The following is a 72089-nucleotide window of genomic DNA, read 5'->3' as shown; positions in this document are numbered from 1 at the left end:
GGTCTTGATCATGGAAAACCTATAAAATTCTAGTAATATTTCACATTTTATGAGTTATGAATGAAAGACAGATTGATTACTCTGCATGCAGCATGATACCCTGGAAAAGCAAGCCAGGAATAAGAATCATGGTGAGAAGCCAGCTTCCTTAGAAAATAGTCCAACTTCAGAAGTAGAAACTGCCTTGTTCATTGGATTACCAGAAACGAGAGGCATTGCTCTTCCTCAATATGTGGTCTGATTGAAGATTATAACAAAATCAAGGTTTATGCCCTAATCTGCAAATATGAAATAAGGGAGACCCCAACTGTTTCAGTAATAATGTGTATATGTATTATTTAAGATGCCTTGCTGTTTCATTGAAATCAATAATGATGGTCTATGTAGATATACAAGACATCTATTAAAACTATTGTATTTGTTAACTACTGATTAACTACTAAAAGATGGCATTTAAGATTAATGCCATCTTTTAGTTTTAGGGTTTATCTGTTTGCATTTGTTAATCAGTAGAAACCGATTGTGCCGATATAATTTTTTTAATTTAAATGAGTGATATCCTTCATGCAACCAAAACTTGCTACTAAAACGTTAGAACACATATAGTTGGCTTTGGGACTGAAAAAACAGAGGCAATCATGAGTTAAGAATTTTGGTAGCAATTGCTTTATAATTTTCAGAAATGTTTCAGAATTTAGTAAACTATTGAAAATAAAAATATCCTTTATGTCTGAAAACTGAAATTAGATGGTTATTTTAAGAGAGATTATGTTACTAAATCCGCTTGAGAATTCCATAAGATCTTGATCATCTAATTAGCGGTTGAGGTCCTAAGTGACCACTAATATATGAAGTTTATAAGTTTTACGGTTAAGTTGAACCTGTCTTCAGTTACATTATATTTTACAAATTCTAGTCGCCACGTGATATGAGGCTTTTGATGGCAAATATAATCACCGTTGATTGTCTTTCTAATTTCCTACCAAGAGGGGGATTTTTTTTTTTTTTTTGTGGATAAAGTAAAAGTTTATGTGAGTATAGCCTCTAAGATTTATTAAAATTAAGGTATGTCTTTAAACTCAACAAATGTTTATCGATTGCTTAACAATAAGGTTATTGTCATGTCTCAAAACAAGAGTGACCGGTATGCATATCCCTTGAGCCTTATTTTAAGAAAATTTTCTAATACTCAATTATATTTATATTGAAGTTGGGAAATCTTAGATAATTTTTTTTTTTTCACAAGAACCTTCCTGTTTTTTTTTTCTTATTTGTAAGAATTTTGGCAACACCTTCCTTCTGACTATGACTTCCTAAAAATCTTACAATAAAATTTCAGCAGAGTATCACTAAAATTAAGAGTACAGCTTCATCTAGTTAGCAGACAAAGTATTTAATTAAATAAGAAACCTAACTATAATCTATGTGAAGCACTTAATTATATCATCAAAACATAATAGATAAATTTCATAATTACATCAAAAAAAAATATTTACAAAATAAATCTCTACTTTGCTCAGCAAAAAGTCTCTCAGTGGTCAACAAGACGTACAATGTCAACTACACTATCTGAGATTAAAAATAATATTTTTTTCAATGAATAACATCCCAGTTACGTTTGATGGAAATAATAGGTATATCAATGAATTTCTTATAACCTAATGAAATAATCAATTGCAAATAATATAGCATATGCCTCATATATATATATATATATATATATCAACAGTTATGTAAATAAACAAAATACTATGAATGTATATATTCAATTACAATTTTATTAGTTTCACTTTAAATATTAACATGTTTAAACACTTTGAGTATTATATGGCTCAATATAAAATTCAAATATGGTAAAAATCACAATTTGTTTTAAAAGATCAAATTTTTAAGAAAAATTAATTTTTAAAATTCACTCTTTAGTAAGATTTTATCAAAACAATTAACCAACAAGCATGAGCATAAATCCTACAAAATCAAGCACACGTATAAGGCCCACGAAAACAAGTATGAGTACCATGCTCACGAATAGTCATCCCTCAATTCCATATGTGTTGGTTATTGCACAAGACTAATACCTTCTAAGTAGCATGTAAGGATTAATAAATCTGCTATTAACAATCAATGTTTTAATTTAACCCCACATTTTAAAACAAATATACATGGGTTTAAAATTAATATATCATCTCTTACATATAAATTAAATATAAAAATTACTTTCACATATTCATTTGAAGAAATAATTCCAACTCTTTCTAGAAAATTCATTTATAAAGAAAACATTTTCCAAATGCAAAATTCGACAATAAAATTAAACTCAAAATCATTAAGACTAATTTAAAAACATGTTACATTTATCTTTTGAGAAATAAAAAAATTAAATAAATAAAGGAGGTGGCATATAAACACACTGAAACAATATTTTCAAAAAACTAAATCCACGTATTACAACTTTTTCAAAATAGCTGCTTTCGTAAAACTTTCACTCTTAAAGTTCCCAGCAGAGCAACGAAGAGAGAAAATTTAACGCTTCCCAGCTACACACAACTCGACGACGGCGCTTGAACCAAGAAGAAGAGCGACGTTACAGGGCAAAATAAAAGGACCAACAGATTGAACGTTTTGCACCCATGAACCAACTCCCATAACGCAAAATAAAAAGGACATACTACACGCAACTCTATCAGAGGAGAAGAAAGAACAGCCGGCGACGCAAATAGGGGAGGAAGAACAGAGAATCCACGAGCATCTTGGAATCCATAGCAGCGGCGGACGGCGCGCTCATTTTCACCGACAATGGACAGAAGACGAGGGGAAGACTAGAGATTTGAGGAGATGAAGATGGGTTATGGTTTAAAGCACTCTTCCTCTCTCATAGCTCTAGAACAATCAAAAAATGGAGGCAGAGCATAAAATGAATAACAATGCCTGCATTTTAGGATATTGGGTTTTTGATTTCTTCTCTCTCTCTCTTTTTTTTCTTTCTTTTTTTTTAAATAATGGAAAATTTGGTAATTAAATAAAGGTTGAAGCAAAAACCGGGAAAAAAAAAAATCCACTCTGGGCCTCTAGAAACCACGAACCCGAGACCTATTACGTGTGTGCTTGTATTGCCTCCACTAAACCAACTTTTTTTTGTCGTTAAAGGTGTTCTCAAAATAATAAAAATACTCTTAAAATATTTTAATTCATAATTTAATTTTATTTAAAATTTTTTGGTTATTACCGTCCTCATAACAGTAATGAAATTTGAACCCATGACCTTATAAATAATATATCAAATTTTTACTAACTAAACCAAATTTGATAAAAAAGGTAAATTTTAACCCTATTCATATGTTGTTAGGTTATAATTCAACAACAATAAGAAGTCATTTCTCATTAAGTATGGTTGGTTACATGGATTGTATAATATCATTGTATACTGTCATTTATCAATCTTTTAGAAATGTTAATTAAGATGTCTTAGTTAATAACTTTCATATATGTTTTCTTTAGCCTTCCTCCGTCCCTCTTAATATGGCTCAAAATTATCCATTATACTCTCCCTATTGGTGCCTCTCATGGTTTTCTTTGTACATGTCCAAAATATCTCAAATGATTTTTTACTATTTTTTCTTCAATAGATGTTATGCCTTACTTTTTATTATATGTGCTCATTTTAGATTTTATTTTTACATGTATACCTGCACATCCATCTCAACACTCTCATTTCTATTGCTCAAATTTGATGCTCTTCTTGTCTCATTAAAACCTAACATTTACTACCATACAACATAACTAGTCTTATAGCAGTTCAATAAAATTTTTCTTTAAATTTATTAAGTATCTTACAATCACAAATAACTTATTTAGCATTTTTTTAATTAAACCACTCAGCTTGTAAAACATGACATTCAAATGGTATTAAATATAAATTGATTCTTATATTAATGACAATAGAGAGAAGAAAGGAAAAAAAATTAAACATGCATTATGTTATAAGAATAAAATCAATTAAAATAAAGTCATATAAGATTTTATTTAAATGAACTGGGACATTCTAATTAGACAAATCACAAACGACGTGTGCACTCGATCTACCTAAGAATTTCTCATAAAATAAGTTGTTTATACATGTGTAAGTAACAAATTGTAAAACAAATGAAAACATATATTTTTCACTTTTCAATTTAGGTGTGTACAAAATTTTATGAATTAAAATAGATTGTTGTATGTATTTAAGTGAATGAAATAACAAATTCTAAAAAAAATTGTTTATATTTTTATATAAAAAGGTTATTGATGACTTTCAATATTTTAATGAATTTACTAGAGTCTTTTAATATAATTGAAGTCATCTTATGGAATTAATTAAAAAATATATGATTAATTGGATAATTATTTATGAGATTAGAGGTGAATAAAGTTCAAAACAATTGTAGAAATTATTGGATCAATTATGATATTAAATCTGGCTTTTATTCATATAGGGAGGCCCAATTTATGGACCTAAAGTTGACAATTTTGAAGCTCATAGCAAATTAAATTTTGCCTAATGATATTGCAGCACCAAATTGTGATGTCATGACATTAAAAAAGTTATTTGTCATGAACAACAAAATTATCAGGTGTGCTAGAGATGTTCAGTCTCAAATAATAGCAAGAGGTCTTCAAACTCCCTTACCACAATTTATTCGAACATAGAAGATACACAACAGTTGGAATAACAAGTGTTTGATTAATGCTAAAGTCAAATTACAAAGTGGTAAAGATTACAAGGCTGAAAATGAAACTAAAAGTTATCTGATAAATATAAGAGCTACAAGTATAAAGGATTTCGGTGTTTGAAAATGTGTTGTTGTTTGTCCTTTTTTCTATGACCTTCTTCTTCCTTTTATAATGGTCTAGCTGAGGCGGTTTCTCCCATGGAATTTAGAACTCATTCTCAAAATATTAGGGATTCAATATGCACAACTCACGAGATTTATGGCACAGTCTTTCTACTCACAATACGTTTTGTTATTAATTGTCAACCCATGTTTTCGAGATATTGGTGGATAATGGTAATGCTTTTGTGAGATTCGGGGCCCATTGAGGTTATGGCTTTGTATATTGCAACAGTCTAGGTAGTGGCTTTGAGCCTTAAGGGATTCAAAGGCATGTGCTTTTCTGAACAAACTATTTCATTATGATTTAGACTATCCCTATTGTTAGATCACTTATTAGGCATGACTCTTTTATTATTTGGCCCATTTTATGTTATAGGAATTGTAAACGACGTTTCAGTTTTAGCCCAAACAATGCCCCCCACGTGCTAGTTACTGGTAACTAAGCCACGTGGCACAATTGAAAGAGGACTAAAATGTCATTTCATTTCTATTTGCCCTCTTGACAATATAAATTTTTTCCTTCCTTTCTCTTGCCAGTCCTTCTTGTTTTCTCTGCCATTCCTTGACCCTTAAACTTTTTCTCCTTGTTCCTTTTGCTTCTTTGCTTAATAATGGCTTCTTCCTCTATTGCCACTGCTTCTAATGCTACACCATCCATTGTTCCTATCATGACCTTGCCTGACTCTTTAGCTATAATTCAAAATCCTGTTGGCCCTTTAAGAGGACTTACTATAGTAACTATTATGTCCTAAACTCACATTTTCTCTAATTAAATTCTTAGCCTAATGCTTCTTCTTTCTTTTTCTTAAGAAGTTTTCTCATTCCATCCTTGCATTAGTTTCTGGTAAGATCATTTCCTTAGGTTAGATTCTTGCATTTTTTAAGGATAAATACTGATTGCATTTCACTTTATTTCACTAGCATTTCTCCTTGGAGCTTTCGTCTATCCAACTAGAGCGACATAAGGTATTTGTCTATAGCTCTAGACATTTTGAACGTGACAGGTCCTACACAGCCAAATCCATGGCCCCTGACCTCAGTTCGTGACCTCATATTGGCTTAAACAATGTTACCCTTCACCAAATCTTCTTGCTAAAAGCTCTACAACTAGCCTCAGTCTCCTCGTACCTAGACCAACTGGGTCAAATGCTTGAAGCCAACCTATGAATTGTGGTAGAAGGAGATGGGTCTTTTTGACCTCATCCAGCTCTCACAAGTTGACGTTGATGTCCCTGTTAGCTTGTTGATAGCCATTTTAAGCTTCTAGGCTCCTAGCTGCAATTCCTTCTTCTTTGAGATAAGCCCCACAATTATTATGCTCTCAAATGTGTTCATGCTCTTAGGGTTATCGATTATTGGGGAGGAGAATTTCTTTGCTATCCTTAAGAAGCACGAATCCTTTATTACCCTTCCTATCAAGCTTGAGTCCAAGATTAAGGGTGCTAGTTCTTATACTTGGATCATGGAGCTATTTTTGGAGAAGTCTGCCGATGAGCCCTTGACCCCTACTGAGCATTTGGTCTTTATCTAGATTTTATTGAGCCAATGGATCCTAGCCTCGAAGGGATGAAAGCCCATGCAATTTTATTTGAGGGTTTCTCAATCCCTTCTTTATAGCACTCACTTGGCCCTAAGTACCATGTTTCTTTTCCATCTTTATGATGGCATAAGGGAGTCCTTGTATAAGAAGCCCTTTAACAATTTCTATGGGGCCATTTGGTTTTTGAAGCTACAGACCACCATTTACTTTCCCTAGATTTATTGAGAACCTTTTACCCAAGACCCAAGTGTCTCTCATCCTTTCACCTACTTGTTGGGCATGCACTTGTTGGATGAGAAGAAGAATTTCTTTGAATTCTTCTATCAGCAAAATTGGTCCCTACAGCGAACCTTAAAGGCTTCCAATGTTCTAAACCATCATCTTCCTACCTGTTATAAGTTCATAATAGACATGAAAAAAAATCGCTTATCTACTCAAGGATGAGGTCTTCCTCTCTACCACACCTTAGAAGATGTGGCTTGCTTCCACTAGTTTTTCTTCTAAAATCTTGAAGGTTTTTATGGAGTCTTATCATTCCTTAATTAGTAGCGGGCCAATTTAGACTTAGCCAGTGTATTCCTCACAGTCTGTCTTCTCAAGTCCACATAGAGTTACTAGACAAAGAAACTATTGTAACATTCTAAATTTTAATCCCTAGAATACTATAGAATTAATCAAGTTTAATTATAGTAATGGAGCGTTTTGATGTAGTGTGTGGCCAAGGAGGTTTAATAATTGTATTTAGTTATGTTTTCAGCCTTAGTTTTGGGTTTGAAGTGAAGTCAGGCCACCTGTGTAACATCCTCAATTTTTAAACCAGATTAATTAAGCCCAATTAGATTAATTAAGTGTGCTAGTTAGGTATGTGACCAGAGGGGCCTAATGGACGTTGTGAACACTGTATTTTGTTCGGGCATTTTTTAAATTTTATAAAAATAATAATAAATAACCCAAAAAAAATAAAAAAAATACAAAAATGTAATTTAATCCTTTTTAAGATTATGTTTTCAAAAAATATTTATTTAATCCAAAATCAAATTTTTAAGTCCCTTAATTCAATTTTTGAAGTTAATAAACACAATTAAAAAAAAAGAGTTATGAAAAATTAAAATATATAAACTAAGTTTGCCCCTTCATTCATGCACATGTTACAACACAAAGAAAGAAACAAAAATAGCACACACGAACACTTTTGATTAGACCAAATGGAAGGGAGTAGAAGGATTTAACTATCAAATTTGGTCCTTCATTCGGGTGTCATGCACGTTACAGCACAAGAAAAGAAAACAACAAAGAAACAGCACACACGAAACACAGAAGGAAAGGAAGCAGACGCATGCAGGAGAAGACAGAACAGAAAAAAAAAAAAAAAAAAGAAAGGAAGCATACACACACAACCAAAAGACTCAAACCTTTTCAGCAAGATCAGAGGAGACGTGACAGAACAAAAAAAAAAGGGGAAGCACACACACACACATGTGCCAGACCGAACAGACACACTGAACACACGAAACACACGCACAGCACGTAAACTCTTCACACGCAACTCTCCCTGCTTTAAAATAGATGAAACGGGACTGAGATGAGGGGGGAGAGACAGAGAAAATGCAAGGAAAAGGAGAAGAAAAACGGAGGAAAAGGAGGGCACGAGAGAGAGGTAGAAAATGAAAAAAAATAGAGCACAGAGGGGGAGTAGAGAAAGACTGGAGACAAGGGAAAGAGGAAGACCGAGGGAGAGATACATGAGAAGCACAAAACAGAGCATGGAGATGAGAAACTGAGGAGAAGAAAATAGATAAAAACAGATAAGAAAAAAACTGGAGAAGGAAGGCAGAAACAGAGACAAAATAGAGACTGAAAAAAAGGAAACAGGGACGACGAAAAAAAAAAACGCAAAAGAACAGAGACTGAGAGAAAGAAGCAGAACATGAAGAGAAGAGAGGAGATGGACAGAGACAGAGGAACAAGTGTTTTCTAAAAAGAAAGCAAAGACTGATAGAAAGAAGAAACAAAGAAAGGAGAAGGAGAGGTGACGGGAAACTGAACATGAAAACAGAGACAGCAAAGAAGAGGAAACCGAAATCAGAGGGGAAGATTTCTGAAAAGACAAAGAGGAGAGAATAGAGGCTGAGATCAGACGTAGAAGTTGGCTTAAAAAAAAGGGAGAAAGGACCTGCGTTTTTTCAGAGAGCGAAGGAAGGAGACACACAACCCAGGTTCTTTAATCTGCTTGCTTCTAAATTTAGAATGCTCTACGTTTGAGTTCGATCCGTCATTTCCAAACAAATTTTAAATATGTATAAACTTTGATCAGTATTGGGGTCCCTACAAAATTTATAAACAAAAAGTTGACATATGCCTCTTTGAGCGTTTAGATCCTTACATGTCATTAGAATATTTTTTGGATATGGAATTTGGCTTTTCTGGAGACATTCTTACTGTGAATACTGCAAAATTTTACATATCTTCATGTATGGCTTGATGGATGCAAGAGCGTGAAGAAGAATGACAAGGAAATTGCAAATAAAATTTTTACTTGCTATCATAACTAGCCAGATTGGATTTTGAGCATAATCTCATTATAATTTTATCTCAGATAATGAAAAATTAGTGAGATTATTAGACATAATTTTTGAATATGTTTTTAACCTAAAAGGATATGTGGATATATGGTGGATTGGCATTGATTCTTATATTGATAGAGGCCCCTTATCTATTTGTAATGCCGTAACATGATTCTCAACCTTCTTTATCTATTTGCACGCGCATTATGTCATCACTAGAAAGGAGTTCTATTTTTAGGTATTTTGAACTTTATAATTGAAATCCAATAAAAAATAAGAGAGTATATATTTGTTTGTTACTTATTTATCGTGAGAAATTTTAAGAATTTTCGCAGGCATTTAAAATGATCTCATGTCATGTAAATCAATAAGATTTCACAAATATGAGGGCAAAACATATATATTAAAAATTAACTCTCCTTTTATAATCCAAATTAATAATTTATTTAAGTCTCATGTGAGATTTTTTGAATCTCCATAGACTTTTAAAATAATCATATTATTGTATGAGTCAATAAGACTCTACAGATATAACGATTAAGTTTTTCATATATGTGTGTGTGTGTATATATAAATTATATAATTAATTACATTAAAAATATATTTAAATAAATTTAATTCCTTTATCGTGTGAGATTTTAAAATCTCCGTAGATATTTAGGATAATCATATTACCGTATAAGCTAATAAGACTATGCAGGTATGATGATTAAAATTTTCTAAAAACATATATATGCATGCTTGAATAAATTATTCCTAACATATAAATAAATTTAATTCTTTTATTGTGAGAGATTTTGAAATCTCCGCAGATATTCAGAATGATTGCATTATCGTATGAGCCAATAAGGCTCTACAGGAACTACGATTAAATTCTCAATCGTAAAATATAAAAAATAATTTTAAATCCTTTTCTTTTTTAAAAATTTAAAAATTGAGAAAATAATTGAAATTAAATTACTTTCTGCAATTTAAAACACACATATCAAAAATTTTAGAAATTGTTTTATTTGCAAAATGGTGAATTATTTTTAATTAATTTCTCTTCAAAAAAAATACATATTTTCACCAACAAACTTTCAAGCCCGAACTACGTGGACTTTGATCCCCATCGCAGGGTACGTAGGCCTCAGAGTCAGATTCTGAGTTAAGTCCTTCTCGTAAATAAATAAATATTTCTCATTTAATTGTTATCATTTTTATATCAAACACATGAATATAAAAGGGATAATTAAAATAATTTTAAAACCATATTAATATAGCATAACAAACTTGAGCTAACCATTCTCGCGAACGGGTATTGTAGGATGCCTAACACCTTCCCCACACTCAACCGACTCTCGAACCTATTTTTTGTTTTCGCAGACCATCCTTATCCACCTTTAAACAGTTTTTCGAGATTTTCCTCAAAATTTTGATAGCGACTCCCATTTCTCCGGTCTTCCTTCCGAAGGCTGGAACCTCCGCTCTCGCGCCGTCCGTGTCGCATTTTCAAGTGCGATAGACGTGTTCGGTTTTAATTTTAGCCTTAAACATGAGTCCGAAGGAGAATCGGATCACTCATGAATGAAAGAGAAAGAAATTCTGAAGAGGGAGATTCTGTGCCATGAGCCACGGCTTGTGGATAAGTAGCTATGGCAAATGTGTGGCAACATGCCTGGGAGGTACTCTCTGTGCCATGAGCCGTAGCGCATTATGTGTCCACCGCAACCCATGGTCATTTTTCTACTGTAATAAGTTATGAAACTGAAGCAACAGAGAAGAGAAAAAAAGATAAAGAACATGAGGGAGAAGGGAAAGAGCAATGCTAGGGCTTAAGAAATATGAATATTGGAGTATTTTATAGCTCCTAAACATTAAAGGTAAGCTTTCTTATTTAAATCCTTCTCTCTTCTTCCATTTTCTTGATGGTAAAAGTTAGGGTTAATTGATAATAGTAATTTGCAGTCCATAAAGGCTATAAGTCCAAGCCCATTAACTTAAATAGAATTAATGGGAGTAGATTGAATTAAGCAAACTTGGTATTTATGATTATATGTTAGTTGGTGATTGAAGGACCTTACATGTCTAAAAATTCCTATAAATGTGGTGGTTGGGAACAATGTGGTTTCATTAATAACCATTAGAGAGCTCAATAATATTAATGGGGGTTAAAGAAAGTTAAGAAACCCTAAGAACTTTTACATGAGCTAAGAATAAATCTTAAGCAATAAAAAGTGTTGAAGTATTAGTAAAAATTTGCTAAATGTAGATATTGATGATTTGTGTAGTAAATGCTTATAGAGTAATTATCTTTGGCACCATTCTAGCTTTTTGAAAGCTTTAGGAATGAGTATTTTAGGGGTGAAACCTTTGACCTCTCATAGGTTTGAGATAACCGAGAGAATTTTATCTTATACTTTTGTGTGTTTAATAATATTTGATGATTGAATTGTGAGAAATTAGTTAAAATGCAAATATGGCATGTTTTGTTCGAAAGCTCACTATTGAAGTGGTGATTTAATATAGTCCAATGATTTCCAATGAGTGAGGTACAACAATTATGAAAACTTAGAATACAATGATTTGTGTAATTGAGAGTTCAATAATTTTTATTGCTAGGAGTTCAATGATTTTGAAATTTATGAAGTTCAATGATTGTGAATGTGTGAGGTATAATGATTTTGAAATTTAGAGTGCAATGACTTGTTTGATTAGAAGGTCAATGAAAATGTGATTTGAAGTTCAATGAAAATATGTTTAAGGAGTTCAATAGTTTGTAAAATAATAAAGTTCAATGAAATCAGTTATGTGGAGTTTTATGAGTTATGTGAAATGTGAATTTTTGCATGATTATGCATTGCATAATCTTAAGAGGCAGGAGTTCACCTAAAAAGAGGAGTAGAGAATTGAATCCTTATGGTAAAGCTTCCATCCGAGTGATGGCTTGTCCGAATTGATTATATTCATACTATCCCACTGGTTCAATGAGGGACTGTCCCATTAGTTCAATGAAGGACTCAAACTTAGCTAGCTATCCACTAGTTCAATGAGGAAGCTGGTCTAGGGAGTATGGCACCCTATAGTGTGAAAAAATAGGAGAAATTGTGTTTCACAAGTGAGTTAGGTGAGCCTTAGCCGAGTAATCCTCTTAAAAGTATTTAGGCTAGGGAAGTCATGGATTATAGACTATCCCATTATGTTATAACCCATAGTTTTATGTTAGAAGAATAAGAAGAATATAAGGGAGGTGTGATCATGCATATAGTGAATGAGGGCACATGGTTGCCTGTATTGTGACCCTAATGATGATAATCATGAGTTGAGTCTTAATCGTTTTTGAGTTTATGTCAATGAATTGTGTGACAAACTCTTTGATGTAAAAATTGTTAAAAAGCACTGACTCCTGAATATGTGCTATTTTGCTTGGAAATGTGGAATTACACTCTTCAATGTTTTATACAGTTTGAAAAAAATATATTTTAATTACTACTTACATTTAAACTAATTGACATGCATTAGTATAAGTTAGTTGGACTTTAGTTATTGAGTAATTGTACTCACCATATTATCTTCAATGTTATAGGGAATAACTCAAGAGGATCAGATAGAGAAAACCAATCGGAGGCATGGGACTACGATCTTATTTTAGTAGGCCTCTTTATTTTTAAGCCTTTATATATATATTTGACATTTAAATTTCCAACTAGATTTTATCCATTTTTGGTTCTTACTTGCATTATGTGTTTGTGAGTTGTAATTATATTTTGGGCCTTAGGGAGTGAGATGACGATATGTGTTATATGTGATAGGGCTAAAATACTAACACAAGTAAGAGTTGAACATATTATGGGTTGATTTTGGATTACTTGATGGAATCGTGCTTAAACTCCCTTTTATATGTTTTGGAGATTAAGGGATTTGAGTAGTAAAAGTGTAATCTATAAGTGTTTAATGTGATATGGTGTATTACATGAGTTAGTTTTGATGTTTTGCATGTGGTCAAATTGATGTTAATGACTATTGGCTTTTGCTAAATAAGTTGGACACTAAGTTTTGTAAAAATTGTTGAAAAAGTGCAAGTTTTGAAAAGAGTATTCAAATTTTGACTAAGTAATAATTTGATTATGAAACCAAAGTCATTATCTAGAGCTCGAAAAAAGCTTTTTGTAGACACTTAGTTTGTATCAATGGACATCAGACAGAGAATTGAAGCACATTAGAACTTGCCCCAAAAGCTGTCAAATTGATAGTAGAAGTTACTATCAAAAATCATGCAATTGCGTTGTAGTGCAGGGTGTCACGAGCCGCGGCATATGACATAGGGGCGACGCCATGGTGCACGCCCTAAATTTTATAGAATTATCTTGTTTTCACATTTTTTAGTAAATGCACTCATGTTTAAAATGATCCCATACTTTTGATGTAAATCTAATTCCTTTATTTTGATATGTTTTTCTATGTTGTCCATGGTATTGTTTTTAAGGATCCCTTAAATTGTATATTTCTATCCTTTAAATTGTTATATTTAAAGGATAGAAATGAATAATATATACCAAAAATTATATATTGATTTCTTTACTTTCTAATAACATGTAATGTCACTTTCTTTTTTAATATACGATTGTATCTATATATGATGAAAAAGATCCCTTTCAGTGTTGAAGACTTTAATTGCTTGGCTAAATCATAAATAATCACTATGCTTGCGAATTTAGAGTTTTAAATTATTTCTCAATCAGTATATATTATTTTGAAGATTGGCCCAATGTGTTGACAAAAACAAGCCTGATGTGTTGATGCAACTGGTCCAGTGTGTTGCCAAAAAAACAAGTCCAATGTGTTAACAACAACAGGCCCAATAACCCAAATAAATAATCGAATCGAACTACTAAACTTTATTTCGGTTTGGTTAAAAAAAAGTTAAATTTCAATTGGTCAATTTCCTTTTATCACTACTAAACTAAACCATAGTAACCGATGCTTACTCCTACTACATGCTCATGATGTCCACTTGTCCCGGGATTAGGTATCAATGGCTCTAACCATGTGAGTACATAGTTTTCTTCTGGCTTATTAGAATCAGCACTTATTTCATCAATCTTTTTTTTTTTTATCTTTTTTAGTCCTTGGCATCTTACTGCACAAAGTCTTACCAGATGTGCCATAAATTATTCATCGTCATCATGAACAATAAAATTATCAAGTATGCCAGATATGTTGATTCTTACATGATAACAAAAGAGGGTCCTCAAGCTCCCTTACGACAGTTTATCTAAATGTAAAAGACATACAAGAGTTGGAATAACAAGTATTTGATTAATGCTAAAGTCAAATTACAAAGTGGAAAAAATTACAAGGCTGAAAATGAAACTAAAAGTTATATAATAAATCTAAGAGCTATAAGTATGAAAGATTTTAGTGTTTGAAAATGTGTTGTTGTTTGTCCTTTTTTCTATGACCTTCTTTTTTTTTATAATGGTCTAGCTGAGGCTGTTGATCTTGTGGAATCTAAAACTCATTCATGAAATATTAAGGATTCAACATGCATGGTCTATGAGATTTATGGCACGATCTTTCTACTCGCGATGTGTCCCATTGTTAATTGCTAGCCTGTATCTCCAAGATATTCATAGAAAATGGCCATGTTTTTGTGAGATTCAAGGCCCGTTAAGATTATGATTTTGTATATCGCAACAATCTAGGTAGTGGCTCTGAGCCTTAAGGAATTCAAAAACCTGCGCTTTTCTAAATAGACTATTTCATTATGATCTAGATTGTCCCTATTGTTGGATTGCTTATTGGGCTTGATTCTTTAGTTCTTTGGCCCATTTTACATTTTAGCCATTGTAGATGATGTTTTAGTTTTAGCCCAAACACAAGTTTTTGCTAAAAATGCACAACTTTACTTAAGAATCTTGTTTTAAGGATTTTTTGCCATCATTTTCATTCTAGTTCGTCTTTTGACAATAGCTACACATCCAAAGAGCATTTAAGGTAGAGAAAGAGTTGAAGAAGCTTGGTAAACACTTTTGTCTTGCTATTTGTGACATAAATCATCCCTCCTAAGCTTGTTTTCTTCCTTTTCTCTACACTTTGATGTATCTTTCATTAAATATTGCAAATTTGTGTTGGTTTAATAGTTACTAGTTGTAATGTCCAGTTGACATTATCAGGACAACACTTACACATCATTGTAATAACTAGAATTTAATAAAACCCATTACCAAAGCTATCACAACTCAAGGGTTTGAAAATAATTAGTTAAAATATTGAGATTCTAAGAAAACCCTTTTTAAAATATAGTTTGAGCTTAAACTATGATTAAAAATTGATTAAGAGCAAATACGGAAGCATGGAAATTAATTCACTTTAAAATAGATTAAAACAAGTCATTTTACCTTTATCTGGTCTGTCCACCACGACGGATGGCACAGATGGATGAATCCCTTGCAGGTTTCTTGCGCCGCGACGCCCACTTACTGTCATGACTTTTCTCCAAACTTTTGGAGTACGCCGTTTCACCATCCAACATTTGATTTGAGCGATTCAAGTGTCCACACGAAACTCTTTAAGCCCTCTAGCTAATGGCACCGATCTCATACTCAAACAATCATCTGTTTAAAAGATGAAAACCTGAACCCAAAATGATTTGTTTTCATAACAAAACATACGCTATGGTATCCAACTCACAATACACAATGCCATTAGCCCCAGAGACACCATGACCACCTCAAATAGATCACACACCATGTAACAATCCATTCATATCACGTAATTAAGCAATCACACTCAAAATAACCACCAAACCCCCATTGGACAATAACACAACGAGGTGAACAAAATTCAACACATCAATCAATTGGTCATTTTAACACTCAAAACACTTGAAATATATATATATATATATATATCACATGTAAATATAACTTGGCCAAGCACACACTTAATCTAATACATTAAACTTAGACCAAGATATACACACTTATCATAAATTCATACAAGTGATATCCAAATAATGTCATGTTCGTAAGTTGGCAATATTTAGTAACAATATTTGTTACAATACACAAAAAGAGAAAAGGAAAGAGTTATACAATGATGCTCTTCACTCTTCAAATGCCCCTTCCTTCCCCTTGTCTCTACCATAGCCTTCACCTGTAAAATATAACCACGAGGTGAGATAAACATCTCAATAACCAATATAGCTTATCAAATGTTTATTATCACAAATAACCATGAAAAAGTATAAAAATCATAGTAATAACAAGCATACCATAATTATGAGATAAATGTATTTCTTCTCAACAAAACACATAGTTTTACACTAGCATGATCATGTAACCACTGAATCTTCAATGCTCCCCGATATGAAACCATAGGCTCTCTTGGTTCAACCACTTGTTGACCCGAGCACACTTTCGATGGTAGAAATACCCGGCCAAAAATCTAACCCGCCTTTAAACTATGGTTTTTTCCTCTTCACACACTTGTGATAGAGGTATCGTTTACTCCTAACCGTACCCTAACGGGTACTAGGGAGTTGTCAAACTGCCCGGATGTCCCATGGTAACAATCTCATATAATGCTGCACTGGATGTCCCATGGTGTTAACTTGACCATATGAATTTTTCACTCACATATCTCCACATACACATATTCCCACATATCTTAGGTGAACTCCCACCCCTTATGATTATGCTCTTTCACAAATTCTATCACTTTTTGTCACATTCCCACATCACAATCTTATATACATAGTATATAAATATCAACTAAAATTGATAATCTTTTACAAATTAATTTTTCATGCTAAAATCATTTACAATGTCACATTATGCACAAAATTCTTCAAAACCACAAATTTATCATTTAAAATTACTTCTACACAATTAAAATAGTTAATAAACACAATAAATTATATGGTTACCGTAACCATTTGTCACACAAAAAGGGTTACTGTGGCTCAACGTTAGCTTAACACGTTCTATATGCATGATAAGACTCGAGCAATACTCAATCTACACCAATAAATGACAATAATCAATTATCACTCCGAATAACTCTGAATTCACTAGGTCCTAAGTGCTTAAAATACTCAAATTCATTTTCTAACAATACCATCCATTCCTACACACTCTAACCATCTTATTAAACATTCCGACACAACAACTTCACTAATTAATGTCCCACATTGTCTCAAAATCCTTAAATTTTACTTAAGGTTCATCTAAACCCTTACTAAAAATTTTCAATCACCACAAAACTCATAAACTTAAGGTTAAAAGCTTGATTTAACTCTCCAAGATCTTAAATAAACTAATGTGTTCGGTCTAAACCCAAGAGAACCGAAATCAAAGCTCCCATTACCCCAAATGTTTAGATTTTAGCATAAAGGAGGGAGAAGAGGAAATGTACAACTTACCCAATAGTGATTCAAGCTCCCAAATGCCCTCAAAGTAGCCTAAGGATCATGCCCTAGCTGACCAAAAGCTCTCCTCCGTCGCTCTTAAGTTTTTTCCTTCTTCTCTCTTATGTTTTTGGTTTGTTTCCGCAATTTGATAAGTATTGATTTTGTATGTGCGTCGTGGCCTTGTCGTCATACCCGCCATAGCGCATGGCACAAAAAGCCTCATGAAATTTTACACTTTATTCCATGCCATGGCCTACTTGAACCTCGACTTGGCCCTCTTCTATGGCTGTCCAAGGATCCAAAGACCTTATTAGTCTCCATAAACCTCACTAAATAACAATTTATTTAAATTGACCAAATTACCCTTAAAAATACTGATAATTACTAATAAGGAAACTTAAGATGTTACATTAGTGGCTGATTATACTTGACCTAAAGTAACTATGAACTTTTTGGTGGATTAGAGTTTGTTTTTACTTATTAGTTATGCTTAATGCTGATTTTAATTACTCAATCTTGTAATTAATTGTTTATTTGATGTTTGATCACCATTAAATATGAATATTGGTGTTTGGATTTTTCCTTAATAAAGGAGAATCTCATTTGAACTATTAGATTGGGTAATATGAGATTAGATTTTCATCTAATTTGCAATTAGGATAGAAATATACTTAAGTGTCCCATATAATCAAATTAGAGTGAGTTGGAATTGGATTTGCATCTTAAATAATTTTTTTAGAAATTACATAATTAATTTGAGAGAGAAGGCCCTTATAGCTACCAATACTCTAGATAAACAAAATAAGCATTAAAATTAATTAATTAGGTAAAAGCAAGATTTATGAAATTAGTAAGGGATTAGTGACTCTAGGTTACCTTAGACATACATTGTTGGTGAATTGAGATTCTCATTGCATTTTATTGATTTCAATTTTTAATTTTGGTTAATCAATTTATTCTAATTAGTTTTGTTTAACATAAACAAAAGTGAGAACTTTATTACTTAATTGCTATTTTGCTAAATTCCTTGTGGGATCGACCTTGATAAACTAATATATTACATTTTAACCTATACACTTGTAGTGAAACATTTTGTGTACATCAAGATTTTGGTGCTATTGCGCTAATATATTTATTTCTAACTCCTAATCACATATGATGATGAATAAAAAATATAATTATTTATACTTTTTTCTGTTATACAGTTATTTATACTTTCTGAATAAAAAAAACATTTTCCATTGTTGTAGTTATTTATTAGTAATTACTTGTATTATTATATTTCATATAATTCCTAAATATTATAATTTTTTTAAAATCATCACTTAAAAGTTAAAACATTAAACTTCATATTGTTCTAGATATTATTTTTTTTTTTAAAATTATCAAATTAATATTTATTTAATGTTTAACTTATATTAATTAGTTTAGCAAAAATATATTTTTAATCCTCTAACTTTATATAAGGTTTCAATTCAATTCCTTAATTTTATAAAGTATTTTTTAGTTATTTAACCTTAGCACCATTAGTTTTAAATGATTACTTTTTGTGCCAGTCATTATTATTTCAAAAAAAAATAAACTTAATATGTTAACATTTGATAATATTTTGTTAATATTTAAAAGTTTCAAAATAAAAAATTTGTGTGATGAAACTATGGTGTTAGGATTAAAAAATTGAAAATATGCTTCATAAAATTAAAAAGCAAAAAAATATATGTATTGTAAAAAGTTAAAAGACTAAATGTATTCTTCAGCCAATTATTTTTTTTTTTGAAACTTTTGAAAATATAGTTCATGTTATCAGACCGAACCAAACAAACAGTCCAATGATTATTATATTTTGTGTTATAATCGTTTTATTATATTTGTCAAAAATATATTATTGCTTATTAATGATAAAGCCCATATAAATTTTTAAATTTTTAATGATAAATTTGTTATGTATCAATTATAAAATCCTTGTATATTAATGTGAACTAGCCACGCTCTTAAATCTTTAAAAATTTAATCTATATTTTTTGGATACAAAATTTCTTTTTGACTAGTGAGCTAATTTATCCTCAATTTTTTACATCTTCTCTACATTAAAATTTTAAAACTTCATTTATTCAATGTTTTTAATTGAATTAATCAAAATCTTCTATCTCCTCTGCCTCCCTCCGCTCGGTGCCCCATCTGTCAAAGACTGTGCACAAGCGCTAAAATCTCGTTTGAAATAAAATGTGTTGGACTGGTTTTGCTGTTGGCCAATAAGAACACGAAGCGAAGCGGGAACGTACAGTGAAAGCAATTAAGCACTAGAGGTTTTTTTTTTTAAATAAAAAATAAAAAATCAACAACACCATGTTATACGGCCGCTTGTTTGTAAGCTAGGTTTTTAAAAATTAAACCTGTCTTATTTAATTAAATAAATTTAATTAAAAGTTTAAATTTAATTTGAATTTATTTAATAAATAAATTAAATTATGTTTAAGATAGGCCAAGTTGTAAACTTCTATTAAAGACTTGACTTATTTTTACCCGCGACACTATCATTGGAAAACCAAAAAATAAAAGAAATAAAAAAAACATCACAAAACTAATATGATTTGATAAGAACAAATTTCATTTAAGAAAAAAATAAATAAATAAATCGATCGTCAGGAAACCCACTTCCCTCATACGAAATAATTCAAAACTTGGATTTCACTTTCACTTCTCACCTTCCAATTTCCTTTTACCAAATGCGCCATAAGTCTCTTCTCCAGTAAGACACCATAATAGATTTACTTCTTTGAAAATAACAACAACAACAACAATAATAATAACCATTCCTACTTTTTCATTTCTCGCGACTACGCATTCCGTTGATTTTTTTTTAGTCCTATTTTAGAAATTTTTTTAATGTTTTCTATAAATCATTTTTTCTTCTTTTTTTGTAACATTTATGTACAATTTCAAAACTAGCCTCTAGCAAATTCTAAAAGAAATATAATATTTTCTTAAAGTATTTATTTGGCCATCTAACTTTATATAAATTTTTAATTTAATCCTTTAATTTTATAAATTATATTTTAATTCTTTAAATCTAACACCAATAATTTTAAAGAATTATTTTTTGTATTAATTATTATTATTTTTTAAAAAATAAAATTAACATGTCAATATTTGAAAATATTTTGTCAATATTTTAAAATTTAATATTAAAATTTTTTGTTGATGAAACTAATAGTGTAATAATTAAAGGACTAAAAAGATATATATTTTATAAAATTAAGGAACAAAAATTAAACTTTATATAAAATTAAAGGATTAAATATATACCTTAAATGAGAGATTAATTCCTTTTGCTAATAGACCCAACCATCATTGGTAAATTAATTATTCTAGATTTGATTTGATTGTTGATCAAATTTTAAACTTTAAATCACCTCACTCCCATTAATTTTGTTTTAGTTGTAATTCATTTAATAAGTTGTAACTTTTATTACAATTTAGTTTCTATAATTTTAATTATTTAAAATGTTAAATCCTATATTTTAAAAAATAAAATTATAAACATTAAAGCCTTGATATTTAGGAACTAATATTTTAAATAATAAAAATTATAAAAATTAAGTTGCATCAAATCAAAATTTAAATACTAATATTTTGCTTGGCATGCAAGGAAAAATAAGAAGGAAAGAAAATCAGAGAAGAGAAAATGAAAAAAATAAAGAGAGAAAAGTGAAGAGATATAATTTTCTCTCATTATACTTAATTGAACGAGAGAAAACAGGGAGAAAAAAAAAGTTATTAATTTTATATGGGCAATAATAACTTTACTATTAATAAAATATTTATATAATAAATTTAATATTTGAAAATATTATGTTTATAATAATAATATAATCTTTATCATATATTATTGATTGAACAAAAAATAATTTTTAATTATTTTATCCAGTTTAAAATAATATTTATTAAATTATTAAATATACAATAATCTTTAGATTTGAAATTACAACCAAATATAAGATACTTAACTGAAAATTAACATGATAATTTTGAATTAGCATTTGTTTAATTAATTTAAAAATTAAATATACTGCTTGTTTAGCAAAGGTCCATGATCAAAATGTAATTACACTACAAATATAATGATAAAAATGGAGAGAAGCAAGAGGCAGCAACGAAAAAATTGGTGACTAAATTTGAAAATGAAATTTTTTGCTCAAAATCTTTCTATATTTAGAGAGAAAAGTTGAAAACATGCAAATCTTATATATTATTTTTATTTCACATTTTTCTTCCATTCACATTTTTCTTCGTAGTAGCAAAGCGGGGAAAATGCTATTCCTCCCACTTTTCTCTTCTATCAAATATAGCATAAGTCAGACTATTGAGGCTATCATACCAAATTAAAAGTGTGGGAGCTAAGTTAAAATTGAATCAAAATTATATATACTAAAAGTTGGTTTGATTACCTATTTTTAGAATAATTTTTTATTATAAAAAAAAACTTAATAGAAAATGCGTTTACTATTATTTGCTCTAAAAACAAAAGGTTAAAATTTATTCTGAAAAATAAAAAAAAAAGAAAATAAAAACATCTTTTTGATGTTTTGATACTTTTTTCTAAGGTAGAAAAAAGACCAAAAAATATATTATGTTTTACAAAATTAGTTTTTTTTTTAAGGATTAAACCTATGTACTTAACTTTATATACTTAATATACTTATATCCAATTAAATTAGGATAAAGAGGTAAAAATACCCACAAAGTGGTCAACCAGGGGCATCTAATATCCTAAAGTGAAGAAAATGATAAAAATACCTATAACGTTTTCAGAGTTGGTGCAAAAGTAACAAATTTATCAAATCCCTTAAATGTTGATTTTTTAGTTGACATATAAGTAGAAATCGATTATTTTTTCACTGATGTAGAAAAAAATTTCTAGATGAATTTTTACGGATGTTGTTGATCATTATATGAGTACCTATAATGTTACTTTAGTAGTGCAATAGTGACCAATCCATCAAAATTCATGTCACATGTTTCTTTTCATTGCCACGTATCTCGTCCCCTTCCTCCTTCCCTCTACACTCATTTTTTTTTATTTGCAAAACTTGAGATTCAACATAATGAGATAAGTTGTATATAATTGAAAATCGAGATTGAGAACACCTCCTACGCTACCTTACCTTAAGAACATTGTCATAACCTTAAGTAATTTCATTCACGATAAATTTAAAAATTTCAAATTGTTCTTGCTACTGCTGTAAAGAAACAAACAATTTGATTTGATATTAAGTCAAAATGACATTTTCTTCCATAATATTTATACATTGATCGATTACCTTTAGAGAATTTTATCTGAGAATATTTTTATTCACAACAGTGAAAAGATGGTCAATTTGTGTTTAGATGTCAACTAAACGGTCAATATTTAAGGAATTTGATGAATTGGTCACTTTTACACCAACTTTGAAAGCGTTATGGCTATTTTTGTCCTTGATTGATAACTTCGTGGATATTTTTATTCTTAGCTGATGATTTTATGAGTATTTTTGTCTCTTGATTAGTTCACGTTAGTAAAGACTAACATGTGGCATGCACAGTAAGCATTTAACAGTCAAAGTTAACAGTTTGTTCACTTTTCCACCTACTCATGTAACATTATGAGTACTTTTATCCTTTTTCTTTCTTTAGAATATTGGGTGCCTTTGACTGATTATTTTGTGAGTATTTTTTTCTCTTTATCTATTAAATTATAACATATGGGTCTTAATATATTAGTTTAATCAATAACAAAAATTTATTATAAAATAAATAATTTATAAAAATTTACATGTGCTGATTTAATTAAATACAAGTTCATTAATAATATAATATTAAGTATATAAGTATTTTTTTTCTTTTTTTAATTCTGAAATGCATCCATATACTGCGGGGCAAAAGCCGAAACAGGTCACAAAAGAGTTCCGAAACAAAGGAACAAAGAAACAAAGCAAACGACACAAAGTAAACGACACAGTACAAAGGGAAAAGCCAAAAGCAGAACAAACAAACAAAAGCTAAAGAAAAGTCGACAATGCGTTTCGAAGGTTCAAAATGATGCGTTTCGAATTGTCATTGGCGCTTAGTACTTTATGTACGGACGTAGAACAGCACAGAGTCAGATGTCACTCAGCAGTCAGTTCAGCAGTTAAACTTAAAGGTTGCATTTCCCATAGTTATTACTCAACGTACTAAATTACAAAGCGTTTTTAAAAAAAATTTAACATAACAAAATATCTCACTCCCTCTATTTAAAAATACAAAATATTTTTTAAAGAATTAAATGTTAAAAAATATAAATTATTTTTAATTTTATAAAATATAATTTTTCATTTTTTTAAAAAATATTTTTATTAATGAATAATTTTATATTTATTGTAGGTGATTTGATAAGAGTAAGTATAAAAAATATGATTAATTTAAAAATAGATAAAAAATAATTTATATTTTTTAATTAAGGGAGTATATTTTAATAAAAATAATTTTTTAATAATTTTGTTCAATGTCATCTTTTTCATATTCTTTCTTCAATATTATTGCACATATGACATATTTATTAATTTTATTTTTAATAGTTAATTGATAAAAAATTACAGAAAATGATTCAAAAAATATAAAAAAAGAATAATAAAATTAAAAGTAAATACAATGTAAGAAAGTTAATATTAATTAAATTCTCTTTCTTACAAATAAATACCAAGAGGTAAATGTAATTTCATTTATATGTAAATAAAATAAAATTCAATTTTGATTGGCTATCGAGTGATTATCAGGTCATCATTATTAACACTAATGTTGGTAAGTAATTAAAAAATAATATGTTTGTTTCAATAATATCTTATTAAAAATTAATATTTTAATACTTAATAGCTTAACAGTTCAACTGGTAGATGTGAGATTTATAGATAGATGCTTTTTAACAACTCAACTATTATATTCATAAAAAATTGCATCCATTTTTAAATCATAAATACCTTAGTTAAGTTGTAATTTTTTTAAAAAAATTTAAATATAAAATGTTAACTTATAAATTTTGTGTGAATATTTATAATAATAATAATATTAAAATTATTATATATATATATATATATTAAGTTATTAATTACTTCCTCTATTAAAAAAATATAAGCATTTTTAACTAAATTTTACCTTCAATAAAGTAGTTACTTGTTTTCAAACTAACTTTATCTTTTCATATTTACCCCTATTAAACACCCTACAATAAATGTAAAGTCATCATTAATAGAGACACTTTTAAAAAAAGGCAATGATTATATCTCGAAAGACTAAAAATACGTTATATTTTTTAATATTCAATTCCTCAAAAAATGTTTTATATTTTTAACGGAGGAAGGATTAATTTTAAATAATATATTATTAAAATAAATATAATAATTTTAATTACATATTGGTCTAAATGTCAGTTAATCTAAATGATGTAATCCTAGTTAATCTAGGATTCTAAATGGATAAATCATATCCATAATGAATATATTATATCCTTATTTAAATTTAAAACAAAATAAGCTAATTTCCTAAATTTAAATATGAAAATAAAATAAGATAAACTTATTTCAAAAAAAAAATACAGATTAGCTAAACTAATTAAACTCATGGCCTGAATATCTTGTATTAGGCCTAATATGCTAACTATTGCATTCTGTCCCTTGATTCCTTTCTGTTAATATTTGTATGAATCATTAGAAATCATTAATATTTGTATGAATCATTAAACACAATTACTTTCTAAAATCAGTACTTGAGAAAGGAAGAAAGGGGTCATTACTCATTACTTTGAGGTTCCATCATTTCTTCCCACCGAAAACTGATTGTGAGGAAAACAAAAACAATGATGATGTTATTATGATTTTATTGCGCGTTTGAATGAGTGAACTAGATTTTTAATTACCAAGACAAGCAAAGGATGAAGCTGTGTTTCAATTCTTTTTGGGTAAATGACGAGGTTTCGATTTTCACTTTCATTTAAATCTCCTTTGTTTCTTTATGAGGTCGTGGAAAACGAAGGAGGTGAAATATTATTAACTATTATTTATTATTGATTAAGATAAGGTAGGTTCAATCTTCCCATGAAGGTCAAAAACCTAAACACCACTATATATAGAAGTTTGGGCTTCCTCTTGCTCTTCCTCTTTCTGAAACTCCACACTACCCTCATTACCTCATAGTTCTGAGAAGGTTTTCTACAGTATTCTCTCCTTTTGGATTTCAAAGTACACTTTCTTTTTCTTTTTCTCCTGACTTTTGTTTAGGCCATTTCTGTTCAAACACATATCATCAGGTTCTCTGGTTTTTTTTTGCCAATTTGGTGAACTTCCCATTTATTCTCTTAATTAATTTCAACCTATCTCTCCAGAAAGTAGAAACTATCCATACCTTTTCTGTTCATATATATATATATATAGTACTCTATAATTTCTCTGAGGTATTTCCTGATTTAGATTCTCACAGAGAGCGTTGAAGAATATTAAAGATGGGGAGAGGGAAGATAGAGATGAAGCGCATAGAGAACGCAACAAACAGGCAAGTGACATTCTCAAAGAGGCGAAATGGACTGTTAAAGAAGGCTTCTGAACTCTCAGTTCTGTGTGATGCTGACGTTGGTCTCATCATCTTCTCCCCCAAAGGCAAGCTCTGCGAATTTTCAAGCTCCAAGTATGTATATGTGTGTGTATGTTTATTATATATTCTTCAATCACACACACAAATTTATGGTTTGTGTTGCTGCTTGATGATTTGTACCATCCTATTGTACTTCTTACTTTATCTATTTCTAAATACAGGAGAAACTGTCATTTGTTGATTTGTTTTTTATAAGCAAAATAACATATTTTAATAATAATTATTTATTATAATTTTTTTAAATTACTCTTTGTAAAAGTCCATCATTTTTATTTACAAGACAAATAATTTTTACTAAACAAGTTACTTATATTTAGTTCGCGATCATATAATGAAATTTTCATCAGCTACCGAAGGGTGATGGATTCTGTGGCTTCAACAAGTCTTCGTCACTGAAGCGGGAATTCGAATTCTTATTTTCTCAGGTTATAAATGGCTATGGTTTTCTCAATCTCATTAAGCTTTTTTCGATCCACAAAATTCCAATTCAGACACCATTATTACAATTATTTAAAAGTATCATACCTTCTCCACTTTTTTTGGGCATTGCAATTAATAATTATCATTTACTTTATTTTGTCTTTATTATAAGTTGAGCTTGATCATTTTTGGACTTACTAAAAATATGCTTATTAAATAATGGTTACTCCCTCTATTAAAAAATATAATAAATTTTTAATTGAATCTTATTCTCTAATAAAGTAGTAATTTATTTTTAAATAACTTTATCTTTTCATATTTACCTATATTAAATACTCTACAATAAATATAAAGTCATTTATCAATAGAGACATTTCAAAAAAAATACTAATGATTACACAAAGATTAAAAATATTTTATATTTTTTAACATTTAATTCCTAAAAAAATACTTTATATTTTTTAACGGAGGGGAGTAATATTTAAATTGTTAAAAATTATGTAATTTTTTAAATAATTAATAACTATATTAAATTATTGTCTTAAGAATTCAAACCATAATAAAAAAAGTAATAAAATTAAAAAACTATTCTAACTTTATTTATATTGATAACAAATAAAAAATAAAGTTTATTTTATATCAAGGATAATAAAGAGTAGTCTAAGATAGTAAGTTAGAACTTATTTTATGTTTTAATTTATTTTACCAATTGTGTTTGCAATGCCTTTTTTTTTTGTTTTTTTGAGATATTAATAAAATATAATTTCTTTTGGGAAAAAAAAGTGGACCTTGCGCGTGGGAAAACAAATTCTAGTCTCGTTAGATTATAAGTTGCTTCACTTCCCTATAAGGGAAGGAACTGAGATATTCAATGATGTGCGGTGTCTTTTAAAAAAGTGTACTGCAAACATTATATGCATATTTTTATATATTTTTAAGTATCGTTTCATTAATTGATTAAATGGATCTTTTCATTAATTTTTAAGAGAAGGTAAAAAATGTTTTTATTTATATTATTACTATAATCTAATTTTAATTTTTGTTTCATTCAGTTCCATGGAATAAATAACATAGAAAGCCATTGCATTGATGCATGTGTGTGGCAGGATAAGATGTCAATTTCTTGTCTGTTTAGCATTTTGTTTCTATCTGTGCATTATATGTTAACTATGTCCACTAATGGTTTCTTGTACACTAATGAAATTATAATTATAATATACTAATTAGTTGAATGTACTGTGACAAAAAAATGCTTATCATTGACTTCACTAATTTTTATGAAAATGAAGCTGACAAAACATGTATAGTAATATTGCAATCCATTGTTATTTTTGCATAACATTGTAAGAGACTTTTTGTATTCATATGTTCATTATATCGTTGATACACATATGTTCATTATATTAATTTAAGCTTAATATTTCAGTTAGACATCTATCTCCCTTGTAGTGGAGACTGTCTCTTGAGTATAATGACAACTCTCCTGTAGGGTATCCAAAAAGTTATTTATGTATGTAATTTCAATTTCAGATCACATCTAGTAGAGATTATTTATGTTAAGAGCCAAAAAGTGACACCTTGTTACAGAATTGTTGTCTCTGTTATAACTTTTACGTCCATCAAATCAAATGATCATATGCATGAACCGTAATCAAGATTGTATAGATAATGAAGCTGACGAGCAACCTAGGAAAACAAAATTTATTGTCCATCTCAAAATTTCATTTCCACCCTTTTTCCTGAAAGACTTGGTTTGGATTGAGAGAAAAGTGGAAGGAAAACAAAGAAAAGATTGAGAATACTAACTAGTGAAACTTATTAAAATAGTATTCATTTCAGTTATAAACAGCTTTTAACAATAATCGGCATATCAATAGAATCATTATTTCTATAAAGTCATATATTGTTTTTCCTTTTCACCTTATAGTTACAGTTTCAATTTATGATGAGTGAGAAAATGGGTCATAAATTTATGGATGTAGGAATCTATATGGGGTAAAATGAAAAAAAGTTATAAATACTAAATTAATTATATTTTTGGATTGACGGGAGTAATTTTTTAAATATTTATGGAAGTTTTTCTTCCTAGTATTCCATCCTCCCCATTTTTCTCTCCCATCCAAACCATTGGTTAGGGATTTGATAATGATAATACCCTCCGTCTCCTTCCTCCCATTCTCCAAGCAACTACCATTTATTCATAGATTAAGAGCCTGTTTGGTTTTTTTTTTATTTTTTTTTAAAAATTGTTTTCTAATACATTTTTCAAATTGTTTCTAAAACAAAATGAAATGAAAATTTGTTTGATTATGTCAATTAAAAAAATTTTAAAATTAAAAAATAGACTGATAGTGATGGTTATAGATAATTAATGGTGGTAATTAATAATAGATATTGATCAAGATAACTATAATTTTTAATATTCAAATGTTATTTTAAAAACAAGAAAAATAAAACAAAAAAAACTTAAGGTTGTTTCTATTTTTTTGTTTTTAAAAGCAAAAAATGAAAGCAATTTTAGAAACAACTAAGTGCCCGTTTGAATGTCAGTTGGATATAATTAATTATAAAAATAATTAATTGAATGATTGATTTTAATCATAATTGACTAAGTTATAACATAATCTGTTTGGATATTATTTTTTTAAAATTAATTTTAACATAATTAAAGGTATTTGGATAACTTAATTAAAATTAATTTCAGCTGTATAAATTATCATAGAGGATATTTCTTTTCAAAATTAATTATGAATATATTTGTATCTAATATTATTAAATTTGTTTAATTTTATTTAAAAGGTAAAATATATTATTTAAATTACATATCTGATTAATTATAAAAATTTAAATTATATTAATATTAATAATTTAATTTTCATAAATAAATAAATTAACATATCTTAGTTTAAATAAATTTAATAAAAGAGAAAGATTTAATTTTTTAAATACCAAACATTAATTTTACGATAACTAATGAAGATGATAATATATAAATTGATTTCTAATGACACTATGGATATGAGCTATATTGGATAAAGATATTAAGCACTGTTTTAAAATTTTGACAATATAAGAAATATAGCAATGTCACTAATGATGTAAAATCTCTCTCTCTCTCTCTAGATCTTTGCAACAATCTTTATAATAACCCTAAATTTTAAATTAAATTAATTAATTTTTTTTACCAATTAATATTTTATTTGAATTAGTTTTATAGTAAGTGCTAAGTAGAGGGTGGTAATTGACAGGAACTTATGCTAGCAACTTTTTTAAAAATTTGAAGTTTGAATTTTTAAAAAAGTTGCTAGCATATTTGTCATAGTTTTATAGTAAGTGCTAAGTAGAGGGTGGTAATTGACAGGAACTTATGCTAGCAACTTTTTAAAAATTTGAAGTTTGAATTTTATTGAGGAAAAAAAAAAGAGAAAAGAAGAGAGTTTGATTTTATTTTTATTAAATTTTGTGCTTTTCTTGTAATCTTTTTCTTGGGCCTTTATTTGTAACTTTCTCCTTTGAAAAAAATTGATTTTTCCCCAACAACCCGCTAACCAATTTTATTGATGCTTGGATAATTTTTTTCATTAATCGATTTTTGACCCAAAAAATCGATTAATGAAGCAATCCAAATAGGCATTAAATAAAAAACATTTATCCAAACAAATTTTTAAATTTTTCTGTTTTTAAACATAAAAAACAATTTTTAAAAACAGAAAACAAACAGGTCCCAAATTAACTTGGCTGTGTCTCATATCTTTTACTGCAAATACTTAATTGCTTTGATTCTACAGCTTGCGAGAGACAATTGAACGGTATCGTAGTTATACTCGAGATGCTCAGACAGCCACCAGATACATGGAACAAAGCATGCAGGTTATTAATTCTTTCCTGTTCTTTATCTTCCTCATTATGTGCATTCATTCTACTGAACGGTTCGTACTTATCATAGGAGAAAGTTGTGCAGTGAAGAGAATGATGACTTGCGTGTTTAGTAATTAATTTTGTTTATATTTTCTCCTAGTTGTTATTAGACACTAAGACAAGACAGACTGATTAAAGTGTTTAAAAAAAAAAAGAAATTAAATTATGACAAGTAGCTTGATTTGAAACTTACACACTTAACTAAAAGTTCGAGAGTTAATTTAAACAGCAGGAAGCAGAAATAAGGCATAAAGAAACAACACAAGATCTATCTTGGTCCAACACTAAAGTGTCATGAGTCTCACATTAGAGGAACCTTATAAGTAAAATGAGGTTTATATGTGTGAGGGACTTTCTTTAATAGAATAATTTTTTGGAATGTACACTTTCTTTGAATTTGTTTTCATGACATTGAAGCTTCAATTGAGAGGCCATGTCACGAATAAGGGGTGACATTGTCATGAGTGGCAATTGATCAATCAGCAATAAGGCCAGATTCTCTAAAAATGTCTTAAAAAGATAAATTTAGAAAATAAAGGATTGATCAAATCTGATTTATGTTCCCAGTTTTGGAAATTAGAATCTATCATTGATACATCTCTTCAAAACTCAAGCTTAAGATTTCATGCCCTAAGCAATGCCAAACATGTAGATAAATTATGCATCAAAGAATCATCACACTTGTTGGTGAATAGGTTTTTTAAAAAATTTGGAATAATTATGAAGGAGGGGGGACTTTAGAAGATTAAATGAAAATGAGATTTCACCTAATCAATGCTCACTGTTTTTTAAACTCTATATTTTGCTTTGAACGTTTCCACAGCATTTCATCCTCTTTTTCTTTATGGATAAATTTTTTTTGTTATATTAGTTTGTTGATAATCGTTAAATGGCATTGCATGTTGTCAATGGCAGCTTTTAAATGAAGAAACAGAAATGATGGAGAGGGTTGAACATCTTGAAGTTTCAAAACGGTTCCATATCAATACTTGGAACTTCAATTATCATGAGATTTTCTTTAAAGTTGATTTAAAAATGGATTGATCATCATAAAAATAACGTTTTGCTTTTGTGAAAATTTCAATCCCTCAGGAAACTCTTGGGAGAAGGGTTAGGCTCATGCTCGCTTCAAGAACTAGAAGAGATACAACAGCAGCTGCAAAAGAGTCTAAGAAACGTTCGAGCAAGAAAGGTTATTATTTACTTGATAAGTATATAGAGTTTTACTCTGAAAATATTGTTAATTTAATATCTAAATCTCAACTTTTTTTTTTTTCAGATTCGGACTTTTATAGAACAAATGGAGCGACTAAGAGAAAATGTATGCTGGTCACATTAATTGAGACAGTGATTTAATACTTGAGTATGATTTTGCATTTAATTTTGGGAAAATATCAGTTGATGACTGCTAGAAAAATTTTATATTAGCTGAGGACATTAAAATTTTGATATTGCATTGCACCCCATGGTATTCATATGAAAATAAGTTTTTTTTATGGGAGAAGATCTAATTACCCTTAAAGTTTAAAATAATAACACATTTGGGTTTTGACAACAATTCATTCTTGATTAATAACAACACATTTGATCTTTTCATTAAGTGGGGTTATTATGTCTTTTTCCATGAAAACTTATTTTTAGATAAGTACCATAGGATGTAGAAGAAGAAGAAGAAGAAGAAGAAGAAGAAGAAGATTGAAATCATAGCATTCACAAAAATAATGTAGTTCTACTTCTACTTCTTATCATTTTTTTCGAAAAATTATAAATAGATCCTACATAAGAAAATTAATAATCACAAGGCTTATTAATAATTGAACTAACGGTTTTGGTTAAGTTGTTAATGGATCTTGTGGTGATTATTATTATTTTTTTTTTTTGTAAGACTTCAACATAATTTTCTCTTTTTTTTTAAATACGTACTCATCAAGCTACCTCATTAGCCCATTAGGCGACAACTTCATAGGTGTCTGCATCTAAAATCCGTTGGTTTCAAATTGCATAGATGTTCTTCTGTGTGTGTGTGTGTGTGTGTGTAGAGTTTGACTCCATGTGGAAAGATTCAATGCCACAAAATGCTGATTTGTATTGTTGCAATATAGGAACGAACCTTTACGGCAGAAAACGCAAGACTATGTGAAAAGGTATATACACTGTGCTTTTGTTTTATATGGTTCGTCATTTTTAGTGTCAAACCTATAAAATAATGCTTGTAATATTATTTTATTAGTTTGTAACAGAATATTTTACTGTGCAGTATGGTATCGAGCCATATCATCAGACGACAACAGAGAACACAAGCGAAGATCCAACCTCCTCAGAAAATATTCCAACTTTAGATGTGGAAACTGACTTGTTCATTGGACTCCCACAAACAAGAACAACACGTATTCCTCCTAATACTCCTGAGGTCTAATACATGCATTCATGTGCTATCTTCAACAGTATGTGTGTGTTTTAAGATGCTCACTATGAAGACTGCTAAGGGTGATTCTGAAAGAGCATACTACTATTTGTGGTCTATATATGCAATTATATTTTCTCATAAATATGGGTAATGTATCTCTATATATGAAAGACGAGACGAATGATCCTAATTGAAGTTGGCTAATTAAATATCAGGATTGAAAATGGCCACAAGCAGACCACAACAAGAGTTAATACATTTTAATTTTATTGTTTGGGTAGCAGTGTTTGCTATTTCTATGCTCAATATTATATGTTACCCTATAGTGAATATGATAAATAGGAAAAGACGCCATATTAAAACTAGATGTGGGTAATGTAAATATATTTGCCGTGTGAATAGAGGGTTTCAGGGAAAATAATACATACAAGGACAAGAAAGAACGAGAGTCTGATGGGAGTGAATGATCTTTCTCTCATTAATGAAAGAATAGTGTACACACACACACACACACACACACACACACACACACACAGAGAGAGAGAGAGAGAGAGAGAGGAGAGAGAGAGAGAGAGAGAGAGAGAGAGAGCCACATGGTCAAGACTAGCTAGACTCTAAGTATGATAATAATCAGTTACATAACCAACTTGGATTAGTTACAAACTACTTGACTACTCTATTATTCTCCTTCAATTTGCATTGTTTCAAAAATTGAACAAATGGTTGGACCATCAATTGGATCCCTTTTTTATAATAAAAGATAAAATTTCATTAGAAAATAAAATTACATAAAAAGCTTAGTTGCTTAGATAACTAGAACAACTTGGGCCAATAACACTAGGAAAGAAAGTAATAAGTAGCAAAGAAAAACAAATAATTAGTTGTCTTACATTTGCATAAATTATTGCTATTATTGTCATTAAGGACATTTGGTTGTCTATATTATGACTCTTGTAATGAAATCATGTAAAATATCCATCCCTCCGTTCCATGTGCATTGGCCTGCACACGAACTAACACCTCCTACAAACACCCTGCTAGGTAGATGTATCATGACACGCCAAGAGTTAATAGAATTGCTATTAGGATCCAACATTTTAAACTCAATCTCCTTAATCAAAATCAAGTATGTATGGACCTAAGCATTCGTTTTAAAATAATTCTTTTCAAAATATAATGTTCAAACTATCAACTTTCCTTTCCAACATTTTTTCTATGCACGAATCACCATATTAACAGATTTCAAATTAATTATGAAATTTAAACAATGCTATTATTTTGAATAAATAATCGATTCATTACATATTAGATCTAATAGCATAACTTTTTAAGAAAATAGAATAATTTCAGTAATAAAGTAATTAAATAAAAATAGGATAAGCAGAGAGGATAATATAAATTGTAAAGATAGACTTTAAACAAAGTATTAAATAAAGATATTTTAAAAAAATTTAAGAAAATTTAATTGAGACACACTCATATAGCTAAGAGATTCTCAAGAATTCTAAAGCTTGCTTCTTTTAAATTTTCACTCTAATTTTAATTATGTCCTTAATTTTTTGACAAATAAATCATAATACTAAAATCATTTATTATGTAATTTTCAAGTCAAATTCAAGAATGAGCATTTTAATTTAAAAATAAGTACCATAATATTATGTTCAAATGCAATTTCTTAAAGCTTTCTCATCTACAATATAAACTTTTAAACCAAAATTTACACTTCTCCTTTTCTATCAATAAACACAAATTTAACTATATCGATCAATCAACCTTCCCTTTTCTTAAGCATTTAAACAAGCCTCATAGAAGCATTTCTATTTTCTCATTACATAACCAATTTCCATCCGTTCCAACTTATCCTCATTATGTAATTTCTAAATTAAACTTTCATACACTACTCAAGCATCATCAAAAAACAAAAACATCTCAAATTAAATCCCAATCAACCATTTAAATTACACTTGGCAGCAAGCAAACTTAGAAACTTCAACTAGAAATTCAAGAAGAATGAAAAAAAAAAAAAAGACACACACACACACGCACACACGCGCACACACTCATTCAACAAACTTCTTCCCTCACTAATTTAAACAACAAAGAAATTCAATTTCCCTCTCCTTCAATGAAACCCAGCTGGAACAATTTAAATAAAATTTTAGTGACCATCTCCAATAGCCATGACAGGCACCACTCAGGAGACAGCAACAATCGTCTACAGCAAAAGAGAGAATCAAGCTTACCATACACAAGAGTGCTACTTCCATCATCTAAGGAGGAAGAAGAGACAAAGACCAACCACACGTTCACCCCACACGGAGCAGGATAGGAGGAGCAGTGCAGAATCACAACATATTTTCAGCTATGAAGAAACAAGTGTAGAGAGGGAAGGGCAACAGAGGAAGAGCTTCAACCAATTAATTCCACAGACCAAGCAAACAAAGGTGAAGAGAAGGAACGGAAAAGTGCCGCAACCACTCACCTGACTTCCACAGTGGCGGACGAACAACAGCAGAAAAGGGAAGCAGACAAGTGGCCGGTGGTGAGGAGAGAAATGAAGAACGACGGCGAGGAGGAGAAGGGCCAAGAACGCGTGGAAGATCTCTTTGGCTCTCGCTGAATCTGGATTCTGGAGTTCCAATGACACAGGAGAAAGAGAAAAATATCTTAACATTAGGAAATTGGGAATTTACAAAAAAGGACACAAGGAAAATTATAAGGAAAGACACAGAAATTTCTTATAATTTAAAATCAAATGGAATCAAACTTTTGTTTAGAATTCGAACTCTGGATCTTTAAAAAGGTTATCAGTATAAGTTTCATTAAATTACCACTTTTCATTTTCTATAAAAAGTTACTTGAATAAAATATTTGTTGGGTGAAATTTTTTTATTTAATTTAAAATTTAGGATCATTATGCCCTTAACGTTAATGAATTGAAAATTAACTTGTTGATAGATTGGTAAAAAGAATGTCAATTACTTATTAAAAATCAAACGGGCTAAATGGAAAAGCACTATATATAGATTTATGGCTAGTGTGAGGTAATAAATTTTGATAAATTTCTTAGTCTATTTTGCACATGAAATGGTCTTTGTGAAATTTATAAATGCTTTAAATTTAGTTAAAAATGCCAAGACTTTATTTTTTTTGTTCTATAAAGTGATTGAGTGTATTTATTCTAAGAATATTATTTATGTGGTGATCGATAATGTTGCTAATTGTGTAGCATATGGTAAGTTGATTGGGGACAAATATAAAAGTATTTATTAATCACTTTGTGCTGCTGATTATTTGAATTTTACTTTAACAGACATTGCAAGCATGTTTTATGTGTCAGTACTTGCAATTAAGGTATCAAAGATAAATATTTTTGTCTATCATCAAATTATCTTATTGCCATGGCTTAGGAAATATAGGGTTGGAGAAAAATTATGCATCTAGGTGCAAAAAGATTTGCCCCTACATTTATCACATCTCATTTATCACTCGTAGCTAAGGAATTCTTTTCCTTGTTCATTATCTTGTTCTTTCTTGTTCTTTTGATTCGTTTTTACTTTTGTTTGTTTTTATTCTTATTTGTGTTACAAGTTTTATTCTGAACTGGCATAATTTCGCTTTTGCCCCTATATCATAACCCCTAGCTAGGAGATTACTCACTTTCACTATACGAACCCATGCCAAAGTTCTACTGAGACAAGTTCCTTGCTATCATCTTTTAAGGTTGTTGATCTACCAACCCCCAAAGTTTGATTGTTAATCTCTATTATATGCACTACGTGGCTCCCCATGCTCTTGTTTGATTCTTGTCCAGATCCATTTTTCTGGTACATGACCAAGTATTCATAATCTTTTTCCATTGCTGCTTTCATATAAGCCATCATCATTTTTCCCTCTCACTTTTCTTGGTTGCTTGAACTTCATCTTAGAGGTTTCATCAACCTTCATTAGTGATCACTTGATTGGTGAGAAGCTATATCAGAGCTTTGACTTTGATATACCGATGTCTTCATATGCAAAATCAAAATCTCAATTTAAGTTTCATAGGCCTTTTAGGAAAGGCCCCAAGGTTAGTTTTTCATCATTTATTTCTATAGAAACATTGATAATTTTTATTTGAGTACCTCACTGGGATAACCGTGGACGCTAAAAAAGTTCCTAAGCACTGCTTGTTAGTAGTAATATGTAGTTCTTGGTCGTTATGAAACAATGTTCAATTTCAGAGCATTCGCATCAGTGTGTTCCTTCTTCATTTTAAGAATAAAAATGATCATCAATATGAACATGGTCTTACATGTTAAAGAATGGCAGTCAAATACCATTGTTGATTATCTTTGCGTTTAAAATTCATATGTGGCTTCAAATGTGAGGCCTTCCATTAGAATATATCAACAAGGAGATTGCAATGATTTTGGGTGATTTATTTGATATTTTTTAGAATATGATCAAGAAGGTACACTTGGTAATATTCATCATTTGGGAGTCAAGGTAGAAATTAATTGTTTGTTACCACTAATTATGGATGTTTTGCTTCAATTTGATGACAATAGGAAAATCAGGATTGAAGCTTGTTATGAATGATCTTTGTAGAATATGTTGGAGTTGTGGTTGTTTAGGTCATATTGTGCATAATTATAATTGGCATAAAGATTTTTGCATTACTGGGTTACTTAAATGTTAGCAAATAATCTTTGAGTGATTTCACTTCAACTTTTTTCAAAATATTTGTTATTTTATTAAATGCTACACTTGACATCATCTCTCATGGAAACACTTGTTAGGAGCATGAGAGAAGGGAAGAAATTGAAGAGAGGAAGCCATTCGTTGGGTGTTTCTTTCTTTCTTTGTTTTTTTTTTCTTTTTTTAACATAGAGAGGTAGTAAAGAAATTTCATTAAAAGTTTTAATCCCAAAGAAGGCCCTTGGGATCCCATGGTAATTATACCATTTCAAGGTCCTCATCTGGGATTTTCATATTTTATGGGTATTTTTATGCCAGTCTTCCCATAAAAAATTACCATATGGGTCTGTCACTTTCATTCATGTCCCCTCCTCATTTACGAATTATTATATATATATATATATATATTTTTTTTTTTCCTTTTGGGGATGTTGTGTGGCCTCGATTTTTTCCAGATCAGGCAAGGCATGAGATTTCAGTTCTCTTACCATAAAATCCCTTTTCTTTCTTACTATGGTTGTGCATCACCAGAGACGAAGTGATCGATTAATAAGGAAAGGTGCGTTTCCCGCTTTCACAAGGCTTCGTCCCTTTTTGGGTCTTTCCTTTTGTTTCTCTTCGGATTCTTTCCTTTTCAATCTTCCCTTTCGTTCCTTTAATTTCCTTTCGCATGTATTTATATATGAACTCTCTAGACTTCTGGGAATTTTTTGCCTTATCTTGTATAAAATCTTTCTTCCTTTATCCAGCCTTTCTGGTTTTCTAGCCTTTCTGAGAAGTAATACCCAAATTTGAAGTTTACCTTTCAAGCTGGTTAACTAACTAATTAAGGACTTCGGATTTGCTGGTGCTGTGAGCATTGGATCTGTTGGCATTAATTTGAACTTATATCTTTACTCTCTGGGGTATGTGTTTTGTGGGTCTTAAAGGTCTTGCTTGGGATTTGCAGAAATTAGCTTAGAGAGAGAGAATTGAAAAGATGGTGAAAGGGAAGACACATATGAAGCATAGAGAGAACGCGACAAGCAGAGACGAAATGGACTCTCAAGGAAAGCTTTTGAGCCCTCAGTTCTTTGTGATGCTGAGATTGCTCTCATCGTCTTCTCCCCAAATTTGCGAGCTCCAGGTAATATATTCATGTTCTTCCATCTTAATTAATTAAGTACTTTACTTTTCTTTTCCAATCCCTTGTTGTTTGTTTGAAATATTAGCATTGTTAATTACTTTAAATTCCGCAAATTTAAGTACGATATGAAGTGATATCAATTATACATCAGTTCATCAGTACACATAGTTACGGATGAAATGGACAAACATTTAAGAGAAAGGAATTAATTCTTTTTGGGTTATTTTTGAGGACATAGTTTTATCGGATTGAACTATATAAGCTAGGGAAGAGAAAGAGATCAGTGAAATATTTAATTTTAAGTTATCATGTATTCTCTTTAAATGCAATTTTTTCATAAATGCCTTTCACTAATTAAAATCTGCTGGTTAATTTATGAAATGAAAAGTGACTTTCTCTTTTGGTGTTTGAACTCTTGATTTTTGTTGACGAGAGTGAACATCTATGATACTATTGCCCTACAACAAATTTTGTACTGTTCAAGAAGTGCACTATATGTATATAACACAATGAGCAAGTTGGCTGTGATGTTCCATTATATTAGATCACTAGTGTTTTTAATTCAACTAGAGTTATATGTACTTTAATATTGCACTTGTGTTATTTCTACATACATAATTGTCAGCTCAAATTATTCTGAACATGCATTAACTTTGTTTCAAAGCACAACTTTATCTTCAAGCATAACTTATCATGCTTGTAAAAAAAAAATTAATAATATTCCCAGCCAATTAATAATCCTTCCTTTTCCCAAGGCCGTCCAAAGTAGTACAAATAGTACAAAACAATCCAAACAAAAAATTAATACAAGTACTCGGGTACCTAGTACATACAATTTGGAATTGAAAGTTGGAAAATTAATGAATTTTCCACGCTTGGAATATTTCTGAATGAAAAGTTGTAAAACCCTCTTCGCATATTGACTTGAAATCGTGATGATAACCAAAACACTTGATGGCATTAACCACTTGTCGAGTTTAAGCCTGAAATTATTTGATGTTAGACTTCTCACATCAATTCAAGTCTACTCATACTTGAATATCCTAACACTACTCAATACCTCAAGGTGAGGGTGAGAAGCTACAAGTTCAACCTCGTTTATTTTAGCAAGTGCATAGAGTAAAGGATAGTGGTAAAACATGGACGTATTCTCACCAGATTATGCAATCATTATGATTGTTAGATAACAGGCAAATTGAAATAAAAAATAACTATAAACTAATTAGTTGCAGTCAACTGCAAATTAGAAAATCAAACCTTGGGATTAGGTTTCACCTTATTGGATATCCAATGTTTAGTTCCTTTTAATCACATCATTATACTATATCATTAACATGATATATGTTGAGTCTAATTAACTTGACCATGCAAAATTAATTACCTTTCAGGCATGAAATTCTGAATGAGAAGTTTGTAAAACTCTCTTCTCGCAAATCACAACAATCCAAGGCCTTGGTTGGAATGCCAATGAATATGATCCTTGACTTGATTGTGATGATACCTGATAGGTGCTCAAATAATCAACCGAAATAATAAGAACAAATCTATTAAGATATTATAGAACAAGAATCTCGCTTTATACCTTTCTCAATAGCCACGCTTATAAGAATCAAAGGGTTGGAAGATTACTTTATTGGTGATAATCATGTGCTAGCTTCTAAATTGCTAGTCATATTTATAGGACCAAATACAATTTAAATAAAATCTAAATAATTAGATAATCAAATAAAATCTCCTAATCTATGTCTAGATAAAATATTGAATCAAAAATAAAAATAAAATCTGAAGAAATATCTATCTCTAAAAACTAATTAAATATCTAAATAAAATCTCTCTTAAAATAAAATAATAAAACCAATCCTAGTTTATCTTTTTACATTTCCTTCGTGAATAAGTCTCCATAGAAAATCTATCTGCAATCTTATCAATACCCAGAACACATCATGGTGTTAACTACTTGTTGAGATTAAGTCTAAAATTATTCGATTTGGAACTTTTCATATCATCTCAAATCCAGTCATACTTAAATATCCTAACAATACTCAATACCTTATGCCAAGGGTGACAAACTACATGTATATATCCTTAGTTTGACTTAATACGTTGCCACCTTTAATGGTGGAGCCAGGATCTTGCACTAGGGGCAAATTCATTTACATATTAATAATTGAAACAACAATAATTAAGAAACTTATTTAATAATTACATATCTTATAAATTTTCTTTATGTGCTTTCATGTTTTGGAATCGTTGAACACTCAGTTCATTGTTAATGCTTTCGAATACATCTCTTTCAATATAAGTCGCTCAACAGTCATTCATCCTAGAAATGATGAAGTTTTAATTCTTTTCCTTGGATCAAATTGCAAATCTTACAAAGTTATTTCAATTTGTTGTTGTGGTTGAAAACTCGATTCACAAGGTTTTGTTGAAGATCGTTGTTCTTGTTCATCTAATGACAATTTCCTCTTTAAAAATCTCTCCGTCTTCTATTCAAATTTAAATCTCTCCACCATTGGTCACCTTACGTGTTAGTTCATTCTACATCACTATATATGCTGTAAGCTTATCACCTTCACCATTAACATGACATTTCTAAGTCTAAGTTGACCATGCTCCTATTGTAGCTCAATGTTATAATTTCGACTTGTAGTTCTTGACCATGACGTTGAGCTGTCCAGAATTAGAGTTTAAAATTGACCATGCTGAACATGGGCTAATGGAAAGAACTAGTGATTTTCTTTTTTTCTTTTTTTTTGGGGGGGGGGTCTCATGAAACAAAATGAATTAAAACAAGTTTAGCAAAAGGAAAACGTAAAATCTTTGGAATTCGCTTAGCAAGAGTAGTGCAATCAATCCCATGCTATTCACCTAAGTTTAATCATCCTCATTCACAATATTGATTGAATTTATTTCATCTTTATTTTTCTGGTTTTATTTCAGATCCCCCCACTTAAAATTACCATTAATTCAAGGATCGAACTAACAGAAATTTCACTTAATCCATAACCTAACAATCATTTCCAATTTGACAAAGTCATTTAGATTTGTGATTGTGGATTTTTTTTTTTTTTGTGGAATTGAATGTGTCTTTTTCCAATTCAACCATGCTTGGTGAAGAAGGTGAATGAATTACTTAATTGATTGTTTAGCTCGTGTATTAAATAGAATTTGTATTCAATCATTATTTATCAAAATTGTGGTGGGTTATGTGGTTGGCTCATATAACCCACCACCTGGGCTGTTAAGAAAAATATAGAATAATCATAAACTAGAATTAAATACTAATTAGTTGTAATTTTGGGGCTATAGGGACAACCTTACTTTGCTGTTGCTAAGGCATTTCATTGCATATGAAAATGTTCATTCTTAACTGCTCCTAGTGGTTTATAGTACTAGTTTAGGATTCAATTCTACTTCTAAGAATTTCTCAAAAAGGTTAATTAGGCTTGTCCACATTCCCAACTCCACGCATGTCATGAGTTTGTTAATACTCAATACCCTATTTATATTCTCTTCATAATACAATGGTTGTGTTAGTTTGATGTCCAAACCACTACACAAGGAGTCTTCTTGTAGGAAAACTCTCGCCTCTTCTCAACACTTTTTCAATGTACATAGGATTATGAGAAGTATTATTCAAGCAAATCTTATTTAAATCCAATTTATCAAATATTTTCTCTTTAATGTTTTGCCAAAAATTTCATGGCGATCACCTCAAGCATATAGGTCTCAACAAATAACATTAAAGTTAGTATTATATTGTTCCTGCATGGATTTGATTGTATTCCAAAACTTGAATTACACACTTAAACATAATTTGAACGACACTATCAACAGAAGTGGAAGAAAAATATAGAATAAACATAAGCTAGAATTGCTGTTGCTAATGTATTTCATGGAATATGAAAATATTAATTTTTAATTTCTTTTAGTGGTTTATAGTACTAGTTCAGGATTCAATTCTACTTCTTCTAAGAATTTCTCTATATCAAAGAGGTTTTTTAATAAGTTTGCCTACAAAATAATCTCTCGTGTGATAAAAATTAGCAATCATTAAGTGCAAACTAATTTGACTATATGAGATCAGTAGATATATTTCTATTCTGCAAAGCAAAACCATCCATTTAGCCACACAGCTTGTCTATCTCTAGTTCAACTAAGAAACCCAAATTAATCACTGATTGATTGGTAGCCTTTAACCAAAACTTATCAACCACACAAAACGAAGCAAACGTGTGTGCAACTAACATTAGAGTGTAGAATACATACGCTAATCCACAAACAAAGCTACAATAATCCTATAAAAACACATAAATCCTTTGCAAATAATTTGGAATATTTTCAAAATGAAGATGTCGTTTTTGAAAAGTTATGTCCTTATAAATGTAAGGAATTTTTATGAAGGGTTATGTAGGGAGTTATAATGCTAAAAGTCATCAAGGTCATGCCTCTCTAATTTTTAAAAGCACCTTTAGAAGGTTATGAAACAAAACGATGTAGTAACCACCACTTGGTAAAGATTGGCAGTCCGTAATTAGAAAACTCTATATTAAAAGGATATGTTACTCTTTATGAAAAGTTATTTTGAATACTATTGGTTATTAATTATTAAATTATTGTGGTTCATGAATCAATATAGGGTTATGGCTTTTTAATTAAAGAGTTATCTTGTTTAAGAAGTACTACTTCAAGACATCACTTCTCCTCCATAAATACCCTCACCTCCACTCATTTCTGACATCCATTCAAACCCATTGACTTTGTCTTTAAGAGCACCAGAGATAAAGTTAAATTATTAATTACTTTGTAAACATGATTGTTGTCATGGCTAGAGTGTTGAAAATGCAAACCATGCTCAAGGGCTTTCATTTGTATCTTGAAAGAAATTTGCCATCAACCGAATTTATACCCTAAGATTGTAAGAGGTGGGGAGATTTAAGTAGAAAGGAAAGCGTTGCCTACATCTTGAAGATATTATGCACAGCTTTCATCTTTATCTCTACTTCTTATGCTCTTTAGAGAACCATTCTCACTAACAAATAATCTATCACAAATTTGTTGTTTCTTATAGTAATAAATAATTAATTTGCAACAAAGACCTTTCAAAGCTCCAAACCCTTACTCCATAGCTTCGTTCCACCTCTCCCAAGTGCCTTCATTGGTGTTTTTAATAAAGCCCTTGCTCTCAAAAAAAAACTGTGAATTTGATTGTGCATTTGACGTCCTACAACCTAAAACATCATCGTAATTGATGAGTGAATAATCCAAAGCACATTTTTTTTTACATTATTTACTAGCAAAGCACATTTTTCGTACATTTGATGAATGAATAATGCAGAAGAAATAGCCATAAAATTTATGAAAAATCATATGTCGACAAACTGCTCATTGATATAGGATTAGGTTAAGCATTATTGAAATAAATCTTATCCAAAATTCTAAACATCTCTACTCTGTTTGAAATGAAGTTTTATCCTTAGACTTCTAATTAAAATTTCCTTTTGATTTGATAAGCAAAAGTTGCCATAAAAACGCCATGAATAAAACAACAAATTTTAGTAGCTCTAACGTAATCATACTGATAGTAGGTATGTGTATGGACACGCATACACTCACAATTTAATGTACATAACAAAGTCCAACGTAAATATCAACTTGCTAGCTCTACTATAATTTAAACACTGTAAACATATGAATAATAGAAATGTCTTTGTTTGAACAAAATGACAATTTCACCATCATGATTATGTAAGTGAAGTTCCCAAAACTAATCTCATCAAATTAATGATTTAGGTAATCACATTATATTAGGGCAATTTAAAAGACTCTGTGGACTGTGGTCCATAGCTTGCTAGAGCTCGATCTTTCCAAGGACTAGAATACCCAAAATTATTACAAAATTTATTGACTAATGAAACGATCCGATTTTAGCAGGTTCAAATCAAATTAATGATTTAGGTAATCACATTATATTAGGGCAATTTAAAAGAATGTGGCCCATAGCTTGCTAGAGTTCGATCTTTCCAGGGACTAGAATACTCAAAATTATTACAAAATTTATTGACTAATGAAACAATCCGATTTTAGCTGGTTCAAAGGATTTTAATCAATTTTTGTTTACAAGTTAGTTTTATAGATCAAGTTATTTTGAAGAGACTAATTGCAGCATGACCCAAGGCATCATATCATTGATGACTAATTATAAGTTAATGGCATACATACATGCATACCTACTGACTGACTGATTGACTGACAGACTGTAAGGATCGACATTATAAAGTGATATAACTTACAATTGGGTTAGACGAATTTCAATCTTGGGAAACTTACATGATAGAGAAAGTCTTGAGCTTCAATGCATTTTTTCAGCTTTGGGTAACATGATATAGGTAGTCTTGAAACCTCTTCACAAAGGAAGACCAAAAAGAAACATTGAGAAAAATTGTTAAATGAGACCTTTCGGTTAATAATATATCTAAAGGCTTAAATGTTCATCAAGTACAATGACATCGTGCAATTTATATAGTCGACCCATAGGACAAGGCTTCTTGTTATTGTTAGGTGACATGAACTTCAATAATTTTTGTCCCAAGTTCTTGTTTTTAATTTTCTTGGTCTAGATTTGGGAGCTCGGGCTCTTGATTAAACTGGCATATATGTTCATTATTCTAAATCATTTATTCAATCCGTTGCTCCTTTTCCCTCTTGTAACAAGTTTTCTTCGTAATATAGTCCTTTGTTTATGCAACCATAGTTGATAGAATTAACATCAATGCACTTTTATTTTTGGTTATAGTACTTTGTTATCACTTCTTGTAGTGTGATTGTAGTTGATAAGTTTATGAAGAAGGCAGGAGGGGAAAAAAAAAGACAAGAAGAGAAAGAAACAATTTTTTTTTTTGCCGTATTTAATCTTATTGCAACAAACAAAACACGTGTCAATATTTGCATGTAATATGAGGAATGAAGCACATTATTTGTTCAAAGTGCATGAATAGTGTATCTTACTATGAATTTTATCTTACTATGAATATGAAGCACATTATTATATTATTGCATCAATTTCATAGCATGCAGTCAACAATTGAACGGTACCGCAATCATAACAGAGATATTCAAACAGCCACCAGATTATCTGAACAAAATATGCAGGTTATTATTATTTCATTCTATTCGTTTTTGCTTTATTTTTATTCTTTTGTTATTTGTGTTTTCTGTATTCATTATGCATCCTGAATCAAAGTTATTTTTTTCTCTTGCACGTGACTTCTTTAGTGTCCTTTTAAAGAAGTTTAAACTAAACTATATCTTCCCATTCATTTCTTTTAAATGATTTCCAAATTCTGGACTTTGTCAAAAGTTGATCTAGAAATTAACTAATATCTCAAGGGACATATTGTTTGAGACAAAGCTCTTACGTTAATACGCTTCTTCTAGAAGTTTTTTTTTTTTTAGGGAATTAATTACGTTTTTCCCATATTACTTTATTTAAACTTATTAACTATGAGAGAGAATGTAATGCGAATTTGAAATTTTTTTATTTATATAGGGATAAAATTGAAAGTTTTCTCTATTTTAAAATAAAGTTAATAACATAATTAATTACCTGTCCTTGATTCAGTGAGGTGGTTTGAGGTTCCTTGTAATAGGAATTAGAAAGAGTAAATACTTTAGTTACAAATACAATTTAGTTTACCATTAAGCAAACAAAAACAGTATCCTTCACATGATATATAAGTTTTCTAAACCTCCTAAAATTTTCAAGATTAACATAGGCACTTCAAAATACAAGCCTCAAATATTTGCAGCTCATATATAGGTGAGGAGTTCCCAAAACTAATAATAAATCTCATCAAGTTAATGATATAGAACACTAAAATTATCACAAAATTTATTGACTGCTGAACCAATCCAATTTTTTTCTGGTTCGATGGATTTAAATCAAGCTTTGGAAGTTAGTTTTATAAATCAAGTTATTTTCAAGAGGCTGGTTGCAATGTAACCCAAGGTATCATGTCATTGAATAATTATAGGTGATTGGTGAACACACACACACACACACACACACACACACATATTGCAAGGACGGACATTATATATAAAGAATAACATACTCAAATATTTTTAGCTCATATGCCTAATATTTTCCTCTATTTCCACTAAGGATGAGTGAGGAGGAATTGAAAGATCCTGAGATAAATGATACCCGCATGCACAAAAGCATCTTTTAAGCTCCAAGGTATACTAATTGAAACAACCCATAATGTATTATGCAATTAAGTAGTGAAATTAATTAAATGCAAAACTAATTTAATTATGTGAGACTAATAGATATAACCATCCTTCAAGTGAATTGTTAACTCACCGTACCCAATTGCTATTCTACTAATTTATGTTTCATCCAATTAAGAAACCGTAATTAATCCCTAGTTAGTATGGCCACTTAATTAGAGAGTATTGAGCTCACTATTAGAGGGAATCAAGAAAATATCAGACATGCCAATGGCCTTATAACCTAGTTGCATGCAAGCTCTCTTGTAAGTGAGAGGTTGCAGGTTCTATCCCACCTAGAACCACAAGTTGTTAGTGTCTTCCTACTCTAATTCAAAAAAGAAAAACAAAGAAAAGAAAGGAAGGAAGGAAGGAATGAAGGAAGGAAGAAAATATCAAACATAGAGAGATCCTCTAAGGCCTTTTAGTTAATTGGAATTTGGAAAGAAGCATGTTAATGATGAGAGATTGACATTTGATACTACATCTTGACCTAAACCCTTATGTGGCATTTGGATTGATGAACTTGAATTTAGATTTTAGATTTAAAATCTCTACAAACAATAGTGGACCTAGGGACCTCAAAGGGCGCATGATGAAAAATCCTGTAATACTCACATCTCACATTTAGTCTACTTTCTCTTGTTCATTATCTCTCTCCAAGACACATTAAGATTTTCTTCTTCTACATCCGGGTTTGCTGTGTTGGATGCTAAATGAATTATGTTTGTTGACATATGTTATTGCTTTGTATGTTTGTGTATTAGCGTTTGCTGTTTTGGGTGCTGGGAAAAAAAACTGGGTTTAGGGGCTGCTTTTATGTAAACAAGACACGGGGAAAACATGATGGTTAAATACATTAACGGTTAGTTAATGCAATCAACTGTTATATTTAAGGCAATAAATATGACAGTTTTTTGCATATAATAATCATATTTGATGGTACCGGAACCAGATGGCCAAACTGAGGGTTCTTCTATTTGATAGTTTCTATTTAATTGTCGTATCTTTTTTTAGCATGTTTGATGTTTCTAAAACCGTCATATAAAGGGTAGGATTTAAATGACAGCTTAATGTATGAGTGTTCGTAATAACTGTTATTATTTTTATGCTAAATGTAGTACCTAAGAGTTTGGACACTGAAAGATTTCCCAGCAAGAGAAAATAGATTGTTTTTATACAAACCAGGGAAAAGCCCTAGCAGCAGAACATGCAAGGCTCTTTGAAAAGGTGATACTGTGGTTAATTTTATCTATAGATCATTCTTTGATTTGGATGTTTCATTGGTTTTGATCATGGCAAACATATAAAATTCTAGTAATATTTCACATTTCATGAGTTATATATGAATGAAAGACATATTGGTTGCTCTGCATGCAACATAAGACCCTGGAAAAGCAAGCCAGGAATAAGAATCATGGTGAGAGGCCAGCTTCCTTAGAAAATAGTCCTACTTCAGAAGTAGAAACTGCCTTGTTCATTGGATTACCAGAAACAAGAGGCATTGCTCTTCCTCCTCAATATGTGTCTGATTGAAGGTTATAACAAAATCAAGATTCATGCCCTAATCTGCAAATATGAAATAATGGAGACCCCAACTGTTTCAGTAATAATGTGTATATGTATTATTTAAGATGCCTTGCTGTTTCATTGAAATCAACAATGATGGTCTATGTAGATATACAAAACATCTATTAAAACTACTGTAAGATTAATGCCATCTTTTAGGGTTTAGCTGTTTGCATTTGTTAATCGTAGAAACTGTTTGTGCTGATATAATTTTTTAATTTAAATGAGAGATATCATTCGGAACCATCTTGGGTGCCAGGGTGATGTAATCTCTGGATGGTCCAGATTTAAAGAAATAATTTAATATTTTTTTTTTATTTTTGAAAATAAAAATTTATAAAATTATAAAAAAAGTTCTAATAAATATTTTTGACTAATCTAGTCAATATTTAATTTAGAGTGTCTCGCTTAATATTAAAATTTTTATATTTTTATATATTGACTATCCAGATGTATTCTGTACAGTTTAGATTTAAAATTTTTAACTTATAATTTTTTTAAGAATTTTTTTAAAAGTTATAATTAAAATATTATATATTTATTTTTTAATATTGTATTCATCAAAATAAAAAATAAAAACTTTAAATTTGGACCTTGTGGATGAACATTTGATATCGAATATGGAGTGTCTTGAATACATGTAGATAGTCAATTTAAAAAGTTATAATATTAAATTATACTATAAATTAAATCAATATTATTCAGATTGATGATGAACCTATTTATAAAAAATTATAAATTTTTATTTTAATAAATATAAATATAAATTTAAATTTAAATTAAAAAATTTGGGCCCAGATTTGTTTTTATGGATGAGCACCTTGGTGCTCAGCAAGAAGACGGACCCATATCATTCATGCATTAGGCTGCTTCTTCCCTTCATTTTAGCTATTTAGAGGGAAGTGGATCCCACCTGTGCAAGCAAAACTTTACACTAAAACGTTAGAACACATAGTTGGCTTTGGGATTGAAAACATGAGGCAATCATGGGTTGCGAATTTTGGTAGCAATTGCTTTATAATTTTCGGAAACGTTTCAGAATTTGGTAAACTATTGAAAAGAGACTATCCTTTGTCTGAAAACTGAAATTGGATGATTATTTTAAGAGAGATCATGCATGTTTACTCATGTTGCTAAATCCGCGTGAGAGTACCATAAGAAAGATCTTGATGATCTAATTAATGGTTGAGGTTCTAACTGACCACTAATGTATGAGTTTTAGCTTAAATTGAACCTTTCTTCAGTTACGTTATGTTTGGCAAATCCTAGTCGCCACATGACATGAGGCTTTTCGTGGCAACTATAATTACTGTTGAAAGTCTTTCTAATTTCCTTTCAAAATGCCCTTAGGTTAAAGGACATTTTTATTTAAAAAATTAAATTTAATATGTTAATATTTGATAACATTTTGTTAATATTTAAAAGTTTAAAGTAAAAAAAATTATGTGATAAAAATTACGGTATTAGAGTTAAATGATTGAAAATGAACTTCATGAAATTTTCTAAATGATAAAAATTACGGTATTAGAGTTAAATTTTCTAAATGATAAAAAACAATCTTGACCAAACAAGAAATAGGAAACTACAATGTAAGATTCAATCTTCCTAATCAATGAAAATATAAAATAGAAAATTAAATAGTCTTAACTCAAGAAAAGGAAACAAATTAGATCTTGAAATGATTAAGAAATCATGTGGAAGGAAATCTTAATCAATCAAAGATATCTTTAATTTTAACATAAGAGATCATGTATTAATTCTCCAAATAGGTCAAAAACGTGCTCCTCATTCAACACTACATTTATCACATGGTAAATTAAAAATCTCCTTTGTTTTGATGGGTAGGATGCATGGACTGGAGTCCTCACTAGGTGGGCTTTTTCTAATGTGTTTTGTGTCACTAAAGGACTAAAAATGAAGTTGATGATTTCATGATCCATCATGACTTGGGCATGAATCAACTTATACTTTTCAATTAGGGCCTATATTTGATTAGTCTTAGGTTTCCTCTTCAAAGTACATGGACTTTTTCATTAAGTTGCCTTATAACACACATATTAGAGAACCTTTATTAGACACCTGTATGATAGATTAGGCTATCATTATTGAGTCTCCACAGCTTGATAGTGGATCCTTAGATATAATAAAGAAAAAATAATAATAAATCTTTTTAAAATATAAATAATAATTTAGTTTTTAAATTTCATAATTTTATTAAAGTCTCTAAAAGTTTTTCTCTCATTAATAAATTTATTCAAATGACCAAATTACTCTTGTTTGAAATAAAACGATTCATAAGTTTATTAAATAATTATAACTTTCTTTTTTATATTCATAATAATGTAATAAAAAATTGAAAATTTAACATGCGAAGTTGTAATTTTTTATTGTATTATTGAATATAAGAAGAAAAGATATAATTATTTAAACAAAATTTGTAAATTGTTTTATTTTTATAAAAACAATTTGATCATTTGTTTACATTCATTAATGAAAAAATTTTTTTAATAAAATTATGACATATTGAGAGATTAAATTATTATTTATATAATTTAAAAAAAATTTATTATTATTATTTTATAAAAACTTGTATTTTTGAATTTAGATCTTGTTAAATGTGTGTGGGACCTTTTAACCTCCTTCAAACAAGTCACTTTCGACCCTTGGACCATGCTGGGTATGGTCTAGCGCCTCTACTTTAATTGGGCTATGAAAAGTTTTTTATTGATCTACCAGCCTCGTGTCACCTCCAGTTCCCTCCCTCCCGTTCCCCCACCTATCAAAAACACATCAAAAATAGTGCACAGGCACGAAAATCCAGTTTTAAAACAAAAGGTATTAGACCAGTTTTCATGTTGGCCAATAAGAACACGAACGAAGCTGGAAGGTACAGTGAAAGCAATTAATAAGCACAATGAATTATTCATAGAATTATTCGTTTGTGGGGGGGGGGGGGGAGAATTATTCTAGATGCCACGCGTCAAACCCACAGTGGCCAATAGTAATAGTAATCAGATAAAAAATAGTAATACTAAAACTGGCAAAGATAATAATACTAAGAGAAGGAGAAAATTTTGCCAACACAGCATTCCAAACTTCAAACCGATTTGGATCCGATATTAATAATTAGATTGGGAGCTCATGGCATTGAAATAAAGAACACTGTCTATTATTTTTAAAAAGAAACTTCGTAACTCCCTCTCAACACTATTATATCACGATCTGATAATTAATGTTTTCCAATTGAGAGGACTTCAAATTAGGAGATACAGGTTCAGATCCATGCCAGTGCTTTCAAAAATTTACTATATCTAACTTTAAGTTAGACATTATCTGACAATGTTCGATTCTGACTCAACTACATAGTTGTATAAAAAAAAGGGAAATCATAATGTAGGATTTTTTTTTTCAAAGAATATGTCATTTAAATTTATTGAAAAAAGAATTATTAAATTTTTAACTGGTATTGAAATTTGGATGAACCTAACCAATTGAACCAGTAAATTATTGAATTAATGTCTTTGGTTTATTGAAAAATCGTGTTCACTACCAGTCAATCATAGTTTAAGTATGATTTTAAAACATATCAGTCTGACTCAAAAAAAAAAAAAAAAAACACATTGAACCACTACTTTACTTGATCAATTAGTGACTGACATGATTTTGAATGCCTTGCTTTTCACATTAAAATTATGAAAAATAATTATTTGATCTATATAGTTTTAATTTTCTTGTAATTTAGTTTCTGAGCATTTACTTATTATAGCTCAATCTTTATAATTTGACTCAATTATAAATCACTCATTAAATTTTGAATAGGTGCAGCACATTCCTTATATTTTTAGTAATTTAAAATATCAGTCCTATATTTTAAAAATAAATTTATAAAAATAATAAAATTTTAATCTTTATAATCTTATTTCCTAAAAGACAAGGCTTAATTTTAAACAGTTAAAATTATATAAATTGAGCACAGAGTCAATATTTAAACACTAAGTTACAAGTTGACAATATTAAAAGCTTATTTATAATGAGTTAAAGTTTAAGAATTGAATCATAATTGAGTTCAACTATATAATGAAATAATTCACTTCTCAAATTACTAATGGAATACTCTCTCTGTTTTTTTATTATAAGAAAATTATCACTTTAAATTTATTTTTTATATAAGAAAAGTTACATTTTTATAACATTTATTGTAAAACTTTTTAAATTATTTTCATAATTTTATTATTCATAATTATAAAAAATAATTAATGAAAGCTTGATTAACACAATTAATAAAAAAAATTATAATTTAAAAATTTTTATTTTTAAATATAATTAATATAATTAATTAATATTTTTAAATTGTGTGATAATTTTTTTTCCCTTGTAAATTGCAACGAAGGAAGAAGTCATTGTTATTAATATCGAAAGAATGGTGTACGAGGAATTGAAATGTTGACAAGGGACGCTCTTGGCCAGTCAAGTCTCATCATTGAATGAAATGGGTTTTGACCAAATTTGGAGTGAGAGTGTCAGCCTATTACGAAACGAAACGAGTCTGCGAGCAACAGGGAAAGGAAGTTGAAGGAATCAAAAGGCAGAAGCATATGGGGATGCCATCTGTTTGGTCTCTTTTTCTTTTTGATGCCCTTCTCTCATTAAATTTGGGTCATCCAGAGAGAATTCCGGATGTCTAATTTTAATTTTAATTTTAATTTTATATTTTATAAAAAAAATTTATAATTTTTTGATAAATATTCATTATGAATTTAGACTGTACTAATTTAATATCTGAATAGTTTAATTTAATGTTATAATTTTTATAATTAACTATCTAGTGAGTAATATAGATTCAATGTTAAATTTTTTTAATATCTGTTCATTTTAATAAATATAAAATAAAAATAAAAAAATCTAAATCTAAACTTGGACATAAAAATTAATATTGAATTTTAAACTATTCAAATTATATATAAATAATCATATATAAAAATTATAACATTAAATTGAATCATCTAAATTAAATCAGTACTATACAAATTGATTGTAAATATATTTATCAAAAAAATTTTAAATTTTTATTTTTATAAAATATAAAATTAAAATTAAAATTGACTGGATGGCCCAATTTTTTTCCTGAGTGATGATCACACTGAGCAGCGAAGATGGATCCTTCTCCATCATGTATAACAGAAAATAGAGATGGAAGTAGAAATAAAAATGAGAATGATATGATTTGATAAGAACAAAATTTTATTTAAAAAAAAAAAACCAAATCCATTAAGTGAGGCATGGAATCCACTTCTATCAATTTTGATGGAATTAAGTTTTATGAACAATGCATCCTTATGCTAAACATTTCAAAATTTGGATTTCACTGTCATTTTCATTTCTTACCTTTCAAATTTCTCCTATCAAATAGGTCATAATTTTCTTCTTCAAGAAGACACCATAATAGATTCACTTCTTTTAAAAAAATATTATTCTTGCTTTTTTATTCCTCACAAATACTCTTTCAGTTGCTTTTTATTAGTTATATTTTAGAATTCTAACTTAGTTCTTTATATAAATCACTTTTCCTTGTATTTTTTTTAGTAATATTGGATGTACAATTTCAAACTAACCTCTATTAAATTAAAAAATATAATATTTTTTTAAAATATACATTTAAACTTCAAACTTTATATAATATTTTAGCTTGGTCCTTTAATTTTATTAAGTATATTTAAGTCTTTTAACCCTAACACTAGTAATTTTAAATAATTATTTTGTACTAATTATTGTTATTGTTTAAAAAGTTAAACTTAATATGTCAATATTTAAAATATTTTATTAATATTTAAAAATTTAATATTGAAATTTTTATTGATGAAACTAACGTGTAAAGGTTAAAGGATTAAAAATATATTTTATAAAATTAGGGAACTAAAAATAAAATTTATACAAAATTAAGGAATTAAATGAGGAACTAAGCCCTCCTGTTAAATCTAACTCTTGTTAGTAAATTAATCATTCTATATTTGATTTGATTGTAAATAAATTTTAAATTTTAACTCACCTCACTCCTATTGATTTTGATTTAGTTGTAGTTCATTTCATAAGTTTAACTTTTCGTGTAATTTAGTTTCTATAACTATAATTATTAAAATGTTGAACCTTATATTTTGGAAAATAAAATTATAAAAACTAAGTAATTTCTTGACATTAAGGAACTATATTTTAAATAATGAAAATTATAAGAACGGAGCCACATTCATTAAAGTTTAGAGATTGAATCAAACTATAGAGGCTATTGTATCAAATTAAAGTTTAGGAATTAAGTTAAAATAAATCCACAATAATAAAGAGTAAAAGTTTGTTTGATTACCTATTTTCAAAATAATTTTTTAAATAAAAAAATTAATTGAAAATGTGTTTACTATTATTTTCTTTCAAAAGCCAAAAAGTTAAAAGTTAGTCTGAAAAAATTGAAAGAATAAAAACATCTTTTTGATGTTTTGCTACTTTTTATCCCACAAAATTAGAAAAAAGACAAAAAATGTCATGTTTTCGCTATGCATAAATATATTAATAAAATAAATAATTTTTTTACCCTTTTATTTACAACTTTAGATTTGTTTTTTCAGAATAATGATTTAAACATTTTTTTTCATTTTTTTCCATAGCATATTCTATAAAATTATCTGCATAGTTATTTTAACAATATAAAAATCAAAACAGAATCAAATAAAACCAAGATAATTAATTATTTTAATACAGACACACACACACACATATGTATGTATGTGTATATATTCACACAGACACACGTTTAATACTTATCAAACATTCATCTCTTGTATATAAGCAATTTCTCATTATACTTATAAAAAATGTCAAAGATTATAAATAAATCACTTTTTTATGTAATTGACTTATAAAAGAGAGATCAATTTTTTTAGAATGTGACTTATATATGATACCAAAAGAGTCAAAAGGAAGTATATAAAAATATCATATGTGATATAAATACTATGATTTGTTATTATTTTCTATCGTACCGACCGTGCATTTCTATGAGTCAAGGGTAAAATTATTTAGAGAATATTGCCTCACTCTTTATTATAAGGCGCTTAACGTTTTTGAAAAATAGAGGTAAATTAGGTATTTAACTTCAAAAAAACCAAGAAAATAAAGGTTATTTAGTGGCAATAAATGCAAGGTAAAATGATATTAAAGTTCAAAAACAATAAATAAATTTATGACAATCAATTCCTACCAAATTTTTTAGGAAAAATGACAATAAAAATCCCTTTAAATTATGTAAACAACATTTTAGTATCTTGAAATTCTATAATTTCCATGAAGTTTCTAGAGACTTTTTCTATCATTAAGAAATTGATATAAATGATCAAATTATTCTCAATTCAAATTTACAAATTGATGTTGAATTATTGTGATTTAAAAAAAAAATTTGTGAATCTTAAATAAAACTTGTGAATGACAAGTGATATTTAAAACACTTGAAAATATCAGAATTTTAAATGTGAACTTGCGAATTGCTGTTGAATTCTTGAATCTAGGTATTTACAGGGAGGTTTCTTTTAACTTTAGATAATGGCATTAGTTTCACAATCAAATTATTTTTTGGTCAAAAAGTTGGACACCTATTTTTCTCAATTCACTCATTTTCACAATTCAAACACAACTTGGGTGCTCTAATTTCAATTCATTATCAAAAGCCTAAATTCACCATAGATCACACTTACTAGACTATATCGAACTTGTACAATATACTACATTTCAAAATAACATGTTCAACACATTTCTATGCTCAACCTACTAATTGCAAAAACAGGAGGGGGATCCTCAATTTCAAAAATTGTCATACCATTCAACATCTATCACATATTTCACTTCTCACTTATACCAGTATTTGGCCCTTTCTAGATTTTACAATTTAAATACATATATATCTAGGGCCCAAAATACCTAACTTAACATATTCACATAGTGCAAGTAAGCAAAAACATGATATCTCCTAGTTGGCAATATCAAAACAATTATACACATATAATACTTAGATAAATGAGTCTTATAGTTTTAGGATAGAAATCCTAAGCCTCAAACTTTTTTTTGTGTCTTATCTTGATAAGCTAGCTCCTATAATATTGAAGAGAAATGGGTGAGTACAACCACTTAATAATTGAGGTACGTCTAACTTATACTAATGCCTGTCAATTAATTTAAATGCAAGTGATAATCTATCATTTTCTCAAATTTACAATATTCATTTTCACGCATAGTAACATCATTTCACAATCATGATATTAAACACATATTATCATATGTTTTCAAAACAAGGGACACAATATAGCAAGGCATGCCTCCTTTTACCATAATATGTATGATCACACCTTCTTTATATCCTCCATATACCTCTAACATGAACCATAAGCTATTACACACTAAGATTGTTTGTGTGATGAGACTACCCTAGCCATTTAAGTTTGAAAAGCTACTCAGCCAATGTTACGTCACTTACTTGTAGATCACAGTTTTTCCCAAATTTCACACTATTGGATTTCATTCTCCTTAAACTAGCTTTCTCCTCATCGCACAAATGAAACTATAGTAGGTTTAAGTCCCTTATTATACAATGGCAGAGTCCCTCATTGAACAAGTGGGACAATAACAATAATAACATCTAAGTAAAACCATCGAGCTCAAATGGTAGCCTTACGATATAGATTTTAGACTCTCTCTCCTTTTCCTAGGTGAAATTATGCCTCACATGATCATACGATACATAAAATGCAATTTCACTTAGCATGAAAAAAACTCAATATACAGGAATGCTTATTATCATCATTGCAATCTAATAGAATATTTTGTTACACACTTATCTATGTCAATTAGGAACCATTTTATTAATTTTTCATCATCTTAAAGTGCACACATTGCATTAGAATTAAAAAATAGCCTAAGTGTCTAGGTTTTATGCAATAGAGGTATTTTGGTCTAAAAATAAACTTTTGATAAAATGTACAAGAAAAATTGAAAAAAAATTTTATGTCCAAAAGATGAGTGGTCAAATTATAATTTTAAATTATTTTGTAGTTTGGGAGCAATTAAATATAAAAATCAAGACTTTTTAAGTGTCACAGTTTGACTTAGTTTGCGATTTGCCTTTGTGTGGAAATTTTTATATACTTTTGTGCAACCCAGAAATTAATTATTTTAATAAATTATCCCTTCTAATTATGAATTTAATTTTGAACTTTAATTAGATTTATTATGTCACATATTATTTAATTGAATTATGTGATTTATATGACATAGGTGGCATGTGACTTGTGCATCATTAGGCAATTGAAGTCAACACTCCTTGAAATCAAAGATAAGAACTTGGGCATATTTTATGCTTTATTTGAAGGATTAAACCAGCATAAAAATGTGAATGACACATGAAAAATTAGACACATATTGAATTATCTATAAGCCATAGGAGGGTGCTACTTTGCAAGTATGACAATGCCCTAAAATTTATTTTTATTTGTTTTCTTTTATTTTAATTGAGTATTCAGCTGAAGAAACACCTTGAGCACGTCCCACAGTCCCTCTTTTGAGATTCAACAACGCCAACTGTGATCATCTCTTCCATTCTCTCTCTAGTTCATCTTGTTCTTCATTTTCTCCACCTTCTCTCTACTTCTTCATTTTTTCAGCACCCATAACTCCACATTCACATTCAGCCATCAAACCTTCATAAAACCACACCACCCATTCCATTCCTCTCACTTGGGTGAACCTATCCCTACCACTTGTAAGGAGATTTGAAGCATGATTCCAATCTAAGCACTCATTTAAGCATACATCACTCATTGACATTGAGCATCTAGAAAAATTATGTGCACAAAGGGGTAAATTTTATTGCGTGTATTGTGAGGCTACCTCTCACTTCTGTCACGCCTTGAAAATAGCTACAGGGTAACTGACATGGGATGTGAACCATATCACCATCCCTATAAGCCTCAAATCAAAAATTCGTTCTATTTCTAAAATGTAATCAGATTTACATTGAAATTTTAACACTTTTATTTTTAATCATTATAACTAAGCTTAAACATTTTGTAAAAATTTTGACATAACCTCCCCTATAAATAGGATCTTTCAAAATTTTTTACAATATAAAACTTTCATATAATATCATATCAGTTAGGAGCTTAGCTCCATCCAACCAACAGATAGCATATATATTAAAATAAAAGTCTTAGCTATAGCTTATGTGGAGCACCTAACATACTTTTTAAAAATAAAATAAAAATAAGATACGTAAAGCATTTATAATTATATTAAAATAAAAATTTCAATCAATCCTCCACCCAGCATGTCTATAAGTTCTCAAGGGTCGACAGGAAGATCAATGTCAGCTAAGGTATCTAAGATCAAAAATAATTTTTTAGTGAGTACGTCCCATAATAAATAATAACTGATCATGAATAAAAAAGAAAGTTTGAAAATAATTTTGTAATTAACGAGACAATAACTTCCATAAAAATTCAATAAACTTTGGAATAAAATGGCTCTGTGAATTTTAAATAAATCTTAAACTATTGAACTATCATAAGAGTTGTTATTATCATTTGATTTTAAGAAGGCACATAAATGAAATAAATACTTACAAATAATTTGGTAATAAAGGCCAATGGGATATAAATCACCAAATAATGGAATTCACAATTATAGAAACTTATCAGAACAATTAACAAACGTGAATACACAGTCCATGAGGTAAATAACCAAACGCATTTATGCCATGAAAACAAACATGGACACACATCTAAAAGGGTAAGTAACTAATTGCAGCTTGAGCTACAAAACAAATATGGATACACAATACTTAAGGGTAATACTAACTAAATGTGGCTTGAAGCCACGAAATAAATATAGGTATTGAAACCACGAACACAGATGTGAGAACAAGGCTCATGAAAATTCAACTAGCTAATCATGACCAAGGCACCAAGGGCTAACAGAACTACCATTAGCAACCAATGTTTTGTATAAAGTTTCTTTCAAACCCAATTTCAAGCATTGGAGAAAATAATTACTATTAAATAAAAATTTCATTTTCCATGTCGAACTCGCATGAATCATTTTAGTATCAATCCATATCTAATAAAATTAAATCTCATAATTAAAGTCTAAACTTGTGTCTACTGGTTAACTAACATTTTAAATCTGGTAAAGTTAATTTATCAAAATATATTAATTTTTTTAATCAATAAATATCCAATGATCACATTATTGCTATTAAGTTATTTGCAGAAAAATGTAATATTTTAACAAAGGAAATTTTAGTTGAAAAAAAAATTATTAGGATGCTATCTACTCATATGAAATTCTTAGAGTTTAAGAATTCACCTCTTACCATCGATTAAATTCCTCCACCTCCAATACCCTTAGTAATTGATAGCGCGCTTACAAGGAAGAAGAAAAGGGAAATCTATAGCTGAACAGGGGAAAGACATCAATAATTCAACGACAAACCTCCAGTAGGCAACCTGAAAACTTACGTGCTTGCCTTCCCGTTAGTCGAGACAATGGCGAGCTAAATGCAGCAAACACATTGGACGATGATGGCTTATATGGACATGGCACAATCGGTGATTGAGAAGCAAGAAGGTAGAATTGATAGATAACAGGGCAAGGGTTTTTGTATTCTATTCTCTAACTCTCTCTAGTCTCAGATTGCTCGAAGAAATAAGAAAGGAGAGAATAAAAATCTGGTGAGACTGGGCATTTTGGTAATTTCAAAAGTTGATAAAAATGAAAAAATGAATTGCCTTTTTGAGCTTAATAGATTTGAACTTGGAACAAATGAATGATTTGCATGAACATGTCTAGTATACCAACACGCCTTATGGTTACAATTGTTCCCAATGTTAATAAAAACAAATGTTAAAAAAATTATGATATATTTATTTTATTTTATTTTATCAAGTTATTACAACTTCTATTATGATTGTCTAATTCCCCAAGGATATTGTGAAACTACAGAGAGCTAAAGCTCTAAAAGAGAGCAATTACATGTTCTAAGTTGAAGATACACAAAAGTTTCTTATGAAGTTATTGAGATCATAAATACACCTTAGCCACTCAATCTCTAAAAGAGAAAGAGTCAATTCCAACCTTTGCTTCAAAAGATAATTTTTTCTATTCTTAATGAAGTGGATTTTTTATTTGTTTCTTTACCTTGTCTAATGAGTTGTCAAATGATTCATATGTGATGATATAGATGAGAAAATCATATGTGAGTCCCCTATATATTATAGAAAGAGCATGATGTATCTTATGTGCTTAAAGTTCAAATTCCTTCTTCTGATATTGTAATAGTACACATATGCTTGTTTCTTCTAGCCATGATGTGCTTGAGAAAGTTGTTTACCTTCTTTTATAGGGTGAACAAGATATGTTGGCCAAACTATCTCATGATTTGAAGGAGAAACTTGCTCACTTGAAAGGTCATGGCTCCTAGTGAGAATTTGAACAAGGAATTGACGATAACTAAAGATGATGAAGAGATTGGAATTCAAGGAATTGATTTTACAAAGCCCAATAGTATGTGAATGATATTGATTTTATACTTATGATTTGATGATGACTTGGCTTTGTTTTCATAGTACTTATTCAGCTTTATTTCATAATACTTATTCTAATTTCTCTATTCATTTTGTGGTTGCTCACATGATTCTCATTATAAAATTTTGTGGAAATTGATTCATTTGTGTTTAAAAAGAGTAGCACTCATTTACTTAATGAAGTAATTGATGATGTATGTTTGTGTGAAGTTAATCATAATTGCACTTTTTTAGAACCCAATAGCTTGAGGAAGGGTTTTTTTATTGATTTTTAAGTCTACATGATAATATGGCTAAGAATCCTCATGTGCTTAGAGGATTTATCATTGCAATGAAGAGAACTTGGCTAATGATGAAGAAGATCAACAACATGGAGTTATGGAACTTCTACACCATACATCTTGGAGTCATTGCCAATTGATCCCAACCTCTACCCAAGATACTTGGAAGAGATGACAATGAGTAGCTTTATGCTACTCCTCAAGATGAAAATATTAACTTCAAGAGCTTGTGGAGATTTAAACTAGGTTGTATTTTCTTCACCCTTGCTCTTTACTTTACTTTGCTTTATGCTTTATTTTGTTATTTGAGTAAATTGCAAGTGTGGGGGAGATGAATCTAATAGGAAAAGGTTAGAATTTCATTCTTTTGGTTATTTGTTTTGTTTGAAAAAAATTTTATGCACCACACTTCTATTATGCATGCATCCATATTGATCTTACCTTGTTTCATTATTAGTCTATCATATATTGAGGATAATTCTTGATTTAAGTGTAGGGGAGAGAAATAAATATTTTTTGTTTTGTTTGGTTTTGAAAAAAATTTAAAAAAATTTAAAAATTTCTTGCTTTGTTTTATTTTGTTTGGTTTGAGGTCTAGTCTCAGATTGCTCGAAGAAAATAAGAAAGGAGAGAATAAAAATCTGGTTGAGACTGGGCATTTTGGTAATTTCAAAAGTTGATAAAAATGAAAAAAATGAATTGCCTTTTTGAGCCTCAATAGATTCGAACTTGGTAATTTCAAAAGTTAATAAAAATGAATGAATTGCATGAACATGCCTAGTATACCAACACTCCTTATTGTTACAATTGTTCCCAATGTTAATAAAAATAAATGTTTAAAAAATTATGATATATTTATTTTATTTTATTTTATCAAGGTTATTACAACTTCTATTATGATTGTCTAATTCCCAAAGGATATTGTGAACTACATAGAGTAGCTAAAGCTCTAAAAGAGAGCAATTACATGTTCTAAGTTGAAGATACACAAAAAGTTCTTATGAAGCTATTGAGATCATAAATATACCTTAAGCCACTCAATCTCTAAAAGAGAAAGAGTCAATTCAACCTTTGCTTCAAAAGGTAATTTTTTCTATTCATAATGAAGTGGATTTTTCTTTGTTTCTTACCTTGTCTAATGAGTTGTCAAATGATTCATATGATGATGATATAGATGAGAAAATCATATGTGAGTCCCCTAATATATATAGAATGAGCATGATGTATCTTATGTGCTTAAAGTTCCAATTCCTTCTTCTGATATTATTAATAGTGCACATATGCTTGTTTCTTCTAGCCATGATGTGCTTGAGAAAGGTTGTTTACCTTCTTTTATAGGTGAACAAGATAATGTGGCCAAACTATCTCTTGATTTGAAGGAGAGAAACTTGCTCAACTTGAGAGTCATGGCTCCTAGTGAGAATTTGAACAAGGAATTGACGATAACTAAAGATGATGAAGAGATTGGAATTCAAGGAATTGATTTTACAAAGCCCAATAGTAATGTGAATGATGAATGATTTTATACTTAATGATTTTGATGATGACTTGGCTTTGTTTCATAGTACTTATTCAGCTTTGTTTCATAATACTTATTCTAATTCTCTATTCATTTGTGGTTGTTCACATGATTCTCATTATAAAATTTACGTGGAAATTGATTCATTTGTGTTTAAAAAGAGTAGTACTCATTTACTTAATGAAGTAATTGATCATGTATGTTTGTGTGAAGTTAATCATAATTGCACTTTTTAGAACCCAATATGCTTGAGGAAGGGTTCTTTATTGATTTTATAGGTCTACATGATAATATGGCCAAGAATCCTCATGCACTTAGAGGATTTATCATTGCAATGAAAGAGAACTTGGCTAATGATGAAGAAGATCAACAACATGGAGCTATGGAACATTCTACACCATACATCTTGGAGTCATGCCATTGATCCTAAGCCTCTACCCAAGATGCTTGGAAAGAAGATGACAATAAGTAGCTTTATGCCACTCCTCAAAGATGAAAATATCAACTTCAAGAGCTTGTGGAGATTTAAACTAGGTTGTATCTTCTTCACCCTTGCTCTTTACTTTATTTGCTTTATGCTTTGATTTGTTATTGAGTAAATTGCAAGTATGGGGGAGATGTATCTAGTAAGAAAAGGTAGAATTTCATTCTTTTGGTTATTTGTTTTGTTTGAAAAAAAATTTTATGCACCACACTTCTGTTATGCATGCATCCATATTGATCTTACCTTGTTTCATTATTAGTTTATTCATATATTGAGGACAATGCTTGATTTAAGTGTGTGGGGGAGAGAAATAAATATTTTTTTGTTTTGTTTGGTTTTGAAAAAAATTTAAAAAAAAATTAAAAATTTCTTGCTTTGTTTTATTTGTTTGGTTTGAGGTTACTTAATGGCCTAACTCTTTGAATTGATATTTTGATGCTTAAAGATGTGGTAATTTTTAGGATTGAATAGGTGTGAAGTGAACATTCTTTTTTCTTGAATTAATGAATAAGAGTGGCACATTATCCTTTCATGGAAGAAGCTAAGCACTCATGTGTGATTAGTTTCTTAGTGATTTACCCTCTAGAATTTGTTTCACTTCTAATTGAGACCACATGTCTTGTACTTTCTTGATAGGAGATGAAAGATGGCATTCATAAAAAATAGTCAAGAGCTAAAAAACCAATCCATTATTATTAATTATCTTTTGTTAGCTACTTTGAGCTTTTAATTTGATTCATAAATAAATATTCAACCTATTTTTCCTAAGGGTGCATGTTACACTTTTACATCTTTTTAATATGCATTGCATGTCCTAGATCAAGTGAGTGGATGTCTATTGTCATTTTTCTATCCATTACTTTTTAGCCTCCATTTCACACTATTATATCCATTATTTTCCTAAAGAGTTAGAGGCACCAAAAGAAAAAAGAAAAAAAAAGTGACAAAGAAAAAATTTGAAAAAAAATGAAAATGAAAGCAATAAAGTTGCTAGAAAAATAAATAAAATAAAAAAAGAAGGTGAAAAACAAAAGAGAGAATAATAATAATAATAATAATAATAATAATAATAATAATAATAGTTGCCTAGCTCATCTATTCCACTTGTTTCATATTTCTTATCATTTCTTTCCATCTCATTGTGTTAAGATTGTCCATTAAATTGAATTAGGTTATGCTTTACATATTAGGGGATTTGTCTTGACCATAGCATTGTTGATGCTAATCCTATTTTCACACATGTATTCCTTAGACATCCTTTCATTACTCACCATTACAACCTAATAAGTCTACTTAATTCTTGATTGCAAGTGCTAATTTAGTGGTAGAGATGTAGAAGGGTTACAAGCTTCTGGTAGAGTTTATCCTAAGTAATTTTGAGTGAAATTAAATACCTTATACTTTAAATGATGAGAGCAAATGCTTAATCTAGAGAGACTTACTGTTTGACATTGATTCTTGACAAGGGTTTGTTTGTGATGTGCATAATTTTTTCTTAATTATTGCCACATTGATTGATAATTTGTAGAAGTTCTCAAGCTAGTGATTTGGTGATATTGAACATTTTTTTATCTGATTCTTTGTTTTAGTGTTTTTTTTAGGATATTTTTTACTTGATTTTGCCCAGATAGAAAAGATAAGTGTTGAAAAATTGATGATAGAACACATTTGTTACAAACTTATCTATGTCATTAGGACTATTTTATTAATGTTTTATCATCTCAAAGTGCACAAATTGCATTAGAATTGAAAAATTACCTAAGTGTCTAGGTTTTGTGCACTAAGGGTATTTGGTCCAAAATAAAATTTTGAGAAAATGTACAAAAAAAATTAAAAAAAATAAATTTTATGTCCAGAAGATGAGTGGTCAAATTATACTTTTTTAAATTCATTTTAGTTTGAGAGAAATTAAATAAAAAATTTAATACTTTCTTTAGTGTCTTAGTTTGACCTAGTTTTCAGTTTGCCTTTATGTGAAAATTTTATATATTTTGTGCAACCTAAAAATTAGTTATTTTAATAAATTATCCCTTCTAATTATGAATTTAATTCTAGACTTTAATTAGATTTTCTTATGTCATATGTTATTTAATTGAATTTTGTGATTTATGTGACATGAGTTGCATGTGACTTGTACATCAATTAGGCAATTGAAGTCAACACTCTGAGGTCAAAGCTGAGCACTTGGGTATCTTTATGCTTCATTTGAAGGATTAAATTAGTTTGAAAATGTGGATGACACATGAAAAATTAGACACACATTGAAATTATTTATAAGCCTAATAGGAGGGTGCCACCTTTCAAGTATGACAAGGCCCTAAAATTTCTTTTTATTTCTTTCTTTATTTTAATTGAGTAGTGAACTAAAAGAACACTTGAGCACGTCCCACAGCCCCTCTTTTGAGATTTCAACACCACCACATTTCATTATTTTCTCATTCTTTCTCTCTAGTTCATATTGTTCTACATTTTTCTACCTTCTCTCTAGTTTCTTCATTTTTCTAAGCACCCAGAACTCCACATTTAGCCATCAAACCTTCAAAAAAACCACCACCATTTCATTCATCTCACTTGGATGAACTTATCCCTCCTACTTGTAAGGAAATTTGAAGCTTGATTCCACCATTTCCATGGAGTTCTACTTGGCTAAGTTTAGTTTTTAGAGGAGTAAGATGGTTTGATGTTTTTTAGCTAAATTCTCCATGAAATCCTAGGATGAGTTGATGAATGAGGGAGTTTTGAAGTCTTCACTTGGCTAAGCTCAACTATTTCTTATCTTGTTTTAATTTATTAGAATATTATGGCTATAGTTGATTGTAGTTTAATTTAACTTTAGTTTTATGGTTGTTTGTAATTGTTAGTGTTGGAATAAGATTGTTTGCTTAAATTTCATGTCCTTTTGCTGCTGGAAAATTTCATCCACTTAGTGATTTTTCCTTGATTGTTTTTTTGAAATAACTGTCAAGTATTTTTTTTTACATGATAGTTATTTTGACATAACCATTAAGTATTTATGGTTTTTTTTTTGAAATTGAGGGCTACTTTTTAGGTAGTCCCCTATAAATACAAAGAAATTGTAATATCCTGAATTTTAATTCAAGGACTAGTTGCTAATTAGGGATAAATTAGTAATTAGTGAATTGAGTGTGGTTTTGGATGTTGAGTTGATAATTTATATTGTTTGAATATTATATTGATAGGATTGAAGGGTGAAAGACAATCTGGGGCATAATGTGCGAGCACAAGTGAGATTGAACTCATTGTGCCATACGCCATGGCGAAAGCTGCATGAGTCATAGTACATCATCCAGGGATTACTTAAAACTAATGTGATCAGCTCATGGAATCATAAGGGAAAAGGTTAGAAATGTATTTGTAGGGGAAGAGAAGGCCAGCTTTGTTAGGACAAGTAATATCTGGAGCTCAGGAGTCTACTTGGATTAATAACTTACTAGATAAGTATCGCACAACCTCAAGCTTCAATTCTACCCCATTTTCATTGATTGAATTTTATCAATTGAGAAATCAAATCATGAAGTTCTAAGATGTTATAATCCAGAACTAAAATTTTGTGACTAGTATGAAGTTGAATGGTTGAGCTTTGAGAGTTTAACCTTAGATGGCCTAAAAATTAGGTTAAAATTGAGAAAATTAAGTAAATGAATAAGTTAGGAAGTTGTTATAGTTGTTTGAGTAGCCTATAGGTCTAATGACTATAAATAAGGATAAGTAAATTCAAAAGGGTTCAACTAAACCATTTTATGTGTTAAGGGATTCGGTTTTAGTCAAATCAGTACTGTAAAAAGTGTTGAGAATTGACTGAGGGACACTGTGTTATGTAGATTGAGCACTTGTGAAGTTACTTGTGAGAATCTGCACCTTGGGAGCTTAGTGTGATTGGTAACCCTTAGTAGTAAGGGTTAAAGGTAACTGAAATAATCTTTTTACTTGTTTATTTATAAAATTATTTGCAAGTATTTTGATATAACTACGTGTATTGTGTTGTGAACTGATAGAGTAGTAGCATTGTGAAAGTATATGCATGTGAGTATGTGAGTATTGATTAATATAAATTTAAGGTGGCACGTGCATTGGCATGTATCGCATCTGTAAGAATATCTTAGATTATGGTAAGGGGACATGGTTCTACTATGAGGAGGTTTAGAAAGTCCTGATGGAACTAGAGTGTAGAGTTTGACTCCACCAGGATGGACTTAGGAGAAGAAATCCTAATGATCCAGAGCATAGAACTTGACTCCGCCACGATAGACCTAGGATATTAAATGATCCATGAGTTTACCTTAAACTAAGGTAAGGGTCATGATCTTACTCTGTATAAAGCTAGGAAGTCCTAATAATTTAGAGCGTAGAGTTTAACTTTGCTATGAAGACCTAGGAGACCACTTATATGTAAAAAAGGATTACTTGGTCTAAGCAATGATATGGTAGGACCTGTTCCTTGCAACTGAAAGTCCTAATCAGAGTGTAGAGATTACTCCACTAGGTGGAAGGAGGAATGCATTGCATGAGCATAACAAGATTGATGGGAATGACTTCCTGTATATGCATATGATATTGCTTTTATTGATACACATGCTACCTTATTGCTTGTTTATGATTTTGCTTACTAACAAATAATTGGGGTTACCTTTGAGGTACTAGGATATATGTCTCACTCTATTACTTTTGAACACAGGTAATGAGAATGTGAGAAGGCTGGAAAAGGAAGTGAGGAAAAAGTAGCCTCAGTTGGTAGTGGTATGACTACTATTGAATGAAGTGAATGTATAAATTTGTTTATAGAGTTTGAGTTGCCAACTAGGATGTATAAGTGATTATGTGTTGAATTATGATGTGGTTCTTGCTCGTATATGTATATGATGTTACATCTCGCTAAGGGTAACCTAGTGAGGAGGTACGTGGGTAGGCCTAGATGTTAAACAAGCAAGTATATGATGTTGTGTAACATGTTCTACTTGTGTATATATATGTTAATTATGAACTGTATTTTTATATGAGAACTTGACATAAATGGTGAGGTGGAGCCCTATTTGAAAGAGTCAGGTACATTTATGATTCTTGATCATATAGTGAGGCAGAGCCTCATATGTAAAAGTTGAATGGTTAAAAGTGGAACAAGTCTAGTTATATATATGTGAATATGTGTATTTCTTATATAAGTCCACAATGTGTAATGTGGCATTGAGAGGCTAAAATGGGCAATTGATGTGATATATGCGGTATGAGGTATCAATTAAGTGTATATAGTCTTTTTAGACTTGGTTCAAGAACTTAAGTGGTCTAATAGGCAAGGAATGAGAATTAAGCACTTAGGGTGTAAATTTTAAAAGAGAAAGTGACTTTTTGCACCTGGGTGTCTAATTTTAGATTAAACAGTCAGGTTGAATCTAAATTTGTTCTATTAACTAGTATATGTTGTAAGCTTCGTGAGGCACTTGAATAGTTTCAATCAGACATCGAATGTGAAAATGGTGTAAGCCCGAAGTTTATCATTTTTACTGTCAAATAACAGGAGAAAATTCATACTGGTGCATTAGGGCACATGACATAGTTAGAACAAAGTGTGTGGCTCACATGTCGTGGCGTATGTATTGCACGCTGCGGTGCATTGCCTATTTTTAGGGTTGAAGAGTTATGTGTTGTTGATTCATTTTCGTTGCGTTTACACTTTGCTAGCCCTCTTATTTGAATATATGTTTTAAGAAGTTGGGATCACGCAATTTGAAAACAAATAAAGGGCTATTACTATAATATTTCATTATTTTCTAATACTGATTGTGTGATTGGGAATGGTAAAGCTTGGATTGAGCTGGAACTTTACGAAAATCAATTATACTGCCAGCCAACTAGCAATTAGAAACAAATCAATTATTATTATATTAAAATTAGTATCTAAATACATTAAATTCCTATATCATTCCTATTCCCTAAACTAAAAACCATTAAAAATCTATAATTTTAGCTAATTTGTAAACTAAAAGTCCAAAATGAAGTGGCCTAAGATATAAAGATTGGCAAAAAAAAAAAGGATGTATATACAAAACTAATTATTGGACCTAACCATCGTTGCTATCCACATATTGAACACGGCTTGAGCCACCTCTTCTATATGTATAGCTGCAAACCAAATGCAGTGGACATCCTTGAAGTACTATATGCAAAGAGTCAAAAAAAAAAATTTAAGTTAATAGCTATCTAACTAAAGTTGGTTAAATTTTATAATTTAAGTGTAATTAAATTTAATATATACCTTGTTAGATGATGTGGTAAGGGCAAGGATGATGATGTCCTTTAGGAATCTTATTAGGCAATAATCACAATCATTGCTCTGATTTGCTGGAGTGGATAGTGTAAAAAAACCACTTATTAATGAAATGGTATAACAAGCCATAATTTCTTAATTAAGAAAAAACTATGACCCATTTCTTGTAAGATTCCAATGCCCTCAAGCTGGGGGACAAGGTCTTATTAGTCTACAATACAACACCACAACTCTAAAAAAGAAGTAAAGAATAAATGTTAGAAATTGCATATGTGGGGGTGTGTGTGAAAATTTAAATAACAAGAAAAATAACAATTGATAAAAATTCAACTTACTTATTAAAAAGTTTTACCATATTTGTCATGTTGCTTGATTCTCCATTAAAATGATCAATATACCAATTTCTTGTAGCAATAGAGTTAACCACAATAAGTATCAAGTGCCCCTTAATAAGAAATAACAAATGTTATCAAAATAAGTGAATATAAAAAATAGTTAGTTGCACTAAAGTCACTCACCCCTGGTAATAAGGAGCAAAAAATAAAGTATTATTGTCTACTTCCTTGTCCTTGAATTGATTCGAAAGCTGCCTTACTTGATCTTCAAGAGCTTCCTTAGTAATTTCATAATGGGAAGAGACATTATGGGGATTAATCAGCTTGAACTTCGACTTGAGGCCATCAAGAACTACAAACGAGGTACAAAGGTAGCTTAGGTGAAAAAATAAATAGGTTAATACACACACACACATGCACATATATAATTCAAGTAGTTAATTGAGCATTATTGAAGAATTAACTCAAGTAGAAGCTTATCAGACTAATGTTGGCCATTTTGTGCTTGGGGATTTTACTTAAAAGTTCATCTTGGATGACTTCAAATAAGCTTAGTCTGTCATATAGCCCATCATCAAAACTAATGACATCCCTAACCACACTTGATGAGCCATTGTTGTAGCCATCGCATAAGTCTCAAGAGAGACACGATATTTGTATTTTACGACATGTAAAGGTGCTCGATGTTATGAAACCCTAGCTGACTCTTTAGTATGGCCTGATGCCTTTCCTTTTAGGTTGCTCTTCCCCCTTGGCTATATAATAGAAAAGTTAGATATGTATAATTATATTATAAAATTATAAACAATTATTTAAACCATACACTTTTCTTTAGAAGCAATGGGTCTTTTGTCAGCTTGGCATTGCCACCATTATAAGGTGGCTAGGCCATGCAATGAAACTCCCTACTATATCTCCAACTGTCTGTGTCTCATTAGTAGAAATAAGCAATGGGTATTTGGGGTCGATTGCAACAAGCAGAAAAACCCTCAAGAAGTTGGGTAGGAAAGGATGGTTATGGATTATGTCCCTGAGAATGTTGTACATGTGCCCCATTACAACTACTCTATATTCAGGATTATTTGTCAGATAGTTGAAACCATTCTTGCCTTAAACAAACAATGACAGTCCATTTCTAAGATTTAAAAATTAAATAAATTTAAAAGATAAAACATATTACCTTGAGTAGTTTTTCTAAAGGGATTGTCTTGGGCTAATCTTACCCAAAGTCCTCCCTAGGACTTATCCTTTTAGCAACATGTCAATTATAGCTCCTTGGGCTAGCAATTTCTCTTTCATAATGGCTTGCTCTTCTCTCAACTCTTGGACCTTAAATAAAGAAGTAGATGTTTGCTTATTTATCTTGCCAAAACATTACTTCTTTGTGAGGCCAAAGCTGACATTCCTAACATAAATAGGGTGGTCAGCATTTCTCAATGCCCAAGCCAAGATATCTTTATGCTTAAGAAGCTTGCCCTATGAGACTACCTGAGAGATGGAATCCTATGCAAAGTAAATATGATTAGTTTGCATGTTAATAATCAATTATTAATTGATAAATAAGTATAATACTTATAAATTTTTTAGTAATCTCCTTCATACGGTGTAACATCTCAAAATTATCCCCTTGATTAATTAAGCTAATGAAGTATAATTATTTAAATTTAAGTATAATATAGTTTGATAATGGTTAGAGAAGGTTAATGTAACATCCCAAATTTCTAATTCTTGTATTAATACTGATTAAGGAATGAATTAGTGATTTAATGTGAGATTAAGATTTTGGATAGTGAAGTGTTATTTTGACTCATTGGGATGTCATATGAACATATATGAGTGGAAGAATGGCATCGTGAAGTAGAGTGCATGAGTGCAGTGAGGAATTCCCTCACTGTACCAGACGTCACGGCTAAAGTTGGATATGTTGCGGTGTATGACATAAAATTTTGATTAATTGGGGCAAGATCAGTTTGTGAGATAGAAAAAGAAAGAGGAAAAAGAGGTTTTGGCATGAAGAAAAAGTAATTCTCTACTAAGGCAAGCAATTACAATGTTTTCAATTTGTTACTTATTGGATAAATCTCATATTGCCTTAACCTCCTATTCTACCCTTTTTTGTCTTAGTTTAAACTATTGAGAAATTAAATTTGAAAG

General features: G+C 29.8%; 2 protein-coding genes, 1 long non-coding RNA gene and 1 pseudogene across 4 annotated transcripts in view; 3 read left to right on the top strand and 1 right to left on the bottom strand.

Annotated features, from left to right (window-relative positions):
- The window catches only part of LOC129287835 (MADS-box protein SOC1-like), a 14866-nt gene extending 14311 nt beyond the window's left edge, over positions 1-555 (top strand). Inside the window, exon 7 of one of the 2 annotated variants that reach the window (XM_054924083.1) lies at positions 92-555. In XM_054924083.1, the coding sequence (XP_054780058.1) occupies positions 92-241 (150 nt within the window). In that variant the 3' untranslated portion in view covers positions 242-555. The remainder of the gene's footprint in view (positions 1-91) is intronic. The other variant, XM_054924082.1, reaches the window with a different exon arrangement.
- Positions 556-25879: 25324 nt separating this feature from the next.
- LOC129287978 (MADS-box protein SOC1-like) lies at positions 25880-31585 on the top strand. Its single transcript, XM_054924279.1, has 4 exons — positions 25880-26061; positions 30237-30318; positions 31282-31340; positions 31459-31585. Exons 1-4 carry the CDS (start codon positions 25880-25882, stop codon positions 31583-31585), a joined length of 450 nt encoding a protein of 149 aa, XP_054780254.1.
- A 2047-nt stretch (positions 31586-33632) lies between these two features.
- Positions 33633-35390, bottom strand: LOC129287980 (uncharacterized). The gene is made up of 3 exons (XR_008587858.1): positions 35256-35390; positions 35017-35135; positions 33633-33807 (listed from the first exon to the last, which is right to left on the bottom strand). It is a non-coding gene; the product is annotated as an uncharacterized LOC129287980 (long non-coding RNA).
- Positions 35391-38194: 2804 nt separating this feature from the next.
- Positions 38195-47992, top strand: LOC129287979 (agamous-like MADS-box protein AGL14; annotated as a pseudogene).
- Positions 47993-72089: the final 24097 nt, after the last annotated feature.

The sequence above is a fragment of the Prosopis cineraria genome, unplaced genomic scaffold (assembly GCF_029017545.1).
Source record: "Prosopis cineraria cultivar Desert tree isolate PC_DT_omini unplaced genomic scaffold, ASM2901754v1 PC12, whole genome shotgun sequence".
NCBI lineage: Eukaryota > Viridiplantae > Streptophyta > Magnoliopsida > Fabales > Fabaceae > Prosopis > Prosopis cineraria.
This window is presented reverse-complemented; position numbering and strand designations above follow the sequence as displayed.

What these genes read in the sequence shown, in the direction of transcription:
- LOC129287978 (XM_054924279.1), top strand. Translation starts at nt 25,880, where the DNA reads ATGGGGAGAGGGAAGATAGAGATGAAGCGCATAGAGAACGCAACAAAC. An exon ending in TGCGAATTTTCAAGCTCCAA is followed by an intron (nt 26,062 to 30,236) that starts GTATGTATATGT and finishes TTGATTCTACAG; the next exon opens with CTTGCGAGAGACAATTGAAC. An exon ending in ACATGGAACAAAGCATGCAG is followed by an intron (nt 30,319 to 31,281) that starts GTTATTAATTCT and finishes TGTCAATGGCAG; the next exon opens with CTTTTAAATGAAGAAACAGA.